The 72089-nt window shown below is 44.0% G+C and overlaps 1 protein-coding gene across 2 annotated transcripts; it reads left to right on the forward strand.

Annotated features, from left to right (window-relative positions):
• Window positions 1-44317: 44317 nt before the first annotated feature.
• Window positions 44318-57280, forward strand: GEM (GTP binding protein overexpressed in skeletal muscle). Of its 2 annotated transcripts, none has more exons than XM_068983822.1 (5): window positions 44318-44361; window positions 45796-46135; window positions 53461-53537; window positions 54329-54533; window positions 56019-57280. In XM_068983822.1, exons 2-5 carry the CDS (start codon window positions 45805-45807, stop codon window positions 56294-56296), a joined length of 891 nt encoding a protein of 296 aa, XP_068839923.1. In that variant the 5' UTR covers window positions 44318-44361; window positions 45796-45804; the 3' UTR covers window positions 56297-57280. The 2 variants fall into 2 exon arrangements, with proteins under 2 accessions (XP_068839923.1, XP_068839922.1); XM_068983821.1 differs by lacking the exon at window positions 44318-44361 and adding an exon at window positions 45522-45557.
• Window positions 57281-72089: the final 14809 nt, after the last annotated feature.

Consider the following 72089-nt stretch of genomic DNA (forward strand, 5'->3'; position numbering starts at 1 on the left):
TGGACAGGGAGGCCTGGCGTGCTGCAGTCCATGGGGTTGCAAACAGCTGGACACGACTGAACTAACTGACCTGAAGAATATGTGAGGGCACGTGTGGGTTATTTTCTGTCCTTCTGTGCTAGTGTTGGGGGTGGGTGTGTCCTGAGCTACCCAGCCCACCTTTTGAAGAGGCTCCCAGGGGGCCAGGCAGCAACAAAGCCTCATTTTTAGCCTCAGTGGAAGGATTTAAGCCATCCTCTTCTTGCCGGCTACTCCGTGGCTTGCTGCCATCCCCGGCTCCTATCCCCAGTTTTCGGTCAGAATCAACCTTCTGGGTAAAGACCTAGTCACAAAATAGCTCCCTAAAAACCCTTGAGCCTTTTTTCATTTAATGGTTCCTCCTTCTCCCCAGTCTAATAGTTTTCCTCCTGTTCTGGACACGTGCAGAGTGTCTCTTGCAATTCAGGCTATTGCCTGCTGGGCATGGGGCAGAACAACCCAACAACCTAGCATCTCTGATCTCTACTTTGTCCATGACCTAGGTGCTTCTCCTCGCCTTGAGTTCTTTCCCTTATTTAATACCTTCCTATTGAGAACCTCAGCATCCCAGAAAGACAGAATTGGAAGAGTCCTTAGAACTTCCCTTCTTTAACAGCCTCATTTTTCAGGTGAGGAAATAGAACTTCAGGGGTAACTGACTGAAACTGAAGTCACTCAGTCGTGTCTGACTCTTTGCGACTCTGTGGATGATAGCCCACCAGGTTCCTCTGTCCATGGGATTTTCCAGGCAAGAATACTGGAGTGGTTGCCATTTCCTTCTTTAGGAGATCTTCCTGAATCAGGGATTGAACCCAGGTCTCCCACATAGTAGGTAGATTCTATACCATCTGAGCCACCAGGGAAATTCAGGGGTAAAGTATCTTGAAGTTGTTTTCAGCATTTTAGCTCCGTGTGTGTGTTTAGTTTGTGCAAGGATTAGAAGGGAAGAAGTAAAAAAGAATAGAAATTTCTATAGAAAGCTGAGAGCAGAAAGATACATTGGAAACTGGGGAAATGAGTATTTGAAATGAAGGTATTAATAAATTCCTGACGGTCTGTGTTGCCCTCACCACCTGGATCAAGGCAGTGATGAGAATATTAACACGCAAGGCTGGTGTTTGGCATGGAATGCATTATATTTTTAGGGAGGGAAAGGTTTTGGATAGTGTCTGGAAACCACTTGCCCTGCATAGTCCTAGTGCAGAGCAGGTGCTGAATAAATATTAGCTGATTGATTCGAGTAGGATTATAATAAGCAGCCCCGCTCCAGAGTGTAAAGGCAACCTTGAAAACTGTGTGCAAAATCACCGGGCTGGCATTTCTGCCTTTGGTTTGCAGGTCTTCATGACTGCCAGCACGCGGCATGAATGTCACACACCCTTCTCCTGTCCCTTGTGCTAGTCTTAGAAGCTTCCCACTAGTGAAGGGACTAACGCTCACCTGCCACAAATCCAGCTGAACTCGGTACCACAGTCATGACATTCTGAGAGCTTCCTCCTTATTCACTGCTGGAAAATGGAACTTGAAGGGGTTAGGAAGGAGGGACAGGAAACGTTACATCTTGTAGGTCTGATGTCTAGTTTTTGTTTAGCCACGGCAACTAGTAATAACAGTACTTTACAGCTTGAAGAACAATGTCACATCCATTTTCTCATTCAATTACCTCAATAACCCTGTCAAGCCTGGGCTCTTCAGAACAAGCATCAGGCCGTCATCCATACCTTGGTCCCTGGCTGTTTCTTTCTTTCTTTCTTTTTTTTTTTTTTTTTACTGGTTCTTGGGTTCTTTCATCCCCCGCCACCCAGTGAGGTTTCCATGGCACTGTGCACAATTTATCGGATGAATAAACACAGGTCCTTTCCTGGGTGCTTCTTCTGGATTAGTGCACCCTTGGGCAGAGCTGGCCCAGGGGCCCCAGAGCCCTCACTTTCCTCGGGAGATGTTCTGTGCTCAGAGATCATGACTCATAAGTGACAGGAAGTTCTTGGCATGCTCCCTGCACGCTGGAAGGAAATTAATGGCCCAGTCATTGTGTCTGGGGACGAAGAAGGACACGGGCAATGACAAGAGAGTTCATGGCTGGAAAACACCTGCTGCTGCCTGGGGAGCTCAGGCACGAGGTTGGCAGAACGGGCTAGTCCGACGCCAAGCTGCTGACCTGCCAACTCTGTGTGCCCCTCCGCCCCACGTGCTCGCATCTCGCCAGCAGAGGCAAACACTCTGGATTTTCCTACATCCCCGGAGCTCCTTGCCTCAGCCAGCCCTCCTCAAAGCCTGCTGTGGATTTCTTTCTTTCCTTTCCTCCTCCTCATATCAACAGTTCTCTTTCCTCCATGAAGCTTGCCTCAGCAGCATCGAGGAAAGTAGCTGCTTCCACACACTAAGCCTCACGTAACCTTACACAGGCCATTCTCTTAGGAGGTGGTTTCATCCATTTATTCACTTTCTCAAGCAACAAATATTTATTAAGAGCCCACCATGTGCTAGATCCTGGGATACAATGGGATACAATGAGCCATTGCAAGAGAGTGTTTCTAGAGGGCAGGACAGACAATTAAATAAGCAATAACAATACAGCGTGAAAGGGGAGGGACTATGTGCCTTAGAACATATGGCAGAAACATCTAATCGCCTATAGGTGGACTCAGGGCTTATTAATTCAGAAGGGGACATTCTGATGGTGGCATCTCAGGCAAATTACAACAGACCACCCGGGCAGAAGTTAGCGCTTGGAGCTCTGGGTTCTCGTACCAGCCTTGTTCTACACTAGCTGAATGGCATTAACATGTCAGCTTACTTCTTGACCTTGGGCATTGGTCTTGATGGTCTCTAAGGTCTCTTTGACTGATAAAACATGTGGTGGCGCATTGTTGATGTTTCTTTAGGAAGCTGACTTAAAAACATTCTTTTCTCATTTTCTAACTTTTCAGTTTCAGTTCAGTCGCTCAGTCATGTCCGACTCGTTGCGACCCCATGAATCGCAGCACGCCAGGCCTCCCTGTCCATCACCAACTCCCGGAGTTCACTCAGACTCACGTCCATTGAGTCCATGATGCCATCCAGCCATCTCATCCTCTGTCGTCCCCTTCTCCTCCTGCCCCTAATCCCTCCCAGCATCACAGTCTTTTCCAATGAGTCAACTCTTTGCATGCGGTGGCCAAAGTTTCAGCTTTAGCATCATTCCTTCCAAAGAAATCCCAGGGCTGATCTCCTTCAGAATGGACTGGTTGGATCCCCTTGCAGTCCAAGGGACTCTCAAGAGTCTTCTCCAACACCACAGTTCAAAAGCATCAATTCTTCAGCTCTCAGCTTTCTTCACAGTCCAACTCTCACATCCATACATGACTACTGGAAAAACCATAGCCTTGACTAGACGGACCTTAGTCAGCAAAGTAATGTCTCTGCTTTTGAATATGCTATCTAGGTTAGTCATAACTTTTCCCTAACTTTAATGAGGAATAATTGACAAATATAACTATATATTTAAAGTATGCAACATGATGATTTGATATTCATCGTAGAATAATTACTAAGATCAAGAAAATTAACACGTTTGTTGCCTCACATAGCTCACTTTATTGTGTGTGGTAGGAATGCTTAAGATCTATTCTCAGCAACTTTCAAATGTATAATACTGCATTATATTAATTGTAGTCACTAAGCCATACATTAGATCCTGAGAACTTACTTTTTTTATAACTGGAAATTTGTACCCTTTGGTCTACGTCTCCCAATTTCCCCTTCCGCCTGGCCCCTGGCTATACCACATATTCTCTGTATCTGTGAAATTAGTTGTTTTTTTCCTTTAGATTCCACATGCAAGTGATACAACATAGTACTTCTTCCCCTCTGTGACTTATTTCACTTAGAATAAACCACCTCCACCCCCAGCTCATCCATATTGTAGCAATTGCAGGAGCTCCTTCTTTTTTGTGGCTGAATAATATTCCATTGCTGGAGAAGGAAATGGCAACCCACTCCTGTACTCTTGCCTAGAGAATTCTGTGGACAGAGGAGCTTGGTGAGCTGCTGTCCATGGGGTCACACAGAGTCGGACACGACTGAACTGACTTAGCATGCATGCATGCATGCATTGGAGAAGAAAATGGCAACTCACTCCAGTATTCTTGCCTGGAGAATCCCAGGGACAGAGGAACCTGGTGGGCTGCTGTCTATGGGGTCACACAGAGTTGGACATGACTGAAGTAAAGGACAGAAATGGTATGGACCTAACAGAAGAAGAAGATACTAAGAAGAGGTGGCAAGAATACACAGAGGAACGGGTACAAAAAAGATCTTCATGACCCAGATAATCATGATGATGTGATCACTCATCTAGAGCCAGACATCCTGGAATGTGAAGTCAAGTGGGCCTTAGAAAGCATCACTATGAACAAAGCTAGTGGAGGTGATGGAAGTCCAGTTGAGCTATTTCAAATCCTGAAAGATGATGCTGTGAAAGTGCTGCACGCAATATGCCAGCAAATTTGGAAAACTCAGCAGTGGCCACAGGACTGGAAAAGGTCAGTTTTTATTCCAATCCCAAAGAAAGGCAATGCCAAAGAATGCTCAAACTACCACACAATTGCACTCATCTCACATGCTAGTAAAGTAATGCTCAAAATTCTCCAAGCCAGGCTTCAGCAATACGTGAACCATGAACTCCCTGATGTTCAAGCTGGTTTTAGAAAAGGCAGAGGAACCAGAGATCAAATTGCCAACATCCGCTGGATCATGGGAAAAGCAAGAGAGTTCCAGAAAAACATCTATTTCTGCTTTATTGACTATGCCAAAGCCTTTGACTGTGTGGATCACAATCAACTGTGGAAAATTCTGAAAGAGATGGGAATACCAGACCACTTGACCTGTCTCTTGAGAAATCTGTATGCAGGTCAAGAAGCAACAGTTAGAACTGGACATGGAACAACAGACTGGTTCCAAATAGGAAAAGGAGTATGTCAAGGCTGTATATTGTCACCCTGCTTATTTAACTTATATGCAGAGTATATCATGAGAAACGCTGGACTGGAAGAAACACAAGCTGGAATCAAGATTGCCGGGAGAAATATCAATAACCTCAGATATGCAGATGACACCACCCTTATGGCAGAAAGTGAAGAGGAACTCAAAAGCCTCTTGATGAAAGTGAAAGAGGAGAGTGAAAAGTTGGCTTAAAGCTCAACATTCAGAAAACAAAGATCATGGCATCTGGTCCCATCACTTCATGGGAAATAGACAGAGAAACAGTGGAAACGGTGTCAGACTTTATTTTTCTGGGCTCCAAAATCACTGCAGATGGTGACTGCAGCCATGAAATTAAAAGACACTTACTCCTTGGAAGAAAAGTTATGACCAACCTAGATAGCATATTCAAAAGCAGAGACATTACTTTGCCGACTAAGGTTCATCTAGTCAAGGCTATGATTTTTCCATTGGTCATGTATGGATGTGAGAGTTGGACTGTGAAGAAGGCTGAGCACCAAAGAACTGATGCATTTGAACTGTGGTGTTGGAGAAGACTCTTGAGAGTCCCTTGGACTGCAAGAAGATCCAACCAGTCCATTCTGAAGGAGATCAGCCCTGGGATTTCTTTGGAAGGAATGATGCTAACACTGAAACTTTGGCCACCGCATGCAAAGAGTTGACTCATTGGAAAAGACTCTGATGCTGGGAGGGATTGGGGGCAGGAGGAGAAGGGGATGACTGAGGATGAGATGGCTGGATGGCATCACTGACTCGATGGACGTGAGTCTGAGTGAACTCCGGCAGTTGGTGATGGACAGGGAGGCCTGGTGTGCTGCGATTCATGGGGTCGCAAAGAGTCGGGCACGACTGAGCGACTGAACTGAACTGAACTGAACTGAACTGAACTGAACTGAACTGAAGTGACTTAGCAGCAGCAGCAGGAACAATATTCCATTGAATATGTATATCACATTTTCTTTTGTTTGTTTGTTTTTCAATTACTTTATTTATTTAATTGGAGGCTAATTACTTTATAATATTGTAGTGTATTTTTGCCATACACTGACATGAATCAGCCATGGGTGTACATGTGCTCCCCTTCCTGAACCCCTCTCCCACCTCCCTCCTCATCCCATCCCTCAGGGTCGTCCTGGTGCACCAGCCCTGAGCACCCTGTCTCATGCATCGAACCTGGACTGGCGATCTGTTTCACATATGATAATATGCATGTTTCATTACCATTCTCATTACATCTGTGTCTCTTTTGCTGTCTCGCATATAGGGTTATTGTTACCATCTTTCTAAATTCCATATATATGTGTTAATATACTGTATTGGTGTTTTCTTTCTGACTTACTTCACTCTGTATAATAGGCTCCAGTTTCAATCACCTCATTAGAACTGATTCGAATGCATTCTTTTTAATAACTGAATAATATTTCATTGTGTATATGTACCACAGCTTTCTTATCCATTAGTCTGATGATGGGCATCTAGGTTGCTTCCATGTCCTGGCTATTGTAAACAGTGCTGTGATGAACATTGGGGTACATGTGTCTCTTTCAATTCTCATTTTCTTGGTGTGTATGCCCAGCTGTGGGATTGCTGGGTCATAAGGCAGTTCTATTTCCAGTTTTTAAAGGAATCTCCACACTGTTCTCCATAGTGGCTGTACTAGTTTGCATTCCCACCAACAGTGTAAGAAGGTTCCCTTTTCTCTACACCCTCTCCAGCATTGATTGTAGACTTTTTGATAGCAGCCATTCTGACTGGTGTGAAATGGTACCTCATTGTGGTTTTGATTTGAATTTCTCTGATAATGAGTGATGTTGAGCATTTTTTCATGTGTTTGTTAGCCATCTGCAGGTCTTCTTTGGAGAAATGGCTATTTAGTTCTTTGGCCCATTTTTTGATTGGGTCATTTATTTTTCTGAAATTGAGCTGCATGAGTTGCTTGTATATTTTTGAGATTAATTCTTTGTCAGTTGCTTTGTTTGCTATTATTTTCTCCCATTCTGAAGGCTGTCTTTTCACCTTGCTTATAGTTTCCTTTGTTGTGCAAAAGCTTTTAAGTTTAATTAGGTCCCATTTGTTTATTTTTGCCTTTATTTCCATTACTCTGGGAGGTGGGTCATAGAGGATCCCGCTGTGATTTATGTCAGAGAGTGTTTTGTCTATGTTGTGTTTTCATTTTCATTCATTTCTGTTCATATTTTGATTTCTTTTTTGATTTGTTGGTTATTCAGAAGTGTGTTTTTTAGCCTCCATATGTGTGTATTTTTAATAGTTTTTTTCCCCCATAAGAAAGTGAAAGTGAAGTCACTCAGTCGTGTCTGACTCTTTGTGACCCCATGGACTACAGCCTACCAGGTTTCTCCATCCGTGGGATTTTCCAGACAAGAGTACTGGAGTGGGGTGCCAGTGCCTTCTCTGAACTTTTTTCCCCATAGTTGACATCTAATCTTACCGCATTGTGACCAAAAAAGATGTTTGAAATGATTTCAAGTTTTTTTTAAATTTATTAAGGCTAGATTTATGGCCCAGGATGTGATTTATCCTGGAGAATGTTCCATGTGCATTTGAGAAAAAGGTGAAATTCATTGTTTTGGGGTGAAATGTCCTATAGATATCAATTAGGTCTAACTGGTCCATTATATCATTTAGAGCTTATATCACACTTTATTTACCCATTTATTTGTCCAAGGACATACAGGTTGTCTTTATGTTTTGGCTATTCTGAATAATGCTACAATGAACATGGGTGTGAGGAAACACATCCTTAACCTTTTTTGCATTACACATGTCTTTGAAAGAGTTGAGTTTATCCAAGGAAAATGTCCTTGAGCCATACAATATTTTACATATGATTTTAGGAATCTCTCTCAGCTTTGGGAAATCCCTGGTGGTTTTCCAGGGACTTGGCTACAAGAGCAGTAAAAACCAGTAAATTTGACTGTGTTTGTGAAATGTTGGCACCAGCCCTTCGAGCAGAGAGAGGGGCATAGAAGCCTCTTGAAAAGTAAGCCCCTGGGAAATGTTTAACAGAACACTTCTTACTTTTATTTTTGGGAATCTGCTTTGTCTTCCAGGGCTCTTGTAATTCTCTGAGGAGTTGCAGAGCAGTGCAGAGTTGTCACTGAAGCATGGGTTCTGGTGTTACACAACAGGGGTGCAAAGACTACCTCTGCTGCATATGAACCGAGTGAACCATCTTGGCCTCTCTGTGCTTAAGCTTCCCCATCTTTAAACTACTGAGGATAATTAATGCCACCAATAGGTCTCATGAGATTGTTACGAGAATTAAACAAGGTGAAACTCAAGATTTGGCCTGTCCTAGAGAGTGAAGTCGCTCAGTCATGTCTGACTCTTTGTGACCCCATGGACTTTAGCCTACCAGGCTCCTCTGTTCATTGGATTTTCCAGACAAGAGTACTGGAGTGGGTTGCCATTTCCTTCTCCAGGGGATCTTCCTGACCCAGGAACTGAACCCAGGTTTCCCACATTGCAGGCAGACAATTTATCGTCTGAGTCACCAGGGAAGTGTTGTAAGACCTCAATAAATAACAGCAACCATCAATGTTAAAGCTAAACTTGCATGTTGCTCTTCTGTCTTCTAGACCCAGGAAAGACTCCCAAACCTCGAGATGGACATGGAGAATGGATCTAACACTTGCCACCTTCATACCAACCCTATTAATTGCAAATATTGAAGGATCCACTGTGATAAAGCTTGTACGATAAGTACATTTAATATCTCATAGAACAAGATATCTGGAGTTGGTGGTTCCAGGGCTGGCTATTAGAGCTGGATGGAGTTAGCCATGACCTGTTCTCCTCCATCTGCCCTCTTAGAGTCCTTGGTCACTGGCTCGTTCGTGAGCCTGTCTTTCCGGGGTGAGAAAATGGCTGCCGCCGCCTTAGGCTCTGAGTGTGGAGGGTCACCTGAATGAAGAAGAGGACATTTCCTCCCATGGGTCATATTTATTTGGAAGGAAACCCTCTCCCCTGAAGCTATTTGACCACAGCTTCCCACTGCAGGATTCCCCTGAATTCTGGCCAGAATTGTGTCACGGGCCAGTGCTTGACCTCCAAGGGAGGTGGTGATGGTATTGGGAAACTTCAGCAGTGGTCCTGAGGTAGGAGCAGGTTTGTCTGGGGCCCATCTGCACCAGTCACCTCATGAACTTCAGGTGGCTTTGACCCAGTTCTCTCACGTCAGCATCCCAGCCACATTCCTTCATGTCTTCCACAACAAGTCTTTCTTTTTAATGTTAAATGTATTAAATTAATACCATCCAGGGGAACTGACGTTTTGGGAAGACATGCCTGGTGTACCGTACCTTCCATGTCAGTAGGTCCATGTACCCTACCTAGTGTGAGAGATCCAGAGTTAACACATACATTGCAGCATTCACTGAAAAGCTTTTTGAGAAACAGAGGGACTCCAACAAAATGCTGCGAACCCCTAGATTTTGGAGTTCCAAGCTCCTTGGTTGGAGATGGTGGTAGAAGGCGTGGAATGGCGGCAGGGCGGGTCTTCATCATGGTGGCGGGGCGGGACTTGATCAGGATCGAGAGGGTGGCTGGGCTTGGTCAGCCCGTGACTAGGGTGGGATTTGTGGTGAACCACCAGCCCCTGCCCCAGATGACAAACAGAGACGATTCCTCTCACATAATCTTCTGGGAAAGGAAACTCTGAACCCTGAAGCCAACTTGGTAGCCGTCTGATGATAGCTCAGTTCAGTTCAGTCGCTCAGTCGTGTCCGACTCTTTGCGACCCCATGAACTGCAGCACACCAGGCCTCCCTGTCCATCACCAACTCCCGGAGTTCACCCAAACTCATGTCCATTGAGTCGGTGATGCCATCCAACCATCTCATCCTCTGGTGTCCCCTTCTCCTCCTGCCCTCAATCCCTCCCAGCATCAGGGTGTTTTCAAATGAGTCAGCTCTTCACATCAGGTGGCCAAAGTACTGGAGTTTCAGCTTCAGCATCAGTCCTTCCAATGAACACCCAGGACTGATCTCCTTTAGGATGTACTGGTTGGATCTCCTTGCAGTCCAAGGGACTCTCAAGAGTCTTTTCCAGCACAAATCAGTCTTTCTCACTGAGCCCATCCCATCCCCCAAGCTCTGTATCAATCACTCATCATGCACTTGATCCTCACAACAGCTGTCTGAGTTAATGTTAATATTCTTTCCTCACTTCATGTAAGGAGGAATTTCGAAGCTGAGGTAAGCAGACCTGACCCAGGTCATTCAGCTTGTAAGTGGCAGAGCCGGATCTGGACCCCGGGTCTGACCCGTGGGCCCCCTGAGCCTCAGTGAGTTTCTTCATGTGGGAATGACCACCATGCGCTAAGCCCCATTAAGTCGTCTTTTGCTTCTGTTCCCACAGGCAACACAGACACTCTGGAACAGTCTGTGGTCTCACTCTGGTTTCACAAAACAGGGAAGAGGCCTTGTTTAAGGTCTTTCCCGTTTGGGAGTGTGGGAGACAGGCACCGCGCCCTCCCTCCCTGCCCCCACTCCACCAGCGCCGTGTCTGCAGCGGCCCTCCTCTTGCTGGCCCTCAGGGGGAAGGCAGGAGATGGGATGCTCCAACTCTGCAGCTCTTCAAGGGAAAACCACAGGCTGGGGCTGCCACCTGCCCCCTCATCAGTCCATCTTGTAGCATCTATTACTACTGCTTTTCTGCTCCTTGACTTTTAAAAGAAAGGGTATTTCCAGGTAGCTGAGGAGTGAAGACTTATCAGAGGGTTGCAGGGAGCCAGCTCTTCTCGAAGTGCCCCTGGCGAGTTGTGGGGAAGGTAAGGGCCTGGGATGCAGCCCCCAGATTCTGCTGGAGCCTGAGGGCAACCACTCAGAGGCCCAGCCCTGGGGGTGGGGGTGGGGGTGGGCACGTCTGGGAAGGCCTGTTTGTTCCTTGGTGACCAGAGAAGGCTGCAGTGCACATCTGGGTCGAATCAGCTGTCAGGAGGTTACTAAACACTGAAATGCCCACAGGAGATGTCGTTGGCTTGCCAGCTCAGAGACAGGTTGGAGGTGTGTGTGTTTTGCCACCCTGGGGCATGGCATTGAATCAGAAGGTTTTTTTTTTTTTTTTTTTAAATTCCACAGATTGCCTGGAAGTTGGCTTTCCAGGCTATAACATTGTTTGGACTTTGAATCAACTGGTTCTTTTCAAACAAACTCCTCCTCGTGGCCAAGATTTCTCTCCTTTTGCCAAGGGAACAACTCCCTCGGGGTTCCTGACAGGTCCCTCTGTAAGTGCTGGAGATGAGTCATGGGGGAGGGGCTCTGGCTCCAGGGCTGAGGGCTGGGGGTGGGGTGCTGGCGCTGGGCCGGCAGCTCTCAGGTCACAGGCCTGGCTTCACCCGCCATTCTACTGAGAAAGGCCTCCGTCTTGCTTTTCTGAGCCACACTTTTGTGTAGCTGAGAGGGGCCTGATTGCCCTGGGATGTGACATTTTTCAGTTGCCTGGGGCTGGATAAGCTTCCTGTCAATGGAGTCATACCAGGTATAACTGCCTGCTGTGGGGATACTGAGAGGGAGAAGACAGAATCCCTGCCTTCTAGAATGGAATACTCCAGTTGGGAAGATAAGACAGACATCTTCAGTGAAATGATAAGACTTAAATGACAGAGCGAGCGTCATCCTGGGATGGGACATGGCTAACTGAGGAGACGCCAGTGACTTTAGAAGGGGAGCTGAACTTCCTGTGGTTGTGAGAAGGAAGAAGGTGGGATGAGGGGAGGGGTGGGAGAGCTTCCACAACAGGATCTACCAGGCTGGACTTGAAAGACTTAGTGGAATTTGGATAATTAGTTATAGTAATAGGGCTTCCCAGGTGGCGCAGTGGTAAAGAATTCACCTTCCAAGGCAGGAGACACAAGAGATGCAAGTTCAATCCCTGGGTCAGGGAGATGCCCTGGAGGAGGAAATAGCAACCACTCCAGTTTTCTCACCTGGAAAATTCCATGGACAGAGGATCCGGGCAGTTACAGTCCATGGGGTCACAAAGAGTCGGACACGACTGAGTGCATGTGTATTCGGGTGCGCATGTGCACACATACACACACACACTACGTTTTCTATTTTACAGATGAGAAAATTATTTCAGAGAAATTAAGAAACATGTCCAAAGTCACTCAACTGGTAAGAAGGGAATCTAGAATTTGAACAGAAGTGAGTCTTGTTCCAAAGTCTATTTTTATCTTCTGGTGGCTGTTGGGAGGCAACTCTCCATGTGACTCTTGTGTTTCTGCTTGTCTTGTGAGTAAACTGACTGCTCTTTGTTCTCTATTATCTTTTTTAAGATGTTTGCACTGCAGTCAGTCTTGGAAGATAACAGCAATGTCTTCTTTCAAAATAAGGAGCAGGCATGCTCACTGGTCATTACACAAAATTCAGGTTTCCTAAGCCCTGCATTCCTCTCCTTTAGTGAAAACCACCGTGAGAGCAAGGGTTCACGTGTCCTCTGCATGCTGTGCTGTGAGGCTGGAGTTTTGGAAACCAGTGCCGAATGTGCTGGTGTGCAGTCTGCTTGCTGCCCCGTGAGTAGTCAGCCCTTGGTCTCTGACCCAGGAGTCTTGTGGCTTCTGCTGGCATCCATGAAACTGTGAGTGACTCAGTTGTTAGCTTGTAAGTGGGGCAAATCTCAGACCCTTCATAGTTTTTGACAGTGGTGTGTGTGTGTGTGTGTGTGTGTGTTGGAGCCTGACGTGGGGAGAAGGAAGGCCCTGGGTGAGGAGTGGAACTTTGTAGGTCAAGCTGTGGAGGCAGGAAACAGAAGCCTTTCGTTGAGGATCGGTGTGTCTGTGGGTTTGTGCAGCTTGGACATTTGTGTGAGGGACAGGTGGAAGGAAGATGAAGAAATAAATTAGAGATAGCTTCTGAAATCCCTACAAATGGAAGACAAGAGGATTATGAGGAAAGAGTGCCAGAAATATGGTTGGTGCCTGTGAATATTTCTTCAGTATTGCCTAGAAAGACAATTTAATGCGGCCCAGCAGCAGTCGCTGACAGCATACTCGCAGTGCCTGGTACAAGGAGGGCCCATACCTGGTCCTGCCGTTTTGTCTGACTCATGGTTTGCGGACCAACTGTGGCACTGATATTCCTACCTCCTTCCCCATTTCTCCTCCCCAGGGGGATCTGGGCTTCAGTTGAAATCACTGAAGAAGCAGCCTCAGCTCCCCAGTGGCTGGTGCAGAGCTGGTGTTTGATATACAGGGCTTTGCTGTCTGGACTAGTTGGTTGCCTGAACTGTAGCTAAGGATGGTAGCCTGCCTGGCACCCTCTCCTCTGTCAGCCAGCGTGTACCCTGCTCATCTGACTCCTGCTTTTAGCCTTCTACTTCCTTGTTTACAGGCTCAGTCAGGCCCCCGCTGTTCTCTTTGCCTGCCCAGTTTGGGCTGTAACCTGCAAAGCTCCACCTGCCAATATTGGGATGGATGGTGGCAAAGATGGCAGATGGCCATCCAGTAATAGTGGAAAACAGCGAGGGCTGTCTGTACAACGTTCCCCACAGCAGAGCCTCCACCTAGGATGATGTCTCCTCTTTCCCTTTTTTCCTGGTTTGTGGATGCATTCCTTCCTGCCCCTGCCCCTACTCGTGCCATAATGCTCTCCCTGGGTATGGAGACACACTTGGACTCTCAACTGATGGTGAAGTTGGCTCACAAGCTGCGGTGGGACCTGCACCTATGGAAGGGCTGGGTTGAGACAGAGCAGCTGTTAGTACTCTGGGTGCATCTCCTTGGTCTTCACCATCTCCACGAATGCCAGGCCTGCTTCCAAATGCCAATACTAAGTCTCTTTTACACAAGGACTTGCTTTGCTATCAAGGCCCTCTTCTTCCAAGTGCCAGGCAGGCTAGAAATGCCAGGGCATGAATGCCTTCAGGAAACAGAGAGAAAAAATGAAAATAAAAAAATGAACTGAGTCTCACTGAGTTATAGTACAACTCAAATGGTCTATTGTTGTTCATTTACTAAGTTGCATCTGACTCTTTACGACCCATGGACTGCAGCATGCCAGGCCTCTCTGTCCTTCACCATCTCTCAGAGTTTGTTCAAACTCATGTCCATTGAGTTGGTGACGCCACCCAACCATGTCGTCCTCTGTTGTCCCTTCTCCTGCCTTCAATCTTTCCCAGCATCAGGGTCTTTTCCAATGAGCTGGCTCTTCACATCAGGTGCTCAAAGTATTGGAGCTTTGGCTTCAGCATCAGTCTTTCCAATGAATAGTCAAGATTAATTGCCTTTAGGATTGACCAGTCTGATCTCCTTACTGTCCAAGAGACTCTCAAGAGTCTTCTCCAGCACCACAGTTTGAAAGCATCAACTCTTTGGTTCTCAGCTTTCTTTATGGTCCAACTCTCACATCTGTACATGACTACTGGAAAAACCATGGCTTTGACTATATGGACCTTCGTCAGCAAAGTGATATCTCTGCTTTTTAATGCACTGTCAAGGTTGGTCATAGCTTTTCTTCCAAGGAGCAAGCATCTTTTAATTTCAAGGCCACCGTCACCATCTGCAGTGATTTTTGGAGCCCAAGAAAATAAAATCTGCCACCATTCCCACTATTTCCCCATCTATTTGCCTTGAAGTGATGGGACAAGATGCCATAATCTTAGTTTTTTGAATGTTGAGTTTTAAGCCAGCTTTTTCACTCTCCTCTTTCACCATCATCAAGAGGCTCTTTAGTTCCTCTTTGCTTTCTTCCATAAGGGTGGTATCATCTGCATATCTGAAGTAGTTGATATTTCTCCTGGCAATCTTGATTCCAGCTTGTGATTCATCCAGCCTGACATTTTGCATGATATACTCTGCATATAAGTTAAATAAGCAGGGTGACAATATTCAGTCTTGATGTACTCCTTTCCCAATTTTTAACTAGGCCATTTTTCCATGTCTAGTTCTAACTGTTGTTTCTTGACCTGCATACAGGTTTCTAAGGAGATCGATAGGGTGGTCTGGTATGCTCATCTCTTTAAGAATTCTCCACAGTTTGTTGTGATCCATACAGTCTAAATCTTTGGTGTAGTTAATAAAGCAGTAGATGTTTTTCTGGAATTCTCTTGCTTTTTCTATGATCCAACAGATGTTGGCAATTTAATGTCTGGTTCTTCTGCCTTTTCTAAATCCAGCTTTTACATCTGGAAATTCTTGATAATATACATGTAATTGGAGTCCCTGAATGAGGACAGGGCAAAAAAATATTTAAAGAAATGGCTGCATCCTATTTCATTGTACTAATGAACTTTATTTAATTATTCCTTATTGTTGGTATTTAGGTTATTTTAAATATCATTAGAAATAACATTTTAATGAACACTCTTGTTCATATATCTTTTAGTGTATTTCCGTTTCCTTGGGATAAATGCCTACAAGTGTGTATGTTGGGCCACAGGATATAAGCATTTTAAAGACTTTTCAAACTTTACTTTTCAGAAACATTGACCCCATTTACCCTCCCATAAGGAGCCTGGAAAGTGTGTGTTACCTTATACCTACACACACATTGGCTGAACTGTGCCTGTTTGATAGACAGAGTGGTGTTTTTGTTGTTGCAAGGTTGCATTACTTTGGTTGTTACTGAAGTTGAACAGTGCTTTTATTTTCCATTTACAGAGCTGTCTGCTCATGTCCATTGCCCACTTGAACTTTGTGTTATCCATTTTTTCTCACTGATATGTGATTTTTCTTTATAGATTAACTTTCATCTGTCATCTTTCAACTTTTCCTGTTTGTCATTGGCATTTTGGATCAGTTCCCATTGTGTTTTATGCTAGTCATCTTTTTGACTGATAGTGCCAAAATATACTGATGTTTTCCAACCCATAGTTCACCTATCTGTTGTCGTATGCTATGCTAATGTTAAAGGTAATGAGGATAAAAGACCTTTGTTCAGTAATGACCTGGGCAAGAAGCATGCATTCATGGCTGCTGTGCAAAGTATGCGTATCCAAGGATGCCAGCGTCCCCCCTCCTTCCCTCAGTGGGTGTCAGCATCGACCTTGGGATACTTTCTTATCATTCCCAGAAAGATGTTTTAGTGTTTTCCAGAGAACAGAGCCCGTAGGATCTGTATGTGTGCAGTCATGGAGACTAATGAGTCCAGGCTGTAAGTTGGGCTAGCAGGGTGGAGACCCAGGGAAAGCTGATGTTCCAGTTTGAAGGCCAGCAGAAAGAGCTGATGTTGCAGAGGAAGTCTGAGGGCAGTCTGCTGGAGAATCCTCTCTTACTCAGGGGAAGTTTGGTCTTTTGTTTTTTCAGTTGCCTTCAACTGATTGAATGAGGCCCATTCATGGTATAGAGGGCAATCTGCTCTACTCTGGTGATTAAAATTGTAATCTAATCTATTGTTACCATCTACCTATCTAAACGTTAATTTCATTCATAAAACACTCTCATAGAAACACCTGGAATAATGTTTGACTAAAATCTGGGAAATGCTGCCATCTATATCTCATAACTATATCTATCTGATCTAGAGATAACTGCTTTTACTCGTCTCTATATTCCTAGTACTTAGCACACGTGGTGAGCGACAGGTATTGGATGAATGAATGACCGATTGAAGATGGACTGAAGATGCTCAGACACTGGGTACCAGAATTAGGATCAGAATTTACTTTCTCTGGAATTCAAGCCCTATGTGTCCCCTTCCCGATGCATCGACTTCTGGGTTTACAGAGGCATTTTTAATGGTCAGTCTTTCTGGAAGATTCTTCAGCCGTAGGGCTGACTCCTTCCTCAACTGGCTCCTGATACCAGTCAGGCTCTGCCTCTACTGTCTCAAGGCTCTTTACAAAGTCAAGCAGAATTATCCCTTAAACAATCTCTTCCTTTAAAAACCTCTGAATAATTAACAATGGAGAGGCTACTATTGGGGAAGAATAGAACTCTTTGAGGGCTGTGCTTTCACTTGCCTGTCCTGAAGCCTCACAGAGTAGAGAATGCCACAAGAATATTGCCAAGACCTGGGACTGAAGTCAAGGTAAATAAGTAAAATCTCAGACTCTTCCTAAGGAGTAAACATAACTTTTCATAAGAACTAATTGTTAGGAAATCTATAGGTACTTTTTAGATTTAAGAGGCTGATTCATGTTAGCTGGTGTTATTCTCCTTAACTGTTTCTCTTTAAACATATTGACTGTTCTTACTTAAGTCTCTCCTGCCTCTCATTTTTTTCTTCTTTGTGAAAGTTATCGTCGATTCAAGTTACTAAGATTTTACCAAGAATGAATAGTAGGCCCTTTGTGGGAACATGAAATGCAAGTTGTGGCTTCACCCTCAATAAAATGAGAATAATAGCAGACAACTTAAAATGTTCCAGGCAATGTGTTAAACATTTTACATGCATTATTTAATTCCCTTCTCACAATGACCCCAGGAAGTATAAGTTTTATTGTTTATTGTTTCCACTTTACAGATGGGAAAACTGGGAACAGAGTTCCAATATCTTGTCTTGGTCAAAAAGTCAGGATTCAAACCCACATTCTTCTGGCCTCAAAGCCTGAGGTCTAGGTCATTGCATTGTATTTCCTCTCATGATCCACTGGGTGATTTATACAAAAGAATTATTAGCTACTAAGTCTTAGGACACAAAAAAGCCATATAAAATTATTAAAATAAATTAATACTTCAATGTAAAACTGTTAATAATGGATAAATCTTAACAGTCATGCATGGATATAGGTATAGAAGATTTTGACTTTTGTTTTCAATTATTAGTATTTCTGGAGTTGCTCAGGCTCACAACTTTTTCTTTTCAAATAGTCTAGAAGGGTACAAGATGAAAAGAAAACTCTTCCACCTGTATTGCATGTTTGCTCTATTATTTGAGAATATTTAATTTAGGTATAGATGAAAAGAAAACAAATAGAATGGATGAAACTTAGAGAGAAGGATAGTTACAGATAGTGTGTAAACAAGCAGTTTGTAAGATCCACAGAACTTATTCCTCTTATAATTGGGAGTCTGTCCCCTTTGATCAGCATTTCTATCTCCCCCATTTTTCAGTCTTTGATATACCTGGAATTTATTTTAGTGTAGGGGCGAGAAAGCTCCCAGCTTTGTTTTCCTCCAAATGATTTGCCAGTGTTCCCAAATTCACTAAATAATCTACCTTCCTCTATTGCTTTGCAATGATCCCTTTGTCATATGTAAAAATTCTATATGTATTTGGATCTCTTTTGCATTGGTATGCCTCTCTGTTCTTGTGTTGATCCAAACTGTCAATTACTGTAGCTTTCTATTTCTGTTACTTAAAAAATATATGATACAGCAATCCTTCCCATTCCACTGCAGTTATTCTTTTAAAAAAATTTTTTTATGGCCTATCTCACATGTTTATATTCCATATGAAACTCATGCTTTTTCCCCTTAGAATCAATTTGTCTAGTCCCCTCTATAATCTTACCAGTTTTTCAGAAATTGAAGTCAGATTAAATTTTGAGATAATTGAGCAATTCTGAGATAATTTAAATATAAGTTTAGAGATAACTGAGTTGATATTTTATTACTCTTGTCTTTCCTTGTTTAATATTAAAATATAATAATCCTATTTATTTGAATCTTATTTTGCATATCTTCACAGAAACTTAAAGTTTTTTCATGTAGGTCTGCACATTTCCTATATGATTCCCAAACATATTGTCTATTATGTGCTTTGATTAACACAAAAATATTCCTTTGTTATATTCTTGAATTGGTGGGGGTTTAATAGCAAAGAAGCCAAAGCATAGGCTTTTGTGCCTTACTGCCTGATTTAAATCTGATCTTTAGCTTTGTGAATTAATGCAAGTTATTGAATCTCTCTATGTGCCACAGTTTCCTTTTCCATAGAGTCTGGATAATAATAATAGTGCCTACCTGAGGGAATTGTTTAGAAGATTAAGCAATTTATTTCTGAAGAGTTCTTTGAAAAGTGCCTGCCACATAGCAAGCACTTGAGATGTTAATTATGTTGCAGAGCTATTCATTTCTACCAGTTAATTTCACAATTAACCATTTTACTGAATTTTCTTATTTTTTCCAACAGTTCTTTGGAGAATCCTCTGGGTAATCAAGATGTACTGTCATTTTATCCATCAATTTGAGAAGGTATCTCTTAGTTCCCTCCCTGAGTAAGATGAGGAAATTAGTGCTCAATGCACTTCCCTCCATACCTCCTTTTTCGCCCCTTCTCAGCTGCATTAGGTATACTCTTACCTCTCATCATTACACTATGTTCTACAAATGTAATTAAACTCCTTTGGTACATTCTTTGATACATAAACGTAAATGATTCTTAACTGGGGCCTTGGAGAACAGGGCAGTGGCAAGGACAGTGGCTGTGAAATCGTTTTTCATTTTCTCTGAATCCTCACGTAAAAGCAGACAGAACTGCTGGATAATAAAGTAACCTAACCTATGGGCAACGTTTACAACACAGCTAGGTTATAAGGAAACTCCAGAACCCTGCAAACACACACAGGTGAGGACAAACCACTAATAATCTCAGAAACTGGATTGTATTAGTATCTGCACAGGATAAAAGAGAGAGATGCAACTGGCCATCTTATAGGCCTGGACCAGGAGAAATCCAACAGATATTCACTGACAAGCATGGAAAGCCAATTTGAGAAAAGAATCAGATGTGAGAAGACTTTTACCATCCGTACTGGGCTTCCCAGGTGGTGCTAGTGGTAAAGAGCTCATCTGCCAATGCAGGAGACGTGAGAGATGCAGGTTGGATCCCTGGGTTGGGAAGATCCCCCAGAGGAGGGAATGGCAACTCACTCCAGTATTCTTGCCTGGAGAATCCCATGGGCAGAGGAGCCTGGTGGGCTACAGTCTATGGAGCTGCAAAGAGTCAGACACGATTGAAGCAACTTAGCATGTAGCATGCACTGGATGGATGCAAGGGGTCTTGGTAAGATCTGAAGCAGCTGGACCAGCCAGAGCTCCCTTCCAGCAGTTTATTGTGGTAGGGAATATAGATAGGAAGGAAAGAGAAGGACCAGGAAAAAATGAGAGAAGAGGCCAAAATCTTATAAATAAGGCATTTCATTTTTTAAACATCCCCACTTTCTAAAAAAAAAAGAAAAAGAAACGCCACCATCACCAGCATTAATAACAAAACAATTGCTGATGTAACACAGAATGGAAACTCTGTGATGTTAGAAAAGCCATGCTAATTTTTCTTTCTGAAAGTCCAGGACAATAAACTTCACATAAAAATAAAGACCAGAAGGGACTTCCCTGGTGGTCCAGTGGCTAAGACTCTGTGCTCCCAGTGCAGGGGGCCCAGGTTTAATCCCTGGTCACGGAACTAGACCATACATGTTGCAGCTAAGAGTTTGCACGGCACAACTGAAGATCCTGCATGCTGCAACTAAGACCTGGCACAGCCAAATAAATACACAAATATTAAAAAAAGAACAGAAAATTATTGAAGCCAAATCTCTTAAAACTTAGTATAACAAAAAAAAAAGTAAGAGGCAGAATATCCCTACAATGAATGCATGCCAGGAATACTCGTCTACAAATTAAAAGGGTACCATACTCTTCTATTTCAAAATGAGCTAAAACAGATCAGTAAGATAATACCAGATGTGAAAGAAAAACACAAATCAGAAATAGAAAACTCAGAAGTGAGGTGACACAGAGGCAAAATGAGGAGACAGAAGAATATATTCCACAGAAAGACCAACACGAAGCCCTAGTATTAGAACTAGCAGATTGGATACGGTCTTTGCTAGAAATAAAGAATTCAAGGTAATGATCAAAAAGATGCTCAAGAAACTCAGGAGAAGAATGGATAAACAGAGTGATAAGTTTAACAAAGAGGAAATACAAAGAAGAACCAAGCAGAGTTGAAGAGTACAAAAACTGAAATTAAAACATATACTAGAAGAAATTAACAGCATATTAAATGATATATGTGAACTGGAAGACAGAGTAGTGGAAATCACACTCATTGATTAGAAAAAAGAAAAAAAAGAATTAACGTGAGGATGGTTTAAGAGACCTCTGAGACAACATCAAGCATACTATTAACACCCACATTATAGGGTTTCAGAAGGAAAAGAGAGAGAAGAAAGGACAGACAACTTATTTGAAGAAATAATTGGCTGACAACTTTCCTAACCTCAGGAATGAAACAGACATCCAGATCCAGGAAGCACAAAAAGTCCCCAAAAAATGAACCCCAAAGAAGTCTGTGTGTGTGTGTGTGTCAGTTGCTTCAGTCATGTCCAAGTCTTTGCAACCCTATGGACTATGGCCCACCAGGCTCCTCTCTTTGTGGGATTCTCCAGGCAAGAATACTGGAGTGGGTTGCTATGTCCTCCTCCGGGGGATCGTCCCGACCCAGGGATCAAGCTGAGTCTCTGACATCTCCTGCATTGGTAGGCGGGTTCTTTACCACTAGTGCCACCTGGGAAGCCCAAAGGAGTCCATACCGAGACATATTATAACTGAAATGCCAAAAATTAAAGAGACTATCAAAAGCAGCAAGGGAAAAGCAACTAGTTATGTACAAGGGAACTCCCATAAGACAATCAGCTGACTTTTCAGCAGAAATTTTGCAGGCCAGAAGGGAGCGGCACAATACATTCAAAGTAATGAAAGAACAAAACCCACTACCAAGAATGCTCAGTCCAGCAAGGCTCTCATTTATGTTTGAAGGAGATACTGTTCCACAGATAAGCAAAAGCTGAAAGCATTCAGCACCACCAAACCAGCTTTACAAGAGAGGTTAATGGGGCTTATGTAAGTAGGAAAGAAAAGGCCACAACTAGAAATATGAAAATTGCAAAGGGAAAAGTCTCCTGGTAAAGGCAAGCTTACAGTAAAGGTGGTAGACCAACCACTTACTAAACCTAATAGGAAAGTTAAAAGTAGTAAAACCATCTGTATCGTGATAAATAGTTAAGGGATGCACACACACAAAATGTAAAACATGATGTCAAAAAATAAATGTGAGTGCAAGGGGAATGGTAGAACACATCGAAACTTAAGAGAGCAGCAATTTAAAATAATTTGATACACACACACGCAAACATATCCACAAAGCAAAAACCTATGATAGATACACACACGCAAAAGAGAAAGGAATTCAAACAATATTAAAGATAGTCATCAAGTCACAACAGAAGAGAGCCAAAGAAGATAGGAATGAAAAGGAACTATAAAAACCATCAGAAAACAATGAACAAAATGGCAATAAATACATACCCACCAATAATTACTTTAAATGTAAATGGACTAAATGCTCCAAGTGAAATAATATAGTGACTGCTTACAGGAGACTGACTTCATATCTGAAGGCACACGGACTAAAGTATGAAAGTGAACGTGAAAAGTGAAAAGTGAAAATGAAGTCGCTCAATCGTGTCCAACTCTTTGCTACCCCATGGACTGTAGCCTGCCAGGCTCCTCCATCCATGGGATTATCCAAGCAAGGATCCTAGAGTGGGATGCCATTTCCTTCTCCAGGGGATCTTCCCAACCCAGGGATTGAACTCAGGTGTCCTGCACTGCAGGCAGATTCTTTATCAACTGAGCCACCAGGGAAGCCCCTGACTAAAGTATGGGGACAGAAAAACACATTCCATGCAAGCAGAAATAAAAAGAAAGCTGAGATAGTAATACTGATATCAGAAAAAATAGACTTTCAATCAAAGACTGTCACAAGAGCCAAGGAAGGACATCACATTGTGGTCAAAGGATCAATCCAACAAGAAGATATAACAACTGTTAATATATATTCATCCAACATAGGAGCATCTAAATACCTGTGGGAGGAATTAACAAACATAAAGGGAAGAATTGATAGTAACACAATAATAACAAGGGATTTACACCACCCCACTTATATCAATGGACAGATCATCCAAGTGGAAAATCAATATGAAAATATTGGCCTTATATATCAGATGAACTTTTAATAGACACATAGAGAGCATTCTGTAAAAACAGAAGAATAGGGAATTCCCTGGAGGTCCAATGGTTAGGACTCCATACTTTCACTGTCAAAGATGCAGATTCCATCACTGCCAGGGAACTAAGATCCTGCAAGCGATGCAGTGCAGCCAAAAAATGAAAAGAGAAAAGCAGAATGTACTTTCTTTCCAAGTGCACACGGAACATTCTCCAGGATAGGTCACATGCTAGGTTATAAAACAAGTCTCAATAAATTTGAGAAGATTGACATATCAAGCATCTTTTTTGATCATAATGGTGGGAGACTACAAGTCAACTACAAGAAAAAAACTGCAGAAACACAAATTAAAAATGGCTGAGCAATATGCTAGTGAACAGCCAATGGCTCACTGAAGAGGGAGGAAGGGAGGGCAGGAGGATAGAAGAGTTTGATATGGCTGTGTGTGTGTGTGCATGTGTGTGTGCAGACACACATACCGACACACACGGCATGTAGAATCTTCCCAGACCAGAGATAGAACCCATGTCCCCTGCATTGTCAGGTGGCTTCTTATCCACTGCACCACCAAGGAAGTCCAAAGAGGTGAGTCTGGTCTGCAGTTTCTTGACTGAGCAGACTGTGAGCAGTGCAGGATGAGTGGTTCCCCAAAGCAAAACTGGGGTTTTGAAAGAAGGGAATGCATGCGGTTCAGGCAAAAGGAGAGATGGCCGTTGCAGTTTTCTATCATCTTGGTCCTCCCTGAAAAGATCATTCATTCCCTCTCTTTAGTAGTATCTTGGTTTTTTACCCAAGGAGTAATCCTTCAGCTGACAGTCGTTCTCAAAATGTAAAGGCGTAGCCAACTGTTCCAGTGACAGGTCATGCTGATTTCTGCTCTCCCTCACACTGCCACTCGCTATTTCTGCCCACTTTGGTCTCAGAGCCCCCCAGATGACTCTAACCTTAGCTGCAGCTTTACTCTGATGTTAATTCTGGGATTTTACTCCTTCCTCTCTGCTTTTAAAATTGAAGTACAGTTGATTTACAGTACTGTGTTAGTTTCAGATACACAGTAAAGTGATGTAGAAAAAATATATTTTGGACTATTTCCCATTATAGATTATTATAAAATATTGAATGTAATTTCCTGTGCTATACAGTAAATCCTTGTTGCTTATTTGTTTTATATATAAACGTTTGTACTTGTTAATCCCGTACTGCTCATTTATCCCCACCTCCATTTCCCCTTTGGTAACCATTAAGTTTTTCTGTGTCTGTGAGTCTGTTTCTGTCTTGTATATAAATCCACTTGTATTATTTTCTTGGATTCCACATTTAAGTGATATCATATAGTACTCATCTTTCTCTGACTTATTTCACTAAATGTAGTATTCTCTAGGTCGATCTGTGTTGCTGCAAGTGCAGTATTCCATTATTTTTTAAGGCCAAGTAATATTCTATTGTGTGTGTGTATCATATCTTCTTAAGTTAATTGTCTTAATGGGCACTTAGGTTGTTTCCATGTCTTGGCTGTCATAAACAGTGATGCTATGAGCATTGAGATGCATGTGTCTTTTAGAATTTTGCTGTTGTTGTTGGTTAATTGCTAAGTCTTTTGTGACCCCGTGGTTTGTAGCCTGCCAGGCTTCTCTGTCCTTGGGCTTCCCCAGGCAAAATACTGAAGTGGGTTGCCACTTTCTTCTCCAGGGGATCTTCCTGACCCAGGGATGGAACCCACATCTCCTGCTTGGCAGGTGGATTCTTCACTACTGAGCCACCAGGAAAGTCCTTTTAGAATTAGTTTTTGTTTTTTTCTGGGTATATATCTGCATGGGATTGATGAATCATATGGTAGCTCTGTTTTTAGTTTTTAAGAAACCTCAGTACTGTTTCACATAGTGGCTTCACTAATTTACATTTCTACCAACAGTGAGAGTGTTTCCTTTTCTCCACATCCTCTCCAGTATTTGTTATTTGTAAACTTCTAAATGATAGCCATTCTAACCAGTGTTACATGATGCTTCATTGTGGTTTTGATTTGCATTTCTCTACTAATTAGCATCTTTTCACGTGCCTGTTGGCTAAATGTTTGTCTTCTTTGAAGAAATGTTTATCTAAGTCGTCTGCTCATTTTTTGATTAGGTTATTTGTTTTTTCAATATAGTGTTATATGAGCTGTTTATATATTTTGGCTATTAACCTCTTGTCAGTCACATTATTTGCAAATATTTTCTCCTATTCTATAGCTTGTCTTTTCATTTTGTTTATGGCTGCCCTTGCTAGGAAAAAGCTTTTAAATTTGATTAATTTCCATTTTTGCTTTTATTTCTTTTGCCTTGGAAGACTGATCTAAAGAGAAAATATTGCTATGAATTGTATCAGAGAATATTTTTCCTATATTCTATTCTAGGAGTTTTATGATGTCATGTCATATATTTAGGTCTTTAAGCCATTTTGAGTTTATTTTTGTCTATGGTGTAAAGTGTTCTAACTTCATTGATTTACATACAGATATCCACTTTTCCCAGCACCACTTGTTGAAGAGACTGCTTTTCTCCATTGTATGTTCCTGCCTCCTTTGTTATAGATTAATTGATTGTAGATATATGGATTTATTTCTGGGCTCTTATTCTGTTCTGTGGATCCATATATCTGTCATATATCCATATATCTTCCTTCTGTGCCAGTACCATGCTGTTTTGATTATGGTAGCTTTGCAGTTTTGTCCACAGTCTAGAAGGGTTATGCCTCCAGCTTTGTTCATTTGTCTTAGGATTACTTTGACAATTCTGGGACTTTTGTCATTCCATATAAATTTAAGGATTATTTGTCTAGTCATGTGAAAAATGTCATGAGTATTTTGATTGCATTAAATCTGTAGATTACTTTGAGTAGTATGACCATTTTAGCAATATTAATTCTTCCAATCCAAGAGCATGGGATATCTTTCTATTTCTTTGAATCATCTTTTCAGTTTCCTTTATCAGTGCTTGATAGTTTTCAGTTGATAGGTCTTTGCTTCCTTGGTTAAGTTTATAGCTAGGTATTTTACTGTTCTTTTGATGTTATTTTTAAATGGGATTTTTTTTAACTTTCTCTTTCCATTATTTCATTGTTAGTATAAAGAAATGCAACAGATTTCTGTATATTAATCTTGTATCCTGTCGCCTTCCTGAATTCATTTGTTAATGCTAATAGTTTTTGTATGGAGACTTTAGGATTCTCTATGTAGAGTATCATGTTATCTGCAAATAGGGACAATTTTGCCTGTTTGCTTCTAATTTGGATGCCTTTTATTTCCTTTTCTTGTCTGATTGCTGTGGCTAAGACTTCCAGTACTATATTGCATAGAAGTGGTGAGAGTGGGAAGCCATGTCTTGTTCCTAAACTTATGGGAAGGCTTTTGGCTTTTCACTATTGGTATTATGTTGGCTGTGGGTTTGCTGTAAATAGCTTTTAGTATGTTGAGATATTTTCTCTCTATAGCCACTTTGGTGAGAGTTTTTTGTCATGAATGGATATTGAATTTTGTCAAGTGCTTTTTCTGAACCTATTAAGATGATCATGTGGCTTCTGTCTCTTGGTTTATTAACACAATGTATCAGGTTGACTGATTTGCATATGTTGAACCATCTTTGCAACCCTGGATGAATCCAGCTGCATCGTGGTATATGATCCTTTTTATGTATTGTGGGGCTCGGTTTGCTAATATTTTGCTGAGGATTTTTTTTCTTTTTTTTGGTTGTGCTGGATCTTCTTTGCTGCTTGTAAATTTTCTCTAGTTTCAGAGAGTGGGGGCTTCTCTTCATTGTGGTGCACAGGCTTCTCCTTGCAGTGACTTCTCTTGGAGTGGAGCACAGGCTCTAAACACCCAGACTCCAGTAGTTGCAGCATGTGGGCTCAGGGGTTGTGGTGTGTGGGCTCTAGGGTGCATGGGCTTCAGCAGTTATGGCACAAAACTTCAGTGGTTTCAGATCATGGGCCCTAGATTACACAGGCTTCAATATTTGTGGTGCCTGGGCTCAGGAGTTGCAGCTTGCAGGCTCGAAAGCATGGGCTCAGTAGCTATGGCGCATGGGCCTTAGCTGTTCCACGGCATGTGGAATCTTCCCAGACCAGGGTTTGAACTTGTGTCCCCTGCATTGGCAGGCAGATTGGTGTCCACTGTACCACCAGAGAAATCCTTTGTTGAGCCTTTTTGCATCTGTATTCATCAAAGAGATTGGTCTATAATTTTTTTTTGTAGTGTTTTTCTCAGAGGGATAGTGGTTTCAGAGAATGAATTTGGGGGTTTCCCTCCCCTCCAAATTTTTGTGAAGTTTGAGAAGGATCGGTGTAAGTTCTTCATTGTATGTTTGGTAGAATTCCTCTGTGAAGGAATCCAGTCCTTGACTTCAGTGTGCAGAGAACTTTGTTTTTTTAAATTACAGATTTGATTTTGCTTCTAGTGATCTATCTGTTCAAACTATCTGTTTCTTATTGACTCAGTTATGGCAGAGTGTATGTTTCTAGAAACTTGTCCATTTCTTGTAGCTTGTCCAATTTGTTGGCATATAACTGTTCGTATGGCACCCCACTCCAGTACTCTTGCCTGGAAAATCCCATGGATGGAGGAGCCTGGTAGGCTGCAGTCCATGGGGTCACTAAGAGAGCAACTTCACTTTCACTTTTCACTTTCATGCATTGGAGAAGGAAATGGCAATCCAGTCCAGTGTTCTTGTCTGGAGAATCCCAGGGGCAGGGGAGTCTGGTGGGGTGATGTCTATGGGGTCACACAGAGTTGGACACGACTGAAGTGACTTCTCAGCAGCAGCAGCAACTGTTCATAGTATTCTCTTACAAATTTTTTTTTTGTATTTCCATAGTATCAGTTGTTATCTCTCTTCTTTCATTTATTGTTTTATTTGAATCTTCTCTCTTTTTTCCAGGTGAGCCTGGCTAGAGGTTTGTTAACTTTGTTTATCTTTAAAAAAATCTTTTTGTTTTATTGATCTTTTGCACTTTTTTAAAAAAAATCTCTATTTTACTTATTTCCTCCCTGATGTTCATTATTTTCCTTCTTATGATGACTTTGAATTTTGTTTGTTCTCTTTATAATTCTTTTAGGTGGTAGGTTAGACTGTTTATTTGAGATTTTTGTTTCTTGAGGAAGGCTTGTATCACTCTTAACTTCTCTTTTAGAACTACTTTTGCTGCTTACTATAGATTTTTAAAAAGTTGTCTTTCTATTTTTGTTTGTCTCAAGGTATTTTCTGATTTCTTCTTTGATTTTATCATTGACTTATTGACTTTTTTATAGCATATTGTCTAGTCTCTACTTATTCATTCTTTTCCCATTTTTCTTTCTGTGGTTGTCTTCCAATTTCATATCATTGCAGTCAGAAAACATGCTTGATATAATTTTTATCCTCTTAAATTGAACTTTGTTTTGTGACCTAGTATCTCATCTCTCCTAGAGAATGTCATATGCACATTTGAAAAGAATGTGTATTCTGATTTTTTTTGGTTGTAGGGTCCTGTAAATTTCAATTAAGTCCCAGTGGGTTTTTTTTTTTTCCCCCGGTTGTGCAGCATGTGGAATCTTAATTTCCCTGACCTGCACCCCCTGCATTGGGAGCATGGAGCCTTAACCGCTGGACAGCAAGGAAAGTCTCAAGTCCAGCTGGTTTACTGTGCCATTCAGCACCTCTGCTGTCTAACTGATTTCCACCTGGATAAATAATTCGTCCATTGATGTCAGTGGGGTGTTAAAGTCTCCTATTTTTTTTTTAATTCCTGTGAGTTTTCCCCCTTATCTCTGTTAGCATTTGTTTTATATATTTAGGTGATCCTATATTGGGTGCATATGTGTTAATGAGTAGAATATCTTCTTCTTGTATTGACTGCTTTATCATTACATAATGTCCTTCTTTGTCTTTTGTTACAGTCTTTGTATGAAGTCTCTTTTATTTGATATAAGTATTGTTACTCTCACTTTCTTGCCATTTCCACTTGCATGAAACGTCTTTTTCTACCCCTCACTTTTAGTCTCTGTAGGTTTTCACCCTGAAATTAGTCTTTTATAGGCATTATGTTGTAGAGTTTTGTTTTTCTAGCCAATCTGTCATTCTATGTCTTTTGATCAGAACATTTACTCCATTGATATTTAAAGTATTGATGGATATGTACTTATTGCCATTTTAAACCTTGTTTTCCAGTTGTTTTTATAGTTCATCTTTTCCCCCCTCATTTCCCAAAAGAAAATAATGAGGATTTGTTAAATTCGCAAGAGTTTAGTTTCCTCTATTCTGACCTCTTATCAGCTGAGTAAGATTTTAACTTTGGGAAAGGGGATGAGGGAGCTTATAATAGTTTTTGAAAAAAGAAAGAAATCAAAAAAGCTAAGATTTGGCCCTGGCCTTGTCACTTATTAATGTGTGCCCTTTAGAAGATTTCTGATTTTTAGTTTTAACATCTGAAAAATGAGACTACCTTTGCTCTCCTCACCTGACTGTCATAAAGATAATATTTTAAAAAACACTTTGCAAGCTACTATATAAATGAAAGCTATTGTTCAGAAGGGTCAGTACTGCTGAAGCAACACTTAAAATTACCTTTAGCCCATGGGAGCTAGAGAAAGTGTGAATCTTGTACAGAAATCAGATTTTAGTGATAAAATACGATCTATAGGGAATGTTGGCTGTGAGGGTGTATCTATTTGTTTAACAAATATTCACCAAGTACCTTCTCCATGTATGGAACAGCGTAAACCACTGGGGATATAATGGTGAATAAGTCAGTAGGGTACCTGCATGCATAGACTAGGGCAGAGATGGACATTATCCAACTAACCACCTAACTTAATATAGTAGAATGCATATGTATGAGAGCAGTAACTTTGCTTTGTTACTACTGTGTCCGCAGTGTCTAGAATGTTCAATAAGTCTTTAGTAAATATTTTTTGGACTTGTGGTAATCCCTGGGAAGGAAGAGCTCAGAGAGGTCTGGGTAAACATCAGGGGATCTAGTGTAGACTTGGGGGTTAAAGGCTTCCTTGAGCAAATGATATTTGAGCTGAGGTCTTAAGGATAACTAAGACTGAACTTGGAAGCGGTAGGAATAGAGTGCTTCAATCCCAGGGACTGAGGAAGGAAAGAACTTGGCATGTTTGGGCAAATAAAAGGAGATAAGAATATTGAGATAGCCTAGAAAGGGGGATGGCAGGAACGCGGAAAAGCTGAGTGGAGTGGGAGGCAGGGACTGTTTCTCACAGAGACTTTTGAAAGTTTACAAAAGATTGTGGGAGCCAATGAAGGGCTTTGCACAGAGGTAGGTCAAGATGATATTTGTGTTCTAAAGCAATAATCCTGCAATCTGTGAGCTGAGAGAAACCTATTAGGTGGCAGTTACTGAAATTTGGACAAGCGGGGACATTAGTTTGGACTGGGGCCATAATGGGAAAATGGAGTGAAGTGCATGAAATCAGGAGCTATTTTGAAGTTATATCCACAGGACTTTGTGATGGACTGGATGTGAAGAAAGACAGAGATGAAAGAGTCAAGCTTGACTCCTGAATTCCTGTTTGTAGCTGAACAGATTTCCTCACTGAAAGAGGAAATTTACCGAGATGTCGTCTAAGGGTAAGAAGTTCCTTCTGACAGTGTGAGCCCTTGGATGCACATAACTGTAGAATTCTGCCTAATTTTCACAAGCTTCTTGTTACTCATTGTCTCTGTTTAACATCTCCACTAAGCTTAACTTAAATCTTGTATAACTTGCATTTTGTGGGTTTCATCCATCCACTTGTTCCTATTGTCTTTTCTAATGAGCTAATAGTCTCAATAATAAAATACACATAATGCTCTATTAAAAATCTTTTGAGTCCTTTAAAGCACCTAGCACAAAGTCAACTTCCTTATAGACATCCAAAAATAAAGAGTAGGTATATAACATGTTCATATCTTAAACGTAGGTATGTGCTACTTCAGTCAAACAAAATATGTAAAAAGTTTGATTAAAAATGTAAATTAGGTCAGACTTATTCACTTTAGAAAGTGTTGTTTCACTTTATAAATGATTATCCATAGTAAATTTCCTAATGTATTTAAAATATGGTTCAATTTACAGCGATCATAATTATATATATGATCACGGATAACTCTTACATATAGTGTGGTATATTTAGATTACATAGAATGCTGTTTGTTTTCTCTCTCTCAGTGGACTGTCACCTCGTCCTGCTTTACAAACAGCACCTGAAAAAGGCAGGCAATTTAAACACTCAAAACCTTGAAACTGGACAGGAGGACATATCTCTTAGGACACCAATTTGGTTGCTATTGCAAAGGACAAAATAATAGAGACTTAAACAAGACACATGTTTCTTTCTGCAGTAGGCCGAGTAATGGCCTCCCCAAAATATTTATGTCCTAATCTCTGGAACCTGTGACTATTATCTTACATGTAAAAAGGAACTCTGTAGATGTGATTAGGGTTACAGACCTTGAGATTGAGATATTTTCTTGTATTATCTAGATGAGGTCTTAAGAGCAGAGACCTTTTCCTGGCTGTGGTCAGAGAGGGATGTGATGATGAAGGAGGGTCAGAGAGGTTAACATGAGAAAGACTCAACCTGTCATTCCCTGCTTTAAAGATGAAGGAAGGGAAGGAACCACAAGCCAAGGAATGTGGCAGCTTCCAGAGGTTGGAAAAGGCAAGAACAAAATTTCCCACAAAAATTCAAGAGGGAACCTAGCCTTGTCCTCTGAAACCCTGCCTCACTTCTGACCTATAAAACTGTAAAATAATTAATATATGCTGTCCTTAAACCACTTAATTTTTGTTCAGATATTATAGCAGCAGTAGAAGACTTTGGTATCTGAAAGTTGGATGCTGCTGTAACCAATAGATAGAAATGTCGAAATACGTTTGGGATTGAGCAGTGGGCAGAGGCTGGAAGAATTCTGAGGAGGCTAGATTGCCTTAGACTGCTGGTGGAAATAGCAATGCTGAAGTCTCTGCTGGTGAAGGCTCAGAAGAATCATCATAGAGGATATCTAAATGGTTGTAAGCAGACTGTTAATAGAAACCTGGACCTTAAGGACAGTTCCCATGAGGATGCAGAAGGAAATGAGGAACATGCTGTTGGAAACTGGAGAAAAGTGGATCCTTGTTACATAAAGATAAAGTTAGCAGAATTGTGAACTTCCCTGAGCCTCTTAATGAAAGTAAAAGAGGAGAGTGAAAAAGCTGGCTTAAAGCTCAACATTCAGAAAACGAAGATCATGGCATCTGGTCCCATCACTTCATGGCAAATAAATGGGGAAACAGTGGAAACCGTAGCTGACTTCATTTTTCTGGGCTCCAAAATCATTGTAGATGGTGATTACAGCCATGAAATTAAAAGATGCCTACTCCTTGGAAGGAAAGTTATGACCAACCTAGATAGCATATTTAAAAGCAGAGACATTACTTTGCCAACAAAGGTCCATCTCATCAAGGCTATGGTTTTTCCAGTAGTCATGTATGGATGTGAGAGTTGGACTATAAAGAAAGCTGAGCACAGAAGAATTGATGCTTTTGAACTGTGATGTTGGAGAAGACTCTTGAGAGTCCCTTGGACTGCAAGGAGATCCAACCAGTCCATCCTAAAGGAGATCAGTCCTGAATATTTATTGGAAGGACTGATGCTGAAGCTGAAACTCCAATACTTTGGCCACCTGGTGCAAAGAGCTGACTCATTTGAAAAGACCCTGATGCTGGGAAAGATTGAGGGCAGGAGGAGAAGGGGACGACAGAGGATGAGATGGTTGGATGGCATCACCGATTCAATGGACATGGGTTTGGGTGGACTCCGGGAGTTGATGATGGACAGGGAGGCCTGGCGTGCTGTGGTTCATGGGGTTGCAAAGAGTCAGACACGACTGAGTGACTGCACTGAACTGAATTGAGCTGATATGAGAATACTTCTATTTTTTCTTCTTTTTGCCCTTTGCTTTGTATGTCTGTGTTCTAGGAGGGCAGAGGCTCAGTGCAGCAAGAATGGAGGGGGGCTATGCCCATATCCTCATGTTCAGAGTCCCCTTTCCCTATCTGAAGTCTCACTGTGATCCTGCGCATTTGTGCTGATAGGGCTTGACCTTCTCGGTGAGCAGTCACTGAAGTACTAAATGTGAGTTCAGTGACTGTGACTCTTACCCAGGGTGAGGTTTGTGTTGCTTGCATTTGTGCCCTCCATCAAAACTTACTGAGTGAAAGACTAAATATGTTTCTCAATAGCAGTTTGAAGGCACCAAAGTGTTAGTGAAAGTCGCTTTAGTCTTGTCTGACTCTTTGTGACTTCATGGACTGTAGCCCACCAGGCTCCTCTGTCTACGAGATTCTCTAGGTAAGAATGGGAGTGGGTAGCCATTCCCTTCTCCGGGGGATCTCCCTGACCCAGGGACTGAACCTGGGTCTCCTGCATTGCAGGCAGGTTCTTTACTGTCTGAGCTACCAGGGAAGCCGCAAAACAGTATCCAAAACCTAAAACCCAAACCACGTAGTAAATTGTATAATCTAAGTGGGCAAATGAACAGATGCCTAATATAATTCATTAGGGTGTTAATTATGATGATGGTGTCTAAGGTGTGCACGTTCTTAACCCTCCAGGTGTGAATGCCCTAGTGTGGGGAACAAATAAGAATATTGGATCCATGCGTCGTTTGAAGGGATCTTGCTTTTTTTCTACTTCCGATGGTGCTTTATTGTTGAGAGAAAAATGACAATCCCAGTTGCCATTGGGTCGTACATCACTCTCACTGAATTCCCCAGGAGAGATGACTTCACAGTTTCTTGGAGGCTTCTTTTTATTTTTCACCCGTCAGAGGACTGTTTGTAGTTTTCATGTAAATTTTTAATGGGCAGGAACATCTGTTCCCCATCCAACCGTGATGTTTTGGGAATAGATGAGAGTCCCTGGCTGTACACAAACTGTGTTTGCTGTGTATCAATTGGATGCACAGAAAAATAATGTAGATCAAGGACAAAGAGAGACGTGAAGAGGGAGCGGGGAGGAGAAGGGGGAAGCGGTGAATGGCTGAGTGTGCAGGAAAACCCATGTGACCGCTGATAGCACTGTGTGTGGCCCATCTCCCTGTGTGGTCTGGATGGTCCTGGTGGATCCCAGGCCTCCCTCGTTCCCTCTGAGACAGAGCCAGTGCGTCTGGGGAACCACTTAGCTCCATAACTGTGGGCACCTCTTGCCCTTGTAGGGGGAAGGGTGAACAAGAACCAGTATGCCACCAGCCTGCACCCACTCGGCCCTCAAGGCTGGCAGAGCTCGCTTCTCCTTGTTTGCTCCTGTCCCTCTGGAGGTCCCTCCTCACCTCCTATCACCTGAGATCCTGCTGGAACTTGGAGTTCTTAGGCAGGACTAAACAGAACATTGGAATTGTGCCCCCCAAAACTTGGAATTTGTAGAAGGCCCCTGACCACCTTTCTGGCCCTACCTCTCATTCTCCCTATGCCTTTTCCAGCCACCTGAAATTACTTGCAATCCCTCAAATGCACATACTTCGGAGGCTTTTTTTTTTTTAACCTTGGAATGCTTCCTTTTCCCCAGCCCCCGTCCACATGGTGTGCTCACACACACATACAGAACACATGTGCACACCACCCTGCCCACTGCTGTCTGCACTTTAAAACTCGAACGGACGTTTTCTCTGTGAGGGGCTCCTGGACCCACTCGAGCACAGTTCATCACCCCCCTTGCTGCCCCATTCTTCTGCATGCGTGTTCTGTGGTCCTCCCAGTCGCTCTGCAGTGATGGGTTTGGTGTGAGGGCTGTCTCTGAAGTCAAATTGCTTGGCTACAAATTGCAGCTCCATCACTGGATTGTGTGATCCTGGGCAAGTGTACATCTCTATGCCTCAGTTTCCTAGTTTGTAGACTGAGGGTGCTATTAATAATGACCATATAGATTTGTTGAGAAAATTAAGCAAGATGATACATGTAAATCACCTAGCAAAATACCCGGCCTCAATAAAGGGGAGCTATTACTATCGACTCCTCAGTTTTTCTTTTTCTTTTAAGTTTCATTTTATTTTTAATTAGAGGATAATGACTTTACAATATCTGTTGGTTTCTGCCATACATCGACAGGAATCAGCCACAGTTATGCATCTGTCCCCCTTCTCTTGAACTTCCCTCCCATCTTCCAACTTCTCAGTTTTTGTTCCCAACCATCTTGTATGGGGACTGTTACACACCTTGTATTCCTAGAGACTGGCGTATAATAGATCGCTGACCTTTGTTTGTTGAGTTGAATTGTTGAACAGATGGCTTCCACTGGCCTACTCAATTAAGTTCATATTCTCTGGAATCAGAAGTTGGGGTTCAAATCTTAACTTTCGCCAATTTATAGCTGTGGGACCTTCAGCAAGTTAATTAAACTTTCTATATTTTAGTTTCATTCTCTTAAAATTTTAATTATGATAGTACCTAACTCATAGGGTAGAGATAATCTACCTTCACAGTGCCTAGCCTAGAATATGGAAAGATCTCAATAAATGTTAATTGATACTATTCTCACTAATATTATGAGTATTATTATATTTAATTACATTTAATACTCATCTTAAATATCACTATTATTTAGTCTTTCTCAAGCACTCTATCCTGAAGTACTCTTTATTCAATCATCCAATATAATTATTAAATGTCAGCTATAAGCCTGGCACCATGCTAGATACCAGCTATGCAGTGGTAAATAAATCATATATGGTCTCTACCTTTGTATAAGCTGGCATTTGACAGAATGATAAATCTTAATGTGTTTCCAAAGTTTTCAATCCAGTGAGATACAGATTCATGAGACAGATCAAAATATGAGCTTACTTATAACCACGTAGGAAAGATGTTAACTGCCCATGTCCTCAACCCAACTATTATTCTTTTATCCTGTCTAGATTCATCACTGAAGAATTCTTGGGTCACTATAATTGGCTAAATCAAGGCTTTAGCCTTAGGCTGGATTTGACTCTTTGGGTTAAATAGTATCATTGATTTCTCAGTTGCTAAAGGAAGGAACTTCAAGGAAAATATCATGTTGCTTGGGAAACTAAATATTCACTGGGCCAAAGCTTTTAAAGCAGCTCTTGAATGGTCTTCTCATGGATTTGGTAATTTCTGCGAAAAGGATCACTAGGCTTTATGCTCCTTGAGCGTACACTCCTGGTGTCTGTGGCACTGGGGCCTAAGGTATGGCTTAGTAATAACAAGTGCTCAGTAAAGATGTATTTAACTCACATTATTAGACAACAGTTTAGCTGAACATAGAATTCCAGTGGGTCGATTATTTTCACTAAACACTTTGGTTTTGTTATAGGACTGCCTACTTGCTTCTTGGTTGTTTTTGAGAAGCCTAGTGCCCATCTATTGATACCTTATCGTTATTCCCTGGTTCCCTGGGGTAATCTCTATTTTGAAGCTGGTATGTATTTTTCCCATCTATGTTATTACACTTTTACTAAATATCAGTTCAGTTCAGTTCATTTTCTCAGTTGTGTCCAACTCTTTGCAGCACACCAGGCCACCATGTCCATCACCAACTCCTGGAGTTTACCCAAACTCACGTCCATTGAGTCGGTGATGCCATCCAACAATCTCATCTCTGTCATCCCCTTCTCCTCCTGCCTTCAATCTTTCCCAGCATTAGGGTCTTTTCAAATGAGTCAGCTCTTTGCATCAGGTGGACAAAGTTTTGGAGTTTCAGCTTCAATATCAGTCCTTCCAATGAATATTCAGGGTTGATTTCCTTTAGGATGGACTGGTTAGATCTCCTTGCAGTCCAAGGGACTCTCAAGAGTCTTCTCCAGCACCACGGTTCAAAAGCATCAATTCTTTGGTGCTCAGCTTTTTTTATAGTCCAACTCTCACATCCATATATGACTAATGGAAAAACCCTAGCTTTGACTAGACGCACCTATGTTGGCAATGTAATGTCTCTGTTTTTAAATATGCTATCTAGGTTGGTCATAGCTTTCCTTTCAAGGACCAAGTATCTTCTAATTTCATGGCTGTAGTCACCATCTGCAGTGATTTTGCTGCTGCTGCTGCTGCTAAGTCACTTCATTCATGTCTGACTCTGTGCGACCCCATTGGAGCCCCGCGAAACAAAGTCTCTCACAGTTTCACTGTTTCCCCATCTATTTGCCATGAAGTGGTGGGACCAGATGCCATGATCTTAGTTTTTAGAATGTTAAGTTTTAAGCCAACTTTTTCACTCTCCTCTTTCACTTTCATTAAGAGGCTCTTTAGTTCTTCCTTTTCTGCCATAAGGGTGGTGTCATCTGCATATCTGAGGTTATTGATATTTTTCCCGGCAATCTTGATTCCAGCTTGTGCTTCATCCAGCCCAGCATTTCACATGATATAATCTGCATATAAGTTAAATAAGCAGGGTGACAATATACAGCCTTGATGTACTCCTTTCCTGATTTGGAACCAGTCTGTTGTTCCATGTCCAGTTTTAACTGTTGCTTCCTGATCTGCATACAGATTTCTCAGGAGGCAGGTAAGGTGGTCTGTTATTCCCATGTATTTAAGAATTTTCCACAGTTTGTTGTGAGCCACACAGTTAAGGCTTTGGCATAGTCCACAAAGCAGAAATAGATGTTTTTCTGAACGCTTTTGCTTTTTTGATGATCCAGTGGATCTTGGCAATTTGATCTCTGGTTCCTCTGCCTTTTCTAAATCCAGCTTAACATCTGGAAGTTCACGGTTCATGTACTGTTGAAGCCTGCCTTGGAGAATTTTGAGCATTACTTTGCTAGCATGTGAGATGACTGCAATTGTGTGGTAGTTTGAACATTCTTTGGCATTGCCCTTCTTTGGGATTGGAATGAAAATGGACCTTTTCCAGTCCTGTGGCCACTGCTGACTCTTCCAAATTTGCTGACATATTGAGTGCAGAACTTTCAGAGCATCATCTTTTAGGATTTGAAATAGCTCAACTGGAATTCCATCACTTCCACTAGCTTTGTTTGTAGTGATGCTTCCTAAGGCCCGCATTCCAAGATGTCTTGCTCTAGGTGAGTGATCACACCATCATGATTATCTGGGTCATGAAGATCTTTTTTGTACAGTTCTTCCGTGTATTCTTGCCACCTCTTCTTAATATCTTCTTCTGTTAGGTCTGTACCGTTTCTGTCCTTTATTGAGCCCATCTTTGCGTAAAATGTTCCCTTGGTATCTCTAATTATCTTGAAGAGATCTCTAGTCTTCCACATTCTATTGTTTTCCTCTATTTCTTTGCATTGATCACTGAGGAAGGCTTTCTTTTCTCTCTTTGCTATTCTTTGTAACTGTGCATTCCAGTGGGTATATCTTTCCTTTCTCCTTTGCTTTTAGCTTCTCTTCTTTTCTCAGCTATTTGTAAGGCCTCCTCAGACAGCCATTTTGCCTTTTTGCATCCTTGGGGATGGTCTTGATCACTGCCTCCTGTACAATGTCACGAACCTCCATCCATAATTCTTCAAGCACTCTGCCTATCAGATCTCATCCCTTGAATCTATTCGTCACTTCCACTGTATAATTGTAAGAAATTTGATTTAGGTCATACCTGAATGGTCTAGTGGTTTTCCCTACTTTCTTCAATTTACTGAATATATTTAACGATAAAATATTAGTGTGGGCTTTAAAAAATTTCATAAATTATTACTCTTGTAGGTATCCTGCCATTTGCTTTTTGAAGTCACCGTTATGGTTTCAGTATTTATCCAAGTTCCTACAAGTAGGTCTACGTCATTCCTTTCTACTGCTGCACGTTTCACTGGAAAAATATAGCAGCATGAATTTACTCGCTGATGATCACAAGGTGGTTTCTGATTGGTGCTATGAGTGCTTGAATGAGCATTCTTGTGCCTGTCTCCTGGGTGATACAGAAGATGCACGCTGAGAAGCAGGATTGCTGAGCCACCCAGGATAGACGCATTTTAGATGCTGGTGACTGGTCTCCAAAGTGGTCTTCCAATTCACACTCCAACCAGCGGGGCCCAAGAACACAACTTCTTCACATTCTCATCAGCTTCTGTCAGACTTCTGAATGGCTGTGTACTTGACCCAGACTTTGTACATTGTCTTCAGTATTATTCTCTTTTTGCAGATGAGAAAACTAAGGCTAAAGGGTGGCAAGTTCAGAGAAAGAATGAGTGAATGAATGAACGAGTGAATATGGTGATACTTCATTAAGTTTCAGAATATAAGTCCATGAATGTGTACCTTACCCCTAGCCCTTAGAACAGGTTCTGGTAACAGGTGAGCGCTCAGTAGTTACTGTAATGAATGGAGGAACCCGAGCAGAGAATGTCCTTTTTCTCCAGGAGCCTTCCCTAGGCCCTTCTGAGATACATCCTGCACGCAGCCTGCAGGGTTTTAGAAGGAGTAGCAAAGGTCTGCAGCAGCCTGGGCTAATGGAGCAGAGGAAGGGTGGCAGCTAAAAATTTTTTCAATGGAAAATTAAATTTGCTCAGCAGGAGTCTGATGAGATGCTGGGGCCAGACTGAAGGAGGCTGCAGCTGGCAGGAGTGTCCATCTGGATCCCACAGGCCTCTGGAAGTGGTGAGGCTATTCTTAGCCTTCTTTTCTTTGGTCTTCATTTGCTCTTAATCAGGGCTCTCTTGATTTTGCAATTGGAGTTTTTTTTCCCCCTTCTGTAAAGCAATGATTTTCCATATAGTAATTCTTTCCTTCTTTAGACTTCCCAGAGTGGGTGGGAGGTTCTTTTTGAGCTCAGACACTTTGCACAGTGCCTCCCACCCCGCTCCTCCCACTCCTTTTGTGGCTGGTGGAGACCTATTCTGTGTGCGGGATTTGACCCCACATCCTTGTTTGTTTACAAAGGACTTAACCATCCCACTCTTCTTGCTAATTATTTTTTCCTAGGAACATCAATAGGAGTACATTTCCAACCCTGCCTGCCTCTGCCTCTTGCGTCCTGAATGCTGCTGGATTCATTTAACTGGAGCCTTCAGGGGCAGCACTACTGATGGCAGGTGGCCAAGCTCCAGGCCTCGGCTCCTGCGTCATCGTCATAATCACTCATGTTGAAACAGCGCTCTGTGGTTAACAGACTGCTCCAAGCTTAGTAGCCCTTTAGTCCTCACAGCAGCAGAAGCCAAGGCCTCTGGGGTTTGGTGACATCCCCAGGATCGTGTGACCAGGAAGAGGAAAGGCTGAGAATCCCTTGCCTTCCTAACGCTGAATCCCCTATCTGTTCTTTCAGCCCTTGCAGGGGTCATCAAGGCAAATGCTTTGGGGGCCAGGTAGCTAATCTAAATGAGAGAAGCTGACCGCAGTAGAAGACGTTAGGGAGTAGTCAGGACTCTGGGGAGTCAGGCAACAAGCTCTGCCTCAAGGCATCTCAAGGCCAAGCATTTCGAAAGCAATACAAACCAAGCCCATTTATTTGATCACCTTTTCAGTGTTCAGGACATCCCTTCTCTTGGTTTTGGTGGAGGTGGACCACATCACTTTATCACTGAGTAGCACTGACTTGGTGGCACGAATAAGCACGACCTTGGTGGCAGTAAGTCTCCAGGATAAATGAGGAAGATTGAATAATTCTATGGCTTTTAGGATAGTATTACAGACCCAAGGGTGCACTGATCTTGGGCCTACCCATCACCTTGCCTTCTCTAGAACTTTCAAAGTGTGATATTCAAAGTAATAGGACATTAATGGTTAATCCCTTATGCCTCAACCCCAGGCCTGGTCAAATATTCTCCCCCTCCTTCCCCACCTCTTCCTCCTTCTCTCATCTCTTTCTGAAATCATGGGGTGGCTGCACAGGTCTCTATGCTGAGAAAAAAGAGTGACAGGGTGACTGAGACAGGGAGATAGTCAGGCCCCCCAAAGTCACCCCGAGTTTACCTTCTCATCCAGGCATAGGAGCAAGAGAAAAGAAAGAGGATGGTTCATGCCTTTAGGGAGAGACAGACCTTCCCCATTAGTAATATATTAGTGACATGTGGCCCAGTGAAGGTCAGGGGCTTTTGCCAGTCAAATCAAAACTCCTCTTTTGAGGGGGATTAGGAAGGAGGTAGGCTGAGGTGAGGGGGGGTGTGGGGAACAGGGCTGATGTGTAGCCCCTACTCTAAACAACAGTGGTTAAGACTGTGGCCCCAGAGAGCGCAGCTCTGCTACCTACTGGTTCTGTGACCTTGAACAAGTTATTTCACGCCATTCCTCAGCATCTTCGTCCATGAGACACAGGCAGATGCTGTGGTTGTGAGGTGAGATACGGTATGTGCCTTTGTCAGTAAATGTCAGTTATTTTTGTTTGGAGTTCTGTCTCCTAGCCCCACTCTTTGCCCTACTAGCTAAAAACCTGAGGAGCCTTCAAATGCCCATGAAAGGAATACAGACACAATAATTCATAGACTAAGAAACTACAATCTTCTGCCAATATTTCTCCTCCAGAACTTGCTATCTTTCCAAATGTCCTGATTCCCCCTTATTCCCCCTTTTTCCTCCATCTCCAAACCCTCAGATGGTCCTGGTGAGCTGGAATCTTGGACGAGGTGGCTAGGACTCTGCTGGGTGAAGCTTGGCTCCGATATGTGCTTTTTGCTGATATAACTGTGACTTTTGTCTAAATATTCACTCCAACTTAACTGCCATTCAGTTGAAACTCTTCCCAAGTTGTTGCTTTCTCATCTGGCTTCTTGTGGGACAGAAAATTTAAGAAGGCAGATTCAAACACAACACTGATGTACTTATCCAGTCAACAGGGGACTGAAGAGCCCTCTCCCCCATCTTTAGAGTTGATTTTCTTTGGCGTGCTTCACATATACCAATGAACAACAGTTAAGAGGGGATATGGTCTAGGTGTAGAATTAGGTTCTTAATAGGAAGAATTAGGTTCTTATCAATGGGAAAAGCTGCAGTCCATGGGGTCGCTAAGACTCGGACACGACCGAGCGACTTCACTTTCACTTTTCACTTTCATGCATTGGAGAAGGAAATGGCAACCCACTCCAGTGTTCTTGCCTGGAGAATCCCAGGAATGGGGGAGCCTGGTGGGCTGCAGTCTATGGGGTCGCACAGAGTTGGACACGACTGAACCGACTTAGCATGCATGCATGCATGCATTGGAGAAGGAAATGGCAACTCACTCCAGTATCCTTGCCTGGAGAATCCCAGGGACAGAGGAGCCTGGTGGGCTGCCATCTATGGGGTCACACAGAGTTGGACACGACTGAAGTGACTTAGCAGCAGCAGCAATGGGAAAAAGTCGAACTGAGAGGCTACATGATCTGCTTATATACTCTGATTTACACATAGTGTTTTTGCTGGCTTCCCTGATGGCTCAGTTGGTAAAGAATCTGCCTGCAACGTAGGAGATTCCTGGGTTATGCAGAAGACCCCGCTTTGATTCCTGGGTTGGGAAGATCCCCTGGAGAAGGGATAGGCAACCTACTCCAGTATTCTTGGATTTCCCTTGTGGCTCAGCTGGTAAAGAATCTGCCCGCAATGCAGGAGACCTGGGTTTGATCCCTGGATTGGGAAGATCCCTGGAGAAGGGAAAGGCTACTCACTCCAGTATTCTGGCCTGGAGAATTAATAGTCCATGGGATAGCAAAGAGTCAGACAGGACTGAGTGACTTTGTTAGGATCAGCTGACAGAGTCAGCTCAGCATGAAAAAGCACAGATAATTCTGAAATACAGATAATTCATAGATTACCTTTTGGATGGTCTCCTCCCCTTCTCTCTCTCTCTGTTCTTCCCTGACCCCCTACTCTTCTCTTTTTACCACGTCTGTAGCCATCCTCTTCCTGGCTGAGCCCAGAAGGAAAACTCGATGGAAATGAAGGGACCCATCCAGGAAATTATGACCCTCAGGCTCTGGTTGCAGCACTGCCAGTTACTGCCTGAGTGGTAGTCATCCCCCTGGGTATCAGCTTCCTCACATATAAAATGAGGAGGTTGGGCCCAGGGCACCTGGGACCAAGAGAGCTCTGGGTTGCCATTCCATCTTTGCCAGCGTGGGGCCTGGCATGTCTCAGCAGCTGGTCACTTGGATAATCCCCAGAGCATGAAAATGCTGCAGGGCAACAGAGAACAGACTCTGTTCACAGCAGGGTCCAGCCACTTGAATAGATGCTGGTGCCTCTGGCTCTTTTCCGGAGCCACCAGCCCATCCAGAGATGCAGCTGGCTGGAAAAGCAGATGGGTGTGTTGGAAAGGCCAGTGTCACCTCCAAACACAGTGTCTGGGAAATGCCCGTGGCCTGCCAAAGAGGTCACTGAATCCCTCCAGCTGGGGGCACATTGCAAAGAGCCAGGCAAGCGGAGCTTCAAGTCCTGATGCTGCCACATACATGAGCTGCGTGACCATGGGCAAGCTCTCTGACTTTGGGGGTCATTTTCCTCCTCCATATAATGGGAGCAGCAGTATCTTCACCTTGCAGAATTGTAGTAAAGTTTGAGATACTGCAGAGGTCTAACAGTACCTACTAAATATAGGAACTCAGAGACACTCAGTAAATGATAGAAGTGACTGTTTCTGTTATCTTGTGCCCTTTATTCACAGGCATCATTCTTGGGACTGGAACCCAGGCTAAGGCTCCTCGCATGGCCAGAGGCCCTGGCCCCACGGCCAGGACCGGCCATGCCAGGGAGCCTGGTACAGGAGATGCTACTAGTCGGGATGCTGATTAAATTCTCTGATCCAGGAGCCTCAGCGTCCTGGTCCAGGGCAGGAGGGCTAGCCACATTGAGCACAGTCTGCTTGGATCCCTACTTAAGCTATTTTTTCAAGACCTTTTCAAGGTCTTGCCCCCTTGTCCCACCTTCCTCTGGCTCCTTTTCTCTGGGTCCCGGTCAGAGAAGGGAGACAAGCAGTGTGGGTCTCCCCTCCTTCCCTCGTTCACCGGGAAGGCGACAGGAGCGGGCAGAGGCTGTTTTCCTTGCAGAAGATTCGGCTGACACAAGCCCCCAACACTTCCATGGGGCTGTAGCCCCCTGTTTTGTTTTGTTTTTGTTTTTGTTTTTGTTTTGTCTTTTGGCGAAACTGGGTTTCCAATCCCAACCTGCCTCTTCCTCCATCCTTCATCCGGACAGCTCGCAAACTGTTTTGCTGGAAAGTGCGATTAAGGGGCACTTCGTGTATTATCTGCCCCCTTCCAGCGTCCGCCTGGTCAAAAGAACAAACCAGAATAAAGGAGCCCGGGATTCAACTGTCGTTATTTTTTTTTAAAAGGGGAGAGAGGCGGGGGTCACATGACGGCGAGTCACCGATTTGGCGAAGGGGCTGCCCCTCGGGGCTTGCTGCAGAGCCGCCCGGCCCCCAAACCCCGGGCGGGGGCGCTGACGTCACGGCAGAGCCCGGGCCGCGCGCGTATAAACCGCGGGGCGCGGGCGCGGGCGCACCCGGCGCAGTCACCCCGCGATCGGCCGCCCGCATCGCGGCGCGCGTCCGCTCTCAGCCGCCCCACGGGTAAGGCGTGCGGCCCGCGGCGGGGAGCGGGGACCTCCGGAGAGGCGCGGGGGGCAGGACTGGGGGAAGAGGTGGGCGTCCCCAGCCCGCGGAGAACTTTCCAAGTGGGGAAAAGAACCTTCGGGACCTGCTGTCCGGCGCGGTGGTCTTTCGATCGGGGGGTCGGGGGGTGAGGGGTTGCAGAGTTTAAGGGGCGAAGGATGCCATTCGGCGGTGGCGGGTTGCTTTCGTGCAGTTCAGTTGGAGGGTCATCTCCTCCTCCAGACTGTGGTCGGAGGACAGCCGTCAGGGATACTTCAGGCACTGGTTGTTTGAAGAGTCGGCCTACCGGAGGCGCTGCTTCTAAGATTAAAAAAAAACAAACCTACAAACCGATCGGTCATCAGGGTCATCGAGGTGAGGGTCGCGGCTAGGGTCATCGACGTGTTGGGGTTCTGGGGAGTGGGTGCGGGAAGGGGAGGGTCTCTCGCTCACCGGTGCATCTTGCTGCTGAAAATGAGATTGCTTCTGCTTTCTGTCTGAGAGCCTGGGAGTCCAGACCTCCGGGCAAGGGGAGGGAGTCTTGAGAAAGGCCAAGCTGTGGCCACGTTGTTGAATGTCTTTCTGGAGGCAGTCTTGGACCTGATTGGCTTCAGGAAGGTGGAAATCCGAGCTGATGGAAAGGAACTCTTAGAGTGGACAGAGTTTAATAAGAGTGAAGCACTGTCTCTGCAAGTTTGACAGCTCTGAACGTGAGCAGGTCCTCTTCCTGCCAGAAGGACAAGGCAGAGGGCTGGGATGGGTTAAATGTGGTATCTGTGGGCAGGGTGGCAGAAGTGAGGCATATACCTATCGCAGAAATTCTCCCCCTCAAATAAGAGCATATTCAGGCAGCTGGGGAGCATCAGGGCAACTTTACTAAACATGGAAGTTCCAATCAGTCCTGGTCCAATCCAGCCGGGGGGGATGATGTCATTGTCACGTGTTCCCCACTGAGGCATAAAAGCCTGCTGGGTGCTGCTGCTACTTAAGTGCCATGTTTAGACATTAGCGGCTAACCTGGCCAGCTGGTCCCCAGCTGCATTAACTTGTTGCTTTTCAAGCCTTCTCTGGAGGCTCTTTGTGCCTTCTGGCTGCTTCTGTGCCCGCTCTGAGTGGGGAATCCCCAGGCTTCCTTGAGGATGGAGGAAGCCCCCGGGCAGTGGACGATATTAACGGTACCTTTTCCTCTTTGCAAATGACAGTCTCCCCGAGGAGCTGCTGTGTGTGTGTGTGTGTGTGTGTGTGTGTGTGTGTTCAGTTGAAAGCCTGTTGGGTTTGGGGACTGCTTCACTGGTGTTCCTTGTGTGAGGGTTACTTGGTAACCTCACATACTAAAATATCACTGATGACTGTGTTCGAGCTCCCTGAACTCATGCTTCCTGATGCTACCATCTTGGCTGCTTTGCCTTCCAGGACCTAACGATGACTCTGAACCATGTCACCATGCGCCAGGGCACGGCAGGCGTGCAGCCGCAGCAGCAGCGCTGGAGCATCCCTGCCGATGGCAGGCATCTCATGGTCCAGAAGGAGCCCCCGCAGTACGGCCAGCGCAGTCGTCCTCCCGCCGCCCCCGAGGACCCCTGCCGCCGGAGCTGGTCCTCCGACTCCACGGACTCAGTCATCTCCTCCGAGTCCGGGAACACCTACTACCGGGTGGTTCTCATCGGGGAGCAGGGGGTGGGCAAGTCCACTCTGGCCAACATCTTTGCGGGTGTCCATGACAGCATGGACAGCGACTGCGAAGTGCTTGGAGGTAGGTGGCCCGGCTCCGGAGGGCTTTACGGGTCAGCAGTGGTCCAGCAGGAAGAGTGAGTGGGTGGGTCATTTGTCTGCAGAGTTGGGAACTGCGATTATGCCTTCTTGGCTCTGCCTGGGGAGCCGAGTCCCCACAGACGTGCTGGCATAGGCCTCTGGGACAAGAAAGTGAAAATGCTTATAGATAGAAGCTGGGCCAGAGAAGGAATTTCTTACATTCCAGCTCTAAAGGGACCAGGGAGACGGTTTATGGAGGGTGGAGCTGGAGGGTCAGGATCCCACCACTGGCTTTTGCCAGTTCTGACCTGGACCTTTCAAGCACTCAGTGTAGACACAGCCTTTTTCCATGGTGATACTTAAAACCAAGCCAATTAGAAAACTGTTAGGATGAATTCATTAGTTTGTTCATTGCAGTATTAGAGGCTTTAGAGGGTATAAAATTGTTTAAAATCTCTATTTTCAATAGCACAATATTTATTTAAAAAAGATATTGAAAGTTAACAATGATGATACTCAACGTTTGTTAAGTATACTTACGGTTTTTCAATTTTCCATGGATAATCTCATTTAAGGTATTTATTATTTAGGCCTTGGTTTCCAAAACTGATCTGAGATGATACAGTCTCAAAAAATCACATATTCCTCAAGTAAAGCATAGCACTGTATTCTGGGAAGTAAAATGAGGCTCCTGTAGTCGATGGTTTAAATTCAGTATCTTTCAGCCACAGGATCTTAGACAATGCCAGGGTCACTGTATGTCCCTGTTTGCAGTTGTGGAAATGAAGGAAGTGTGCTTGTCCCAGTGACATGGTCTGTCTGAACGCTCAGTTGCAACTCACTGCTGAATCACAGATTTCAGGAGTAGGAAGATGCTTTAGTGATGACACGGTTCTGCCCTCTGCTTGATGCACAGAAATCCTACTCCTTCCTCACTGCTGTCAGCCCATTTCTACTAAACATCTATTCTTCCTTTGTCTGGGAGTTCACTGCTTCATGAGGCAGCTCCGGAACCAGCTTTAAATGATGACTCATTGATAGAACATTGATTTTTCTCCTCACTCCTGACGTCTCAGGGATGATAGCTAAATCCTAGTTCAAGGGAGAAGCAGGCTCAGTATCTCTTTTTTTGGTAAAGACCCATGGGTGTGTGTCCCTATAGGAGACAGGAAGGAGGCTATCATCTAGAATGTGCCTTTGCAGTGGGACAGATACTTTATTGGGTGCCTTATATTTGTGACTGTTTATTTTGGTCCTCACATCATGTCTGCACATTGAGTCTTAGGGAATTACCTGGAATCACCCTCTGGAGCATTTTGGATTAGAACCCGGGATTTTAGAAATTAGTTTGGTGGTGTTCACCTTCCACCATTGATAGGGAACCTGCTATGTGCCCGGCACATAGTGCTAAGTACTTCCCACAGGTATTTTAACAGTACTTATAAAAATTAAGCCCATTTGGTTCTAAAGTTCCTATTTTACAGGTGAAGAAATGGAAGCTTGTGAAGTCAAGTGACTTTCCCAGGTGAAAAAGCTAGTCCATGGTTTGCCCAGGATTCAAAACTAGTTGAATTGAACCTAAATTCCTGTGTTCTTTCACTGTACTCGACTGTCCCTGGATTTAGCATCCAAATGCTGTTACATACTATAGCACTTTGGGCAGGGTACCTCCCACATGCCTGGCTCCATGCCATGCTCTGGGGTACTCAGTGATGGATGAGGTACACCATAATACCCTCTTGGGAAGGATCTGAAGGCCAGGGGCTGTAATTTATAGAGCAGCGTAAAAATTAATAAAGAAGTCACAGTAAAGTACTTTGGGGATTGATATGAAAAAGAGACCAACTAAGAATTTTTGTTCATTTCTTTAAGAGGGAGGGATTGAAATAACTAGTGGATATCAGACTCTCAAAAATGTTTGTCCATTAGAGCATAGTGGTACCTATCCAGAGGGTGGTATTCCTGTGGGCATAGGCTATGAAGAAGACTGACCCATCCCTGAACCTTGGGAAGGCAGGCTTCTGTATTTGGGAGGCTTCTTTGTTTAATGGAGAGAGGGGACTGTTGGTAGGGAGAATCCTTTCGTGATCTCCTCAGCCAGAGAATCTTTGACAACAGGAAGCTTCTTGGGTGACTCATCCTACCTAATCTGACCTATCTGAGTAACTCATACTGTCTAGGATTACAGCTCTTACCTGTGGGAGGCTGTTGGAATCGGTGGTTGGCTTTATCTTTCCAGAGGAGAGGGTTTTCCATGGCACTTCACTGCATTGTTCTTTTTTTCAGCATTATCCATAAGATAAAAAGTACACAATACTCTCATCATTATTTCTCCAAATAAAGATGAATGTTGTTAAGATTATATTGCACTAATCTTATGACTCTCTGTGCATATTTGATGCCATTCATTCATTCATTCATTCATCCGTCCATTCATCAGTTACTGAACGTATACCATGAAGCTTGATGCGACTCAGTGAGGACATACTACGAGTCGTGGGGTTTCTTCCTTAAAGATGCTGACAGTATTTGTAGTAGAGAGCAGGTATACACCGACTTATAAATCAAGATAGGACGCAATTAGTATCTTCAAAGAGGTATAAGGACAGTACTGGGGGAATTCAGAGGAGAAAATAAATACCACTTCTGGCTGTGAAAATCAGGAAAAGGTTCATGTAAGTGTTGGTCTCTGAGCTGGACCCTAAGGACCACTAGGATTTAGCAGCAGCAGCAGCAGAGGGAGGTGGAAGGACATTGCACGTGTGCACAGGAAGTACAGCAGAGACTGGACGTGAAACCTCGTATGTGGGTTTGGACCCCAGTTTTGATGCTGGGCTTCCCTCATAGCTCAGTTGGTAAAGAATCTGCCTGCAGTGCAGGAGACCCTGGTTTGATTCCTGGATGGGCAAGATCCCCTGGAGAAAGGATAGGCTACCCACTCCAGTGTTCTTGGGCTTCCATTGTGGCTCAGCTGGTGAAGAATCCGCCTGCAATGTGGGAGACCTGGGTTCGAGCCCTGGGTTGGGAAGAGCCCCTGGAGAAGGGAATGGCTACCCACTCTAGTATTCTGGAGAATTCCATGGACTATGCAGTCCATGGGGTTACAAAGAGTCAGACATGGCTGAGCCACTTTCACTTTCCCTTTCTTTTCACTTTGATGCTGGGTGCTCCTGGACAAGATACTTACCCTCCTCATGCTTCCTCATTAGTAAAATAGGGACGTTACCTACATCAAATGTTATTAAGAGGATAAGGGGAGATAGCACAGTGCCGGGCACAGAGTGAGTACCAAGTGAACGTTAGTTGGGGCTGATTCTGCATCTGCTGTTTTCTTCCCGTGGGGTTCTCTTTCGTGCCGGCCCTTTCACTGCTGGAAGTCCCTCGTCCACTCTGGTGCCTCTTCCCTGGGGCCCTGTGACGTGGGCAGAGGAGATGGGAGCCACTGGAGGGGAGGCCAGTGCTTCTCAGCACTGCCTGCTTCTTTCCAAGTGGGACCCTCTGGACTCTGAAGGCTGAAAGCAGTTGAGAGTTCTTGGGGGAGAGGGATGCTGGAGCCTCAGAACTTTCCAAAGGCTGCCAGGACTGGCTCTGGCAGGGGAGAGAACTCCTGTTCAGGCTCACATACAGCCCTGGAGCCAGTCTTGAGCAGGGTGGTCCTCCGAGCAAAGAGGGTTGGGGGTCAAATGCAGAACAGACAAATCAAGAGCCAGCAGTTCAGGGAAACCGGTGACCGACCACAGTTGCCCAGTGTTAGAAACTCTCCTCCACCCCTCAGGAGGGTCTCTCCTGCTCTACAGGGGGTGAGTCCACCCCCTGCACCCCAGCCTTCATTGGGGAGCACCAGAAAAAGGAGGCCTTCTCCAGACCAGGGTTCTGAGAAGCCTTCCAAGCAAGAGGCCTCAACCCTTTCTCCACACACATTAACCCAGCGCAGATTTCAAAGGACTCATCTGGAATTTCATATTCTTTTATGTCAGCTCTTTCTCACCTGATTAGCACTTAAAAAGGCTGAAAGGTAAGTGCCTAAGAGAGGAAGAGAAACGCAAGCTTTGGTTACAAGCAGGTCCTCTCCTGGTGGCAGACGGCTGTCAAGCGGAACGCTCTGTGTGTTTGAAGAATCCTTGGGGCGCGTAGCCAGAGGCGATACATAAACCCAGGTGCAGGGCACATGCACACAGCAGGGCTGAGATGTATTGTTTTAGGCTCCTGGGTTTCCAACACAGTGACTCTCGGGCAGAGGTAAGTCAAAGTGATCCTGTCAGGAACCTTCCAGAACAGCAAAGCAGTTTGGCCTTAATCTGCAACTGAACTCTTCAGTCCGCTTATTCCTCTAGACTTCTGATAATTCTTAAACCAAGAGAAGTTTGAGTTTGCTTTTTCCCTTGGCTACTGGAATGCAGTATGTTTCTGTCTGAACTACTGGCGATTCAAGCAGATCCCTTGTGCCTACTTTTGCGTAGTGAGTGATGAGCAGAGAAAAAAAAATTTTTTTTTTCTTTTTAGTTTTCTGCGTGCAAGGAAGTCTTTCAGAGAAAAGATAAAAACTCTGTGGTGGTCATGGGCAGGCAGCCACGCCCCCACCACTACCCCCTACGCGATCTGTGCTGCCCAAACTCCGATGGCTTGCACTTGGTTGTATACATTTGCCTGTTGAAGTCATGAGACCCTATTCTCCACTAAGCCAAGTTATGCTATTCACTCCGATCCATTCCTGATGCATACTGAAGGTGGCAAACACGGTGGGAATAATAGACTTAAAAATCCCCAGTGGGAAACAGTTACCATCGTTTAGAAGAGTGACTCCAAAAGAGGTGGGGACGCTGAGAAATTCAGAGTCGTTCCTGGTTATTTTTATTCTCCTTTGACATGGTTCCTTCCTTTCCCTCTCGATTCTAATCCCTAGATGAAGAAACAGAGCAGGAGCATGGCTTTGCTGTTTTAAATCGGAGCGCAGTTGCTTTACAGTGTGTTAGTTTCTGCGGTATAAGGGTGTGAGTCTGCTACAGGCACACCCGTGTCTCCTTCCTCTTGAGCCTCTGCGCCCCGCATTCCGGCCCCGAGGATCGCCACAGCGCGCTGGGCTGGCTCCCTGCGCTGTGTACAGCGGCTTCCCACTAGCTATTTTATAGGCGTCAGTGCTACTGCCTCGATTTCTCCCACGTTCTTCTTTCCCCGCTGCATCTGCAAGTCCGTTCTCTACGTCTGCGTCTCTATTCCTGCCCTGCAAATAGGTTCGTCAGTGCCATTTTTCTAGATTCCACATATATGTGTTGATGTACAGTGTTTGTTTTTCTCTCTCTGACTTACTTTATTCTGTGCGGCAGACTCTAGGTTCGTCCACATCACTACCAATGGCCCAGTTCCACTCCTCTTTGTGGCTGAGTAATATTCCATTGTATCTATGCGCCACATCTTTATCCATTCTTCTGTTGATGGACATCCAGGCTGCTTTCATGTCCTGGCTGTTGTAAACAGTACTTTTACAATTTGCACATGAACATTGGGATAATGTGTCTTTTTCAGTTATATAAACCAGGAGCACTGCTTCTTCTAAGTCCCTCACTATTATAAAGCAGGAAATGTCCTGGTTCCTACCATGCAAGCTCTTCAGCTAGGATTACGGTAATAGGCAACAGCAAGTACGGCAAGAACCAACTTCCGTGATCTGGAAGTGATGATAACAGCTAACACTTACTGCATGTCCCCTTTGTGCCCAGGCTTGATAAATGTAATTGTCAGGTAGCCCTAAGGGATGAATACTGTAATCAATTCCATTTCACAGATGAAGAGACTGAGGCTCAGAGAAATTAAGAGAGCAGTTCAGAGCCAGTTAATAAGGGCGGGCACCCAGATTTGAGTTCAGCTTTGCTTGTGCTCACAGTTGCAGTGCTATATTTAGCATCCGTTCATTCATTTGATGAGTATTTACTAAGCACCCGCCATCTACCCAGGAAGTGTCCTGGGTGCTGGGGGAGAGGGCAGTGAGCAGCACAGAGGGAAATCTCTGCGTTAACATTCTGGAAGGTGAGAGGGACCGAAAATAATAAAATGAGTACATTAAATGCATTCTTGTTAGACAGCAATCGGCACAGTGAAGAAAAAACAGGGAAGGGAGTAAGGAATATTGGGAGGAGAAGGATGATGGAATTTTAAGAAGATGGTCAGGAAACACATCCCTCAGAAGGAGGTGAGGGAACAAGCCTTCGAATATTGGAGAGAACTGTTGTTGTTGTCATTCATTCGCCCAGCCGTGTCCGACTCTTTGCGACCCTGTGGACTGTAGCCAGACCTCCCTGTCCCTCGCCATCTCTCGAAGTTTGCCCAAGTTCATGTCCATTGCATTGGTGATGCCATCTCATCCTCTGATGCCCTCTTCTCCTTCTGATAGAACTAGTTCCTAGCAAAAAGAACAGAGAACGAAAAATGACCAAAAAACAAAAAGACAAAAAATCATTATGAAGATCATAATTTTCTAATGTTAAAATTCAAAACAGGAAACCGCATTGTGCAATTAGAGGGAGTATGGGCTCAGCTGCGTGGAATCGATGGGAATTTCTCCTGCAAAAATCCCACTGAACTCAGTTAATCCCCTCCCCCCTACACACACACTGATTTTTCTGGCCTGGAGCTGCTCTGCCCTTTGGACTGCACTCACCCTTCACCTACACTCAATCTGGGCTCAAGTGCCAGGAGGGAAGTTTCCATTACTAAGTAGAGCTGGAGGCTGCGCCTCTGTTCTACTTAAGATGGAAAAGCAAGCCCGTTTATTCCAGGGACCTGTATTTTCTAAATGCAGAAAATGTCATCAAAACAAGGGTAGTCTCAAGATTTTTTTTCTTGCATATCTCAAAAGAGCTCTGTGAGCTGAAAGCTCCTGAAATTGCCAGTGAATGTTCAGTCATCACCCCTGTGAGGGTTGTGAGCTAGGTTTGCAGTTCCACTGGGCAATCAGTGTTTCTCAGGCAGCATCCATGGAATCAGAATCAAAAGTACTCAAGTGAGTTTATTCTCCTAAAGGGTTTTCCTGTATAAAACGTCTAGGAATGATGAAAATGAATGGATGCCTTTCAAGTGTTTAATGACACATATTCGGAAGATGCAGGAGATCTGCTTAGTAAATACTGGAGGAATGCGCGTGGAAGGTTGCTGAAGGTGATTAAAAAAGAGTTTATCTTTGTGAATATTTACACAGTTTACTCTGTATGCTTACATAATTAATTGCATAGTTAGTAAGTTTATTTTCTGGCATAATTTGCTGCATCACCCTCTTAGAGAAAAGTGTTGCCTATTTGTCTGACTCCAACATCACTGTTCTTTCTTTTCCAGAAGATACATATGAACGAACACTGATGGTTGACGGGGAAATTGCAACAATTATCCTCCTGGACATGTGGGAGAACAAGGTATGCAGGGCCTGTGACTCTCTGTAAACTCCTCTGGGGCCTGCCTTCCAACAGGCTGTTTGGTGCAAGGGTGAAATTGTCCTTCTTGATGTTCCAGATAAGGTGGACTCATTTTCTTGATTAAAAAGCATTTACTTCTGAAGACCAAAACTGTTGTAAGGAGCACATTGTTCATAAATGAGCTTAGAATAACAAGCAAGTGGCAGTGATCTGCCCTTAGGTCTATTCAGAAATACAAAGTGTATTGGTTTTAGGGAAAGTCCCAGGAAGTATGGGTGATAATTTTAAGCTACATGAAACCATATTATATGCAGTTGACATTCTCGATAGCTTTCACATTTTGCTTTTTTTTTGGTGAAAGGTTTGGGGTTTCTGAGCTTACTTGCTAGACCTTCTGTTTATTGAGAACTCTCCTATGCTAATGAAAGGATTCTTAATTTCATCACTTAGGAGAGGCAAAAAGAATTTTATGGATGCCAGGAAAGGCTCCTTTTAGGTAGTTGAAATAAAATTGGAAATATTGTTTGGCAGACCCGTCGTATAATTTATCAACTCAAACTGTAGGAGGAATCGGAAAGTCAAAGTTTTTGGCGTCCGTCCTCTCTGAGCTAGCAGTCTTTACAGTCACAGACATCATGGAAGACTGATGCCTTTGGGGGGAGTCGGAATGAATTTTCTTCCTTTCCCGTATCAGCAGAGGGACTCTGGGATACACACGTTCCCTCTTTCAAATGGAGACCTCATTTTAACCAGGCAGATCTGAGCTCACGGAAGACCTTCTCCTTTATCAGGGGGAGAGTGAGTGGCTGCAGGACCACTGCATGCAGGTCGGGGATGCCTACCTGATCGTCTACTCCATCACGGACCGAGCCAGCTTCGAGAAGGCGTCTGAGCTGAGGATTCAGCTCCGCAGGGCCCGGCAGACCGAGGACATCCCGATAATCCTGGTTGGCAACAAAAGTGACCTGGTGCGGTGCCGGGAAGTGTCTGTATCAGGTAAGAGGAGCGGTGCCAGTACTGTAGAAATGTCTCTGAGTCCCTTGCATTTTGCTTCCAACGGTTGCTCTTTCCTGAAGCTGAAACCAGGGACTTACTAAAATGCCACGTGGAGTTTCACGCATCCTCTCTAAGAGGTCCATGTTCCCAGCAGATCATCTGCTCTACCTGCGGGATTCCAGTCTCTCCATCCCCAAGGCTTTCTCTGGGATTCCTTTAGGGAAGAGGTCCGGCTCAGGGGAAACTGGCCATCCCCAGCGTTTTGGCCCTTCTATTCTCCAGGGAGATCTCAAGCCTTCTGGGAAGTGAAAGTAACATCTTTAGACAGGAAGGATGGGCACTTTGATTAAGGGGCATTGTGAGAAAGTCTTACCAAGATTGAGAATTCCACTCTGGCTGCCTCTGGTTCGTGTTGACCCTAGAAACACCCTCCCAGCCCTCATTCTTTGTTTCCTGAATTCCAGTCAAGGCATCAGTCTGCTGGTGTCACGTACCCTTTGTCATAATTCAGGGATACTTCTCTTTGTTGAGCTGGCATCCAGGTGCCTTTGGGGACCTTAAAATTTTATTGGCCTAATACAGATTTGTACAATGGTAAAAAAATAAAATAAAATGCTGCATTGCCAGCCTCCACCCAGCAGTAAAGAACCCTGTAAAAGACTGAAAAGACCCAACCAGCTTGGGAATGCCTTACTCTTGGGAAATGGCTGTCTATAGTAGTCAGTTTTCCCCAAACCAAAACGTGGACACCTGGTCATTGAACACAGTAGAACATTCGAAATTGAGACTGTTTCAGAAAAACTTGTTTGTAGAGTTGCTGTAATTGTACTGCGCATGTGTGAAATCTTCAAAAATTTTTCAAAATATCTCATCAAAACTTAAAAAAACATTTTTTTAAGAGAGGAAATCAACCAGTAGGATTCTTAATTTTCAATTCAGGAAACTGAATCAGGAGAAGGAGTAAGGAACATGAACTTGAGAGTGAAGCAGACCCGGATTCACAGCTGCTACTTACAGGCTGTGTGAATGCCCTCAAGTTTTTGAAGCATCGCCTTCTCTCCCTTCCAGTCTCATCAGCTATCTGAAAGGGATAGTGTACTTTTAAAGATTGCTGTGAACATTAAAAAAAAATATCTGTCAAGTATTTAACCCATTTCCTGAGAGGAGTCAATTACGACGATGGCTGGGGCTATTATAATTAATACTATGGCACTGGTGACATTGGACCTTCCCACCGTGAGTTTGGTGGGCCCGATCTAAAGCCCGTCTTTGCTGCTTCCAGGAATCTTCCTGTGAGGCTCTTTGCTTCTGTTTCAGGGAGGCCACTTGTCCCCGTGGCCTCTGGTATCCATCACGTGCATCGCTGACTTCGAGTTCCCTGGGGCACTGTTTAAAGTTAGGCCGCATCCAGCTTGGCTGTGTGCGTGGCGGGTCAAATCTGCAGCTCCCCTGACTCTCCTCTCGCCCTCTTGCTTTCCCCACCAGAAGGGAGAGCGTGTGCTGTGGTGTTCGACTGCAAGTTCATCGAGACCTCTGCGGCCGTCCAGCACAACGTCAAGGAGCTGTTTGAAGGGATCGTGCGGCAGGTCCGCCTCCGGCGGGACAGCAAGGAGAAGAACGAGCGGCGGCTGGCCTACCAGAAGCGGCGGGAGAGCATCCCCAGGAAAGCCAGGCGCTTCTGGGGCAAGATCGTGGCCAAAAACAACAAGAACATGGCCTTCAAGCTCAAGTCCAAATCCTGCCACGACCTCTCGGTGCTCTAGGCACCCAGAGTCACCCGCTGTCCCGCAGAGGACATCACTGAAGGCCGCTGGGACCCATAATCTATATTAGATTGGATTCTTAAGTATCGTTAGATGTGGCTTCCCCTATTGTAGCTGGGAACTAATGTGCTAGCCTGCTGGGCAACCGTACGCATGGGAAATGAAAGGGCTTCGTGAGGAGTCAGTATTCACTTACAGGAAAAGCCTGACCTTTGCTGTCTGAACACCCAAGACTCATTAGAGGGCGTGGTCGGGGTTCACGTGTTTCTTCTCTCCTTTCTCAGATGGAGAATTGAAGCCTACTGAAGAATGCCTGGACAAGAACTTTTCCATGTTAAAATTTTGCCTCGTGTTCTGATATGTTATTTGAGGCCACTCAGTCGGTCCTAGGCAAATATAGGAAAGCTGTCAAAGGAGTTTTGCAAAGGAAAGAGAACCCCTGTCTTTGTAGCTTTTATTTGTGGAGCTAGAACTGCATAACTGGGTTCATCAAGGTCATCACTGTCATTGCTCCGTGAAGCTCTGAGAGATGATGGACTTGCTGGAAACGAAAGCTTAGCAAACCATTTTTGTTCAGTGCCCATAGTTGGTGATCCAGAAATCTGTAGAATTGGGAATTGATACATGTACCACTAATGGGTTCAAAAATTGTGTATTTACTATTGTGTCTTATATTTTTTTATTTAGGGGGAAATTATTTTAATCAGATTCTATTTAGCCAAACCACATTTTCTGTTGCATTCTTTTTAAAATCATGGGGACATCATAAAAATATTTTTAACATCTAAATTACTGAGAACATAGAGTGCAAAATGCCAGATTTTAAAATATAATCGAAGCTCTGCATTTTCGTAAAACACAAAATATAAATACTTCCAGCATTTTGGGTTGACCCTTGTATGCCACAGCTCTGCTCTGTTTATTATTATTTTGCAAAATAACAACCATTGTAACATTTGATAAAGCATATTTATGAACCTGTTTCTTATTAAGAAAAACACCCATTTTATTACCATTTTCTATCTTTTTCAGAATATTCAAGTTTTTACCTATATGTCTTATAATAAAATAAATAAAATCTTTGGGAAAAAAAAGGCATTCCTAAATATTTTTCCTCTCCAGGAAAGATGATTGTGATCATTTTGGTATAGCTTCCAGAGCAAGCAAATTATAAAGAAACCTACCTATCATTTTATTTCTTCTTTTCATTGGCAATAGCCTAGTAATTATCTGTTTTAAAGAGTATTGCTGACATCTGTCCTTTGGGACGTGATTCACAATAACGCAAAGTGATTTTCAGCTGATACAGTTAGGAAGTATTTGGAGTCACATAAATGCTAAGTTACAATAAAAGTGAAATTGATTTTTACTTTGGTCTGGCAAATTCCTAACTCAACAGATGGGCCTCGCTTTGCTCCCCAAAGGCTCATGGTCCTAAGCTTGAGTAAAGCATTAGAGGAAATTATAAAGGATTAGGGAGGTAAAAAAGGAAGCTGGTGATTTTCAGCCTGAGATCTAGCCAGGCAAGGCTTTAACCAAATTCTCCCTGTTGACTTTATTACAGCTGGACATTAATACATAGTTGCTTTCCGGTGGCACTGTGTAGCCCTTCTGCTACAGGAGAGGGACTCCCTGTTCACACCCCTGGCCCGCATGTGTACCCTCTTTCACTCTCAACTCCCTCTCCTTCTGAGTTTGTGGTCACACACACACTCACAGTGACAATCATGGGACCTTGCATATTGCCCCGAGTGACACAGTTTTACAAGGGGCTTCTTTTCTGTTCTGTTGCCCTTTCTCCTCCCTTTTCCGAGTTGGGAGCAGAAGTTCCCATCTCAGAACTTGGCATCTTTGAATTGTGTAAGGAAACAGTACAGGGAAGTGATGAGAGTAAAGACTCAGGTTACGCAGGCTGAGGTGGAATCCTGGCTGTGCTGTTTAACATGTGCGCCTGGAGTAGAGATCCAAGCTGCTTAACTATCAGTTTCTCATCTGCAAAACGGGGCTGCTAAAAATACCTGCCTTATAAGGTTGTGAGGTGGATGTCATTCAGCTAGCCACTCTAAAGAGCTCGAGAGATGGCGGTTTTCATTGACACGCATCTTCCATTTTGCATCAATTAGTTTTTTTAAAATTAATTAATTAATTTTAGTTGGAGGCTAATTACCTTACAATATTGTTTTATGTGTCAGTCTCCCCCAAATGAAATGGAAACTCCTTAAAATCAAGAACCACTTCAATCTTTTCCTTTTCACCTCTCTGCTCTCTGTGGTACAGAGCTTTACATACATTGAAGGTTTTAATACCATTTCTTCATGAATAGTTTCTCCCAGTGGCTCCATGAGGTTGACAGGCCATTTTACAGCAAACAAGGCCAGGGGTAAGTGACTTTCTCAGTTTGTTCAGCTGTTAAGTATCTGGGTTAGGACTGGTGTCCAGCTGTGATGTATCTGCATCTTCTAGAATCTATACACACAGCTTTTTTCATCTCCATTGGCCAGCCCTTCCCCCCGCCCCACACACCACACACACCACACATAGCATGCCACACCTCCCCTCCACACCCCCCACATGTAACACAAACCACATACACGCACCCCTCCACGTAGCACACACACACAGCATGCACATACAGCAAGCACAGTACACATACCACATACGTACCTGACACGCACACCACACCACACACACACACACACACACACACACACACACACACACACACATATTCCTTATACTCTCTTATCCCAATTCAACCTGCCTCCTCACTTATTTCAGATCTCCTTAGATAAACAGCCAACAGCTCCCAAGCGTCTAAGCTTCAGGGCCCGTTGAGGACTGTCGCCCCAGGGCTCCCCCAGCTTGAGCCAGGCACACAGTGCAGGCTGCAGTCCAGTCTGAGAGGTGATTTGGTTCAGTCAAACTGATCTGGGTTTCAAACTGGTTTCATCACTGTGGCTCTGTGACCAGTAGGAACTTGCTCAGCCTCTTCAGCCTCAGTTTGCCCATCTGTGATGTGGGGATAACACCTGCTTCACAAGATTGCGATGAGAGCAGCGAGCGACCTGCAAAAGTCTTTGCCCCAAGGAAGCTCCCACAGCTGCTGCTGCTGCACAGCCTCTTGCCTTCACTCACCCTCAGCTCCTCCAGACATTGCTGGGTGTCCGTGCACCCTCGGATGCCAGGGGTACAGTGATGACTAAGACATTGTCCTGGTCCTCCGAGTCCTCGAGAAAGGAAAATACGACTGTCCCGAAAAGCCAAAGAAGGTGGCATTAGGGATAGGAAGAAAATGAAACTGTGGGCGGATTATACATGGAAGGAGCTGGATTTGCTGCTATTAGATAGTTTAAATGAAAGAAAACTTAAAATGATTGGATTTGAGGTGGGAAAATAAATTGGGCTATTTAAAAAAATTCCATTTTGGGAGGTAGGAGCATTGGAGAAAAGTTGGATTTTAAGCAACCTGTCTTTTTGCTCAATACATGAACTACTCAATCAGTGGAATGAAGCAGACGATTATGAATTCACTCAGCAAAATCCATGGAGTGCCTACCTGGGCAAGATGCAGTGGAGGAAACCCAATGGGAGAAGGCAGTCTCGCCTTTAAGAAGCCTGTGATATAGTGAGGGCATATTTGTGGGAGGTGGGCATGGTGTGAATGAGGACAGCTACACAAAACCTAGACTATGACATAGAAGATAAGAAGGGGCTGCAGACATGTGAGGCAATGCAGTGGGAGCTTGGCTTGTGCAATCATGGAATGCCTCTTGGAGGAAGTGGCATTGCGCTTAGTCTTGAAGACTACTTAACATTTCCACAGGCAAGGCTAGTTAAAAGAAAGAAAAAGGGAGAGGTTGGCTTATGTAAAGAAAATAGCATGAGTAAGAGCAGAGAGGCAGGAAAGAGAAAAATCTGTTTAGAAAAAATAAGAGAAGTCCAGTTTGATCAGGAAATTTCTGGAAGGTGGTTAAAAGTGAAGTGGTTAAATATATGAGTCTTGGAGTCAGAAAAATGTAGTTTCACATTCTGACTTGTTAGCTATAGTGGGTTGTATTCCCCTGCCCCCACCACAAATCCACATCCACCTCAAAATGCGACCTCATTTGGAAAGAAATTTTTTTTTAGGTGTACTTAGTTAAGGATCTTGAAATGAAATCATTCTGGACTTACAGCGGGATCTAAATCCAAAATGTGCTGCCTTCATAAGAGAAAAGAGAGGGAGCGAGATTTGACATGTAGGGAAGGAGGCCGCGTGAAGACAAAAGCAGAGACTGGCGTGACACTGTGGCTGGCAAGCAATGCCGAGGAACATCTGGGACCAGGAGTTGCAGACGGAAGGAAGGATTCTCCCTAAAGCCTTCTGAGGGAGAATGGCTCTGCTGACATCATCATTTTAGGTTTTTAGCCTCCAGAACTGCAGTAGAATACACTTCCATTGTTTTAAGCCAACAAGTTTCTGGTAACATCAGCAACCCTAGGGAAATGAAATGCATTGGGTTATTTAGGGCAATGTAGCCTCTATAAGCCTCCATTTCTTCATTGGAGAAACAAAGATAATGCCGATCTCAAAGGATTATCATGAGGATTAAATGGAAAGCGCTCAATTTATTGTCTGTCCAAGAGGTAGAAAGTGACTAAACAGGAAGGTAAGAATGGGGCATCATAGACTATGTCAATTTCCAGGCTGAGAAGTTTGCATTTGGTTCAGAAGACAATGCAGGGATTTGAAGATTGCCAAACAGGGTGTGAGAAGTCAAGTGGCGCTGCTTCAGGATGTGCCCCGGGGGGATTGACCTGGCAGTAACCAGGAGGTACAAGACCACCCCCTCCCCACAAGGAGACCTGCGAGGAAGCCACGGGAGCACCTGGCCTCGTGTACTGAACCCTGTGCAGGGGGACGGAAGCTGTCCAGCAGGAGAGCTGTCAATGTGTGCTCTGCATTGACGAGTGCACACATCTGGCAGGTTTCCAGGTTTTGCGCAGCGAGTGCTCCCAGCGCAACGAGGCCTGATACCTACAACAGCCAGACAGCAGTGCAAATACAAGCAGAGACAAGGAGAAGAGGGCGGCAGAGCAGGCGGGGAGCGCCGGGTTACCAGATGATCCTGGGGGAGGGGTGTGGATTCCGACTCTGTGACTACCAAGAAAAGCCATGAAACAAGAGGCCTGAAACCACCAGTAACTGTCCAGTTTAACTCCTGAAGCGCTGAGGAAATAAATATTGCACACCTGCTTGTCCTGTCGTGTGCCTAGGGAAAAGGATGCAAACCAAGGGTTTGAGGTTTTTAGCCAAGGGATACTAAAGTGCATGCACTTGACTCTGCATGAGCGTGTGTGTGCACGCACGTAGGTGTGCCCGTGCATAATAGTGTGTGTGTGAGTGTGTGTGGTGTGTGTGTGTGTGTGTGTGTTAGGGACAGAGGTGGGAAGGAGAGAGCTCACAGTTAAAGGAGTAGAGTCTTGTTGCTGTTCAGTCGCTCAGTCATGTCCGACTCTTTACAACCCCATGGACTGCAGCACGCCAGGCCTCTCTGTCCATCACCAACTCCCGGAGCTCACTCAAACTCGTCCATCGAGTCGGTGATGCCATCCAATCATCTCATCCTCTGTCACGCCATTCTCCTCCTGCCCTTAAACTTTTCCAGCCTTAGGGTCTTTTCCAATGAGTCGGCTCTTCGCATTAGATGGCCAAAATATTGGAGCTTCAGCCTCAGCATCAGTCCTTGCAATGAATATTCAGGGTTGATTTCCTTTAGGATTGACTGGTTTGATCTTGCTGTCCAAGGGACTCTCAAGAGTCTTCTCCAACAGCACAATTTGAAAGCATCAATTCTTTGGTGCTCAGCCTTCTTTAAGGTTCAACTCTCACATCTGTACATGACTACTGGAAAAACTGGAGTACTGCAATTAAAATAACTTCAAATGTCAACTAGACTCTCATCTTGCTCCACTATTCAGTATATTTCAAAAATACAGCTTCTGTCAATGGTTTTATTTACTTCAGTATTTACAAACGAAACTGACTATTCAAGAGGTGTGTGCCCTTTCAGAAACTCAAAATGAGTTGTAATTTAAGTTTACTGAGATTGTGGTCAAATAAGTTGAAACAAGATGAGCCTGCAGCTTCTGTGGGGCTGAGGTTTTTAACCACTTGAGTCAAAGTAGAGAAGTTACCTCTCACTGTCAGACTTTAAGAAACATGGAAACTCAAGTGGCCTGAGATGTACTAGATTAGCATTACTTAGAGGCCCCATGGATGTCATTTGACTTGCAGAAAACTGGCTGCCTTGTGGGTGATTTGAAACAATTTTGGAGGGCACTTTTCTCCTATATATGTTTGTATATGTACAGACCACACGTATTTACACCAGCCTCATTTGAAGACAAACATAATTGTAATACGGATGGCAGATGCTGCAAACTAGATATCTGATGAGGGAACTATAGCCCTCATGTGAATGTCAGCAAAGGTGCCTTATTAGGAGCACCGCAGACACAGAAAGCACGTTGCGAATACCAGAAAACGGGCAGGCAAAGAGCCGCGAGGAGTGCAACTGATAGCCGGTCAGCTTATTTAATTAAAAACACAATCAGATATATTTGAAAGCAGTACTTTCTGTGTTTTGTAAGCATCAGGCTGGACGAGGCAATGAGGTAGGAGTGGAAATCCTATTTTAAAAAATGCAGAGGAAATTGCCTGTGATTCATCTATTTGATGGTAAGATGGAGCTGGTGGCTGGCCATAGTGCGGTTCAATATTTGGAAACAGCAAGTGAGGAGCTTGGCTTATCTGAGGAATGATGGGGCAAAAGTAATTCTGAGCTGAGGTGGAAAAAAACGAGTGCAAACAGGGCCTCCAGATGTCTTTCAGACGAGACCTGCCACATCATGAACGTGCCTCCCCCCTCCTCCCCCGATGAAACAGTCCAGCAGCTGGGTGGTCACCCCAAGTGCATCCTCGCCCAGTGCTGGGTGAGGGCACATCTTAACTTTGCTTTGTGAAATATCGGCGTCACGGCCAAGATCATGTTGCCTATAAGCAGGGTGGTAGCGAACCATTATGACTTGGCTGACTTAACATTTCTTAATGCAGCATGGAGCGCTGGATGGTCAACAACAGACCACAAAAATGAAGTGGAACACAGAAGTTTGTTATCACAGGTCCGAGAGGAAGTGCAGTGGGCCTTGAAGGGAGGTCCAAGCAAGGTGCCCACAGAGCGATAGGACCCTGGGCATAAGTCTTTATTAAAGTCTGAGGATCGAGGGCTTTGGGGTTCTTGTTGCAAGGCCCGATGGGTTAATTCAGACAAGAGAGTGAGGCTTTGATAAGCTCCACAGGGGTCTTATCTAATGGGCGCCGGGGAGGCTGTGCTTGCAAGGGCTGCTGGGAAAGTCACATCAGGAACTTAATTTTGTTTGTGACTCTATGGGCTGTTACTGAGGACATGCGCTTGCATGAGGGCGTTCCTGTCAGCTTACGGCCTCCCGCAGGTCACTAGGTCAAACAAAATGGATGCAGAGGCAGCAATGCCTGGGCATAGAGTATCTTAGCTAAACTCTGGACTCTGGGTGTTCATGAGCTCCGTTGGAACCACAGGAGTACATGTGGACCTGTTGACTCCAAAAGATGACTTGAGTTTAGAGTTTGAGAGAGCCTCAGATGGCAGAGGACTCCTTCTTTTTGCACAGAGAGACATTGAGACCCTGAAGGTGTGATTTGCTCAGTGACCCAGTTGGGCCAGAACCCAGGGTTCCAGACCCCAGTTCAATGCTCTTTCCACAAGAGTCACTGCCTTGCCACCTGAGTTAAAAGACTGTCCTGGCTTTCCTAATCATAGCTCAGTTGGTAAAGAATCCACCTGCAATGCAGGAGACCCCAGTTCGATTCCTGGGTCGGGAAGATCCCCTGGAGAAGGGATAGGCTACCCACTCCAGGATTCTTGGGCTTCCCTTGTGGCTCAGCTGGTATAGAATCCACCTGCAATGTGGGAGACCTGGGTTTGATCCCTGGGCTGGGAAGACTTCCTGGAGAAGGGAAAGGCTACCCACTTCAGTATTCTGGTCTGGAAAATTCCATGGACTAAGTCCATGCGGTCGCAAAGAGTCAGACACGACTGAGCGACTTTCGCTTCACTTTTTCATTTCAGTGCATCTTAAAATCTTCATGCATAAGATAAGAAAAATACTACTGATCTCACGGTGTTTTTTTAAATTCAAAATTGTTTTAATCTTTTTAAATGGAGTATGGTTGCTTTACAATGCTGTAGCAGTTTCTACTATACAACGTGAATCAGCTGTATGTATCCATATACCTGCTCCCTCTTCAGCCTGCCTCCGTCCACCATCCCACCCCTCTCAAAACTACAGTGAGGTATCACCTCACATCGTCAGAATGGCCATCATCAAAAGGTCTATAAACAGTAAATGCTGGAGAGGCTCTGGAGAAAACCGTCTTACACGGTTGCTGGGAACGTAGATTGGTGCAGCCACTATGAACAGTATGGAGGGTTCTTAAAAAATGAAACGCAGCAACTGCCATATGACCCAGCAATCCTACTCCTGGGCATATAACCCTGAAAAACCACAGTTTTTTTTAAGATGACAGGATGAGATAAGTAAAAGTGCCTTGTAATCTCTGAAGAGTCTTCAAACCTCTACAGAGTCATTAAAGTGCTATGCACATATGAGGTGGCATGAAGCCTTGTTTGTCCATTGATGGCTTCAACAGTGTCTGGAGGAGAATCACAGGTGGAAGTTGGACCGGCTTGTGGATGGGTCTCTCAGTGCCCACCCTCAGCGGATACCCCCTCCAGCACCCCAGACAGACACTCACCTACTTTGCTGACTTGTTGGATTGGCCTTGATCACTATCCCTTGGAATGTCTGAAGCCAGTTAAAGTGCATTAGCAGTTGGGGAAATGCCAATGCCATCCTCTTCTGGCAGCAGCAGGAGGGAACTTGTAATTTGATTTTCTTTATTGTGTCTTTGAGAGTCTCTGTACAGACTGGGCAATGAGAAATGCTATTTTAGGTGTTAAAGATGAGGACATTTGACTCATAAAAATATCAGATTGATAGTGACCTTGTCCATTTCCTTGCTTCTAGGTGGAACAGTGTTCCTCCTGACAGATAAATGAGACCGTAGGGTGTCAAAGGTGCTTCAGGTTATAACTGTGAGTAAATCACTGCAGACGGTGACTGCAGTCATGAAATTAAAAGACGCTTGCTTCTTGGGAGAAAAGCTATGACCAAGCTAGACAGCATATTAAAAAGCAGAGACATTACTTTACCAACAAAGGTCCGTCTAGTCAAAGCTAGGATTTTTCCAGTAATCATGTATGGATGTGAGAGTTGGATTATAAACAAATTTGAGAGCTGAAGAACTGATGCTTCTGAACTGTTGTGCTGGAGAAGACTCTTGAGGGTCCCTTGGATTGCAAGGAGATCCAACCAGTCCATCCTAAAGGAAATCAGTCCTGAATATTCACTGGAAGGACTGATGCTGAAGCTGAAAGTCCGATACTTTGGCCACATGATGTGAAGAACTGACTCATTTGAAAAGACCCTGATGCTGGGAAAGATTGAAGCTTGGAAGAGAAGGGGATGACAGAGGATGAGATGGTTGGATGGCATCACCAATGCGATGGACATGAGTTTGAGTAAGCTCTGGGAGAGGGTGATGGACAGAGAAGCCTGGCGTGCTGCAATCCATGGGGTCGCAAGGAGTTAGACATGACTGAGCCATTGAACTGAACTGAACTGAACTGAGGGTGTCACAGGTACTTCGGGTTATAACTGTGAGTATAGGAAAGAAGACAGAAGTGGAAACGTGGGATTCACCTCCTTTGTGACTGAGAAGGAAGATGCAGATTGTGCAGCTCCATGAGAGAGTAGCTGAAAACAAAAGATGAACCCATGGTGAGGATGGGTTGCCTGGGTTTGGATGCTGGCTCCCCCTGGGTTATCCCAGCTAGGTAACTTGGTCAGGTAACAGTCTTCATCAGGCTCAGTTTCATCATCAGAAGGGAAAAATCAAGTAAATGAATTAAGATTATCTATTTCTTAGGTTTTTATAGAGAATAATGGAAAAGTGCAGCCTCCTGGTACATGATGCTTAAAGCTTTTAGCAAGGTTTGTTTTCTTTATTCAAATGAAAACCAAGTGCCTCAAAAGACTAGTCCTAGGAGGGAAGTCTGGAAGCAGGGACGGGCTGTCTAACAGGAGACTCTCCTAGTCTGTTATCCTAAATTGTCATCTTCCCCTTGGCAGTTAATACTACTCTAGAGGGGAATCCAGTCTGAATGTCCTGGCCAAAGGATGGACCAAACTTCCTGCCACAAAGGAATCACATTCCTTTAGGGCTGAATAATATTCCATTTTATCTATCCACAAATGAATTCTATATTTTCTATATTAGTTCATCTATCATTAGACCCTTGATTGTTTGTACCATTTGGTTATTATGAAAAATACTGTCATGAACATGGGTGGATAAATATCTGTAAAAGTCTCTGTTTTCAATTCTTTTGAGAAGAAGTGGAATTGCTGGATCTTTTAGTAATTCTATCTTTAATTTTTTGAGAAATCTCCATGCCCTTTTCCACAGTGGCTGCGTCATTTTACATTCCCAACAGCAATGAATGTACAAGGGTTCTGAGTTCTCTACATTCTTGCCAACACTTCCTATATTATATATATTTTTTGTTAATAGCCATCCCACTGGGTGTGAAGGAGTATCTCACTATGGTTTTGATTTGTATTTCCCTAATGATTAGTGATGTTGGAAGTCTTTTCATGTGCTTATTGGCCATTTGGTGGTGGTTTAGTTGCTCAGTCGTGTCTGACTCTCTGCGACCCCGTGGACTATAGTCCTCTAGGCTTCTCTGTCCATGGGATTTTCCAGGCAAGAATACTGGCATGGGTTGCCATTTCCTTCTCCATTTACATACTGTTTTTGGAGGAATGTCTATTCAAGTCTTTTGCTGATTTTTTGATTGGGTTATTTTGAGCTGTAGGAGTTCTTCGTATATTCTGAGTATTAATCCCTCATTAGATATATGATTTGCAAATATTTTCTCCCATTTCATGAGTTGTCTTTTTGCTTTGCTTATGGTGTCCTTTGATGCGCAAATGTTTTAAATTTTGGTGAAACCCGATTTATCTACTTTTTCTTTTGTTGCTTGTGCTTTTGATGTCATATCCAAGAAATTGTTGCCAAACCAGTTTCATTTGCCTGACATGCCGCAAGTCAAATCTAGATGGAGAGGTTCGTAGCAGAGAAAGGATTTGTTCACAAGGCAGCCAAGCGAGGAGTCAGGAAAACAAGCCTCAAGTCCAACTCCCCGAAGGCGAGAGGGCCTTGGAATATTTATGGGCTAAGGAGGTAAAGGGGTCTCAGGAGTGGGGAAAGATGACTGGAGGCAAGAAAATGGTGAAATAACTGGTGTTCTGTGCAGGTGTATCTGAGTTACATTCTTCTTCATAGTATGCATGTCCAGAAAATGGCAACATTAGCATGATCTAAGGGTGGAGTTTGGGGCCCTCTAATGTCAAAAGGTCATCCACTGGACACTTGCATAGTCTCAGTTGGATGTTGGTCATCTTGATCGGTCTGATCTGAGCAAAACTAGCTCTATGTTCCTGAAAAATGATTCAGCCATTACTATGGAAGCCCATACATCAGAAGTGTTATCTCTAGGGGGCAGTTAATTGAGTCGTGTGACATACTGTCTAGGCTCCATGAAGCTTGAAGGGTATGTAATTCACAAGAACAATTAAGGTAAGCTTGATTGGTGAAGGCAGGTTTTTGTGGTTATTCAGTGGTGCCCAACTCTTTGCAACCCCAGGGACTGCAGCATGCCAAGCCTCCTTGTCCTTCACCATCTCCTGGAGTTTGCTCAAACTCATGTCCATTGAGTCAATGATGCCATCTAACCATCTCATTCTCTGTCGTCCCCTTCTCCTCCTGCCTTCAATCTTTCCCAGCATCAGGGTCTTTTCCAGTGAGTCGGCTCTTCACATTAGGTGGCCAAAGTATTGGAGCTTCAGCTTCAGTATCAGTCCTTCCAAAGAATATTCAGTCCTTTCAATGAGTATTCTTGATTTCCTTTAGTACTGACTGGTTTGATTTCGTTGCCATTCAAGGGACTCTCAAGAATTTTCTCTAACATCACAGTTCGAAAGCATCAATTCTTCAGTGCTCAGCCTTCTTTATGGTCCAACTCTCACAGCCATATATGACTACTGGAAAAATCATAGCTGTGACCATATAGACCTTTTAGGATATTATTTATTAAGAAAGTTATGGTTTAAAAGATCTAATTGATTACTGCCTTCAATTTCAAAATCCTTGCTGAATCCAATGTTATGAAACTTTTCTTCTCTATGTTTTCTTCTAAAAGTTTTATAGTTTTAACTCATGTTCGGGTCTTTGATCAATTCTGAGTTAACTTTTGTAGGTGGTGTAAGGTCAAGGTACAACTTCCTTTTTTTTTTTTTTTTGCAAATGGGAAATAGGTTTCTTGCATCGTCTATAGTTCACTGGTTGCAAGCAACAGAGACTGAGAGGCTAACTATTGGAATCATTCTAGATAGTTCATAGAAATTAAAAGAAGTTCTGAATGGTAAAACCTCTGTAAGTAAAGAATATGGCAGTGACTTAGGAATCTTAGTCACGGACTGTTTCTAATGATGCTGTGATAGGAGAGATGTTGTGATTGGCTCCAAAAATCTTGTGTGTGTGTACTTCACTGGATATCATATTTGGCTAGGTGGCCTATAAGGGGAAGTGTGTGTGTGTGTGTGTGTGTGTTTGTGTGTGTGTGCTGAGGAAGAGGCAGCATTGTTATTGAATTTTCTCAACAGATAAGATCAGTTGAAATGCAGGGTTTGAATGAGTGGTAGAGAGGGATTCCCCGAAAAAAAAAACGAGAATGCAGGAGCAAAAGGAAGTGGGAAGGAATACTGGCTAAGTCAAACAATAGATACTCGCTACCTGTCTTCACGGAAAACTTCTCAGATATTGATTGATATTGCATTGCGAATCTTGAGTAGACAGCAACAGAGTATGCCATGTTTTCCACACCTATTTGTCCAAGATACTTTTCAGTTCAGTTCAGTTCAGTGGCTCAGTCATGTCCGATTCTTTGCAACTCCATGAATCACAGCACGCCAGGCCTCGCTGTCCATCACCAACTCCCAGAGTTCACTCAAACTCATGTCCATCGAGTCGATGATGCCATCCAGCCATCTCATCCTCTGTCATCCCCTTCTCCTCCTGCCCCCAATGCCTCCCAGCATCAGGGTTTTTAAGTTTATCTTACAGAATTGATGTTCCATAGAACATGTTTTGGGAAATGCTTTCACATGCTAATAAAAAGAATTGTGTACTTGTACAATAGCAAGTTCAATCCTGGTTGACTCTTTTCTTCAGTTCGTAAATTAGACACAGCTTACATAAAGAGCAAGGACACGCACATGACATACATCAAAGCACTGAGCTGAAGTGGTTCTGGACTTCCCCAGTTTGTGCTGGGAAGCTAGGGGTCAGACTCAAGTAACCCTCTCTCATATACTCACGAGTAAAGATGACTTCGCATAAGCCAAGCAGAAATATCATCCACAGTATTTTCTAGTGTACATATTGTCTGTGTGATGGGAATACATTTCTCTGTGACACTTTGATGTGAGAAATAACATGTTCCTTAATTTTTAAAAAATAAAATTAAATCTTCATCTAGCCCTTTCTCAGCAGGACTGGTCTTTCTGGGAGACCACCACTCTTGGATTATTCATAATACCATGGGACTTATTCAAGGCCCAAATAGCTGGTCTCTAGGGATTGGTCATCTTCATCACTGCTGTGCTTTCTGGGTGCCTTCGCTTGGTGCTGGTCCCCCTTGTATTGGGCGCCGATGCTCTAGGTGGGCTCCTGTGAGGTGCCCCGCCCCCTGTAACGCTCTCTCCACTGACTTTATGCTTCACCTTGGGTTCTCAGTATGGCTTCCCAAATCTCTTAGCATCTGCCTCTGACAAGCAGAGCTAAACCCAAACTCCTCTTGCATGTGGGGTGGTACAATGGAAGGCCGGGGTAGTCCCATGGAAGCCGCATCCCCTCCCCAGAATATGGGATTCCAACCTCATTTGACATTGAGACATTTCTCTTTCTTACTTCAAGGCATCAATACCTCCATCTCCTCCTCCTCTGGTTCTTAGTGATCCAGCAGTTGGGGTAAGGGGAGTGCAGCTCAGTAGTGGAATTTCAGTCTCCTGGGGGTTTTGGAGCTCCCAGGGTGCTATCTCGGAGAAGGCAATGGCGCCCCCTCCAGTACTCTTGCCTGGAGAATCCCATGGATGGAGGAGCCTGGTGGGCTGCAGTTCATGGGGTCACTAAGAGTTGGACATGACTGAGCGACTTCACTTTCACTTTTCACTTTCATGCATTGGAGAAGGAAATGGCAACCCACTCCAGTGTTCTTGCCTGGAGAATCCCAGGAATGGTGGAGCTTGATGGGCTGCCATCTATGGGGTCGCACAGAGTTGGACACGACTGAAGCGACTTAGCAGCAGCAGCAGCAGGGTGCTATCTGCAGGGGTTCTGATTCAGTTCCAGAGAGGTGGGGACCAGAACACACTGTCAGAGAGTCTGATCCAGTACATTTTCTGACCATACCTGATGGGCTGTGTCCTCATCCTGGGGACAAAAACCAGACAAGTCTCCTGGGCAAGGGCAGGGGGTAGAACAGAAAGAGTTCCGTCTTTGGAGATGTCAGAGCTGGGCTCCCAGCTTCCAAAAATGGACAGTATGCTTCTAAAGGAGCAACCTATCAAAACAACCCATATGGTTAAATTTCCATATCCTCATCCAATTTGCCATGACTCACCTCTGTAGATCTGTGTTTTGGAACTCCCCATAAACACAGAGAAGAGAGCCTCTGTGATTCTATCATGTCTCTATTTCTTTGTGTCTCTGTTGAGGCCTGGCAGGTAACGGCAGGACTTTGGCTGAGTGCCTGGGTTGCTAACTCTTAGCGTCTGACAGGCCGCCGACTTGAAATGGGGGGGTGGGGAGGGGTGTCTGTGTTCATGGGTGTGGCCTGTCTTCCCCAGGGCACAGTTGTGAATCTGTCATTGATTTGGGGATCTTTTGTGACTTTCAGAAGAGGTGTCTATTTTGTTGCCAGCACCCTCTTCTCCAAATTCCATGCAGGCATCCGTATTTCTATTGTTCCATAAATCCTGGTGTTCAAGAAATGAATGGCTGTCCACAAGGACTGTAGCAACCCCCTCAGCTCAGGAAAGGGGGCAGTGATTGCTTTTTAACTCCAAAACATAAGGCCTGGTGGTCACTTCTATGCTTCAGGATATTTTCCTCTAGAAAGTGGGAGGGTTGGACCAAATCTATTAATTCAAAGATAAACATTTACTGAGCTTGATGATGCACTTGGCCAGGTGCTGGAGGGATGTGACATTAAATAAAACCTGATGCATGCCTTTGTAATGACGCTTTCCAAGGTCTTCTGACACGGTGGCATTCTGTGAGTCTATGAGCGATGCCTGCTCACAGCAGCCCTCGAACACTGTGATTTCACACGCATTATCACATCTGCACTTGAGATGAGTCACCCTTCCCACTGCATGGGTATCAAGTGAGTTGTCTAAGGATACATCGCTGTGAAGCAACAGGGCTGGATTTGAACCCTGAGTTTCTGTTTCCCAGTCCTGTGCTCTCGGCTCTTTAGCTTGCTGTGACTACTCCTTCCTTCCAGATTTTTTTCCACCCGGTGAAATA

This window comes from Capricornis sumatraensis, chromosome 11, assembly GCF_032405125.1.
Source record: "Capricornis sumatraensis isolate serow.1 chromosome 11, serow.2, whole genome shotgun sequence".
Taxonomy (NCBI): Eukaryota; Metazoa; Chordata; class Mammalia; order Artiodactyla; family Bovidae; genus Capricornis; species Capricornis sumatraensis.

Bases quoted from the DNA above. Each gene is read 5' to 3' on its own strand.
- GEM (XM_068983821.1), top strand. From the start codon at position 45,522: ATGGAGGAAGCCCCCGGGCAGTGGACGATATTAACG. The intron at 45,558-45,795 runs GTACCTTTTCCT...TTTGCCTTCCAG, and splicing joins GGCAGTGGACGATATTAACG to GACCTAACGATGACTCTGAA. The intron at 53,538-54,328 runs GTATGCAGGGCC...CTCCTTTATCAG, and splicing joins TGGACATGTGGGAGAACAAG to GGGGAGAGTGAGTGGCTGCA.